The 72089-nt window shown below is 37.1% G+C and overlaps 1 long non-coding RNA gene across 1 annotated transcript; it reads right to left on the bottom strand.

Annotated features, from left to right (window-relative positions):
* Positions 1-45182: 45182 nt before the first annotated feature.
* LOC130858067 (uncharacterized) lies at positions 45183-64904 on the bottom strand. Its single transcript, XR_009054976.1, has 3 exons — positions 64866-64904; positions 48057-48201; positions 45183-45470 (listed from the first exon to the last, which is right to left on the bottom strand). It is a non-coding gene; the product is annotated as an uncharacterized LOC130858067 (long non-coding RNA).
* Between the last annotated feature and the right edge of the window lie 7185 nt (positions 64905-72089).

Raw genomic sequence — 72089 nt, 5'->3', positions numbered from 1 at the left:
CTTCTATCCTCCAGAAGAAATTCTAGACAACCAGTATAATTTCTTCCGTAAATGTTTGGTAGAATTCACCAGTGATCTCATCTGGGCTTGGTGCTTTCTGATTTGGAAGGTTATGAATTATAGATTCAATTTCTTTAATAAATCTAGCCCTATTCAGAGTGTCTATTTTGTCTTCTGTGAGTGTTGACTGTGCATTTTTCAAGAAATTGGTCCATTTCATCTAGATTAACAAATTTGTGGGTGTAGAGTTGTTCATGATGTTCTTTAATTATTCTAATTCTTTTAAAGTCCATGAGGTATATAGCAATGCCCCCTCTTTCATTTTTGATATTAGTAATTTTTGTCCTCTCTCTTCTTTTAGTTTTCTTGGCTATTTTTTGATCTTTTCAAAAAACCAACTTTTGGTTCCATTGATTTTCTATATGAAGTTTCTATTTTCAATTTCTTTGACTTTTGCTCTAATTTTTATTATTTCTTTTCTTCTCATTTAGATTTAATTTCTTTTTCTTTTTCCATTTCTCTAAGGTAGAGGCCTAGATTATTGATTGTTAGATCTTTCTTCTTTCTTAATCCTTGCAATCAATGCTATAAATTTCACTTTAAGCACTGTTTTCAATGCATCCCTCGAATTTTAATAAGTTGTATTTTCATTTTCATTTAGTTAAAATACTTTTAAATTTCTCTTGTGATTTGTTCTTTGAGCCATGTGTTATTTAGTAATGTGTTGTTTAATCTCCAGCTACTTGGGGATTTTTCAGCTGTCATTGATTTCTAGGATAATTCCACTATAGTCTGAGAGCAGATATCATATGTTTTCTATTTCACATTTGTTAAGGTGTATTTTTATGGGTCAGAATGTGGTCTGTCTTGGTGGATGTTCCATGTGAGCTTAATAAGAATGTTTATTCTGCTCTTGTTGAATGAATTATTCTTTAGATGGCATTTGTATTCAGTTATTTGATGGTTCTGTGGAGTTCCACTATAGTATACTTAGTTTCTGTCTGCTGGATATGTCCATTACTGATAGAAGGTCTTCAAATCCCCAACTAGGATGGTGGATTCATCTGTTTCTTCTTGCAGTTCTACCAGTTTTTTGCTTCCTGTATTTTGATGCTCTCTTATTAAGTGCGTATATAATAAAGATTGTTATGACTTCTTAGAAAATTGCAGTACCCTTCTTTTTCCCTGATAATTTTCCTTGCATTGACATCAGCTTGCTTCAACTAATGTTAGCATGATATATCTTTCTCCATCCCTTAACTGTTAATCTACATGTGTCTTTATGTTGAAAGCAGGTTTCTTGTATATGACATAGAGTTGGTCTTTTGATCCACTCTGACAATCTATTAATTGGTCTTTTAATTGCTTTATTTAGACCATTGACTTTTAATGTGATTATTGATATAATTTGATTAATATTTACCCAATTTGTAACTGTTTTCTAATTGTTGTCCTTGTTCTTTGTTCTTGATTTTGTCTTCCACTCTTTTCCTGTATTTTGTAGTTTTAATCAAGCATTTTTATGATTCTATTTTTTCCTCTTTTTTAGCATTTCAATTATTACTTCACTTTTTTTTTTAACTTTTTTAAGTGGCTGCTCTGGAGTTTTCAGTATACATTACAACTTGTCCAAGTTTACTTTCAAATAAACCTATATTGCTTCATGGGTACAGCAAGGTTATACATACATCGAAGACATTGTTGCTGTTATTATTTTAAACAATCTGTTATAGGTTCAATCAATCATGAATAAAAAATAAAAGTTTTTATTTCACTTTCACTTATTCCTTCCCTAATGCTCTTCTTTGTATGGATTGAGTTTCTGACATGTTATTCTCCTTTTCTCTGGAAAACTTTTTTTTTTCTTAACATTTCTTGCAAAGTAAGTCACTGCTGGCAACAAATTCCTTTAATTTTTGTCTGAGAAAGTATGTCTTCTGCACTTTGAAGGATAATTTCATAGGACACAAAACTCAATGTTAGTGTTTCTTTGTTTTTCCCTCTCTAAATTTTATATATTTCACTTCACTCTCTTCTTGTTTGCATGATTTCTGAGGAGAAGTTTGATGTAATTTTTATCCTTGCTCCTCTATAGGTAAGTGCCTCCTCTGGCTTCTTTTAAGATTTTTTTCTTTATCTTTGATTTTTTGCAGTTTAAATATGATATGCCTAGATACAGATTTTCTTTTTTTTTCCCACATGTATCCTGCTTGATGTACTTTGAGCTTCCTGGATCTGTGGTTTAGTGTCTGGCATTAATTTGGGAAAATTCTTGGCCTTTATTGTTTCAAATATTTCTTTTGTTCCTTTTTTCTTCTCTGTTCTTCCCATTATACCTATTTTAAATCTTTTGTAATTATCCCACTGTTTTTGGATATTTTGTTATACTTTTTTCAGCCTTTTTTCTCTTTGCTTTTTAGTTCTGGGATTTCTATCGACATGTCTTCAAGCTCACTGATTCTTCCCTCAACCATGTCTCTCTGCTATTGGGCCTATCAAAGGCATTCTTCATTCTCTTACAGCATTTCTTTATATCTACAATTCTTTTTTATTTTATCTTGGAATTTCTGTCTCTCTGCTTACATTACCCATCTGTTCTTCATGTTGTCTACTTTTTCTCGTAGAGGCTTTAGCATATTAATCATAATTGTTTTAAATTCCTAGTCTGGTACTTTGGACAACTCTACCACATCTGATCTGGTTCTGATGCTTGCTCTGTATTTTTAAACTGTGGTTTTTGCCTTTTAGTGTGCCTTGGGATGTTTTTGTTGAAAACTGGACATGATGTATTGGGTACAAGTAACTATGATTGATAAGCTTTAGTGATATGGTGGTAGGGTGGGGGTGGGGGCAAGAAGCATTCTATAGCCCTATGGTTAATTCTCTGTCTTTCAGTGAGCCTGAGCCCCTGGACTGTGACCTTCATGAACGCTTTTCACTTTCCCCCACTTAGATGGGACAGGTTGACTAGAGGGGACTGGAGTTGGATAGTTCCCTTCTACCGGATTGATTAGGCTCTGGGAAAAAAGCCCAGTAGATTAGGCTCTGGTAAAATAGTTTCTCTTAAGGGCAGGCCTTGTTAAGGACAGAATGCTCTGGACATATTTCAGTATTGCTACTTTTCCCTTCCCCTTGCCAGAATCATGAGAGAAATTTTCTCTCATCTTCACTGTGAGAGCCTCTTTGGGGTAAAACTCATAAAAGTGAGGGTCTCCCATAAAATTGGACTCCCCTGGAGTTTTTAGATTTCAGATTTGTCCATACTAAGCTTCCAGCAATTTGTCGATTTTGTTTAGGTTTTCCTACTCTGGTACTGATTCCCACAAAGTTTTCTTCTTGTGGGTTTCTACCCCAGTAAACTGATTCTCTGTATCTGCCTGTCTCTCCAGTTTTGGGGAAAGTGATTTGCTTTGTAACCTCAATTCTGTGACAGATCTAAGAAGATTTACTGATTTTCAGTTTGTTTAGCTTTTTGCTTGTTAGAATGGAGTGATGACTTCCAAACTCCTTACATGCTGGACCAGAAGCCAGAAGTCCAGTCCAGCACACGTCAGAAGGGCTCAGAGAACTGAAGCATATTGCAGTGTAAGCTAGAGTCCTCACCAAAAAATCTCTCACAGTTTTCTTGTGTCTGTTTTAATTTTTTAACATTATCTCCTTTCATAGTTTATGCATTTTTTTAAACTTTTGGTTAGATAATTGGTATACTTCCCCATCAGCTATCCTTGGTTAGAATTTTACTACTGGTTACCCTTGCTAGAAATACTACTACCTAGGTGATGAGATAAAGTATGGATTTACACCTGCATGCCCTCAATCTCTGTCTTTGCCTCCTTTCCCCAGCTTAAGTGTGGACATCATCTTGGCTTAGAAGCCCTTCCGCCAGGCTGCATGTTGCAGCATAGCAAAGTAAACAAGACGAAGTGAACATCATCACACATTCGGTTTTATTACTTAAGCAGGAAATTAAAACAACATTTCCATCACATTTCCTCAAGAACCAATGTCATGGAGTTTCACTAATAAAAGAGGGAGACTGACACATAGTGATGCAGAGTGTTTTCAGGGAATTAGTATATTGCCTAAAAATAAATATGGTTGAACATTCCCTCTCTGTTAAGTTTATGCTGGGCTCCCTTGTCATAATTCTCTGTAGTAGGTTTCTTTGAAAAAGGCTCCATTCTTTTCCAATCCTTTGTTAGACTCTCCCCACATTTTCATAGGCCATAAACTCGCTAATGTACACACGTGGCAGGGACAGAGTCTCATCTCAGTGCATCTTGTGTCACAGTGCACCCATCAATCCGCCATGCACAGAGAAAAGACTGCAGCCCTACAACCTCTTTGCTAGGGTTTTGTGCATGCTGCTTAATTTCACTGCGTCTGTCAAGCTGTTCTTTATCGGAGAGTCTAACAGCCTTTGAGTGCATGGTGCTCTATCACTTATGTAGGGGACGTATTGATCTTTCTGGTGTGTGCTCTAAAGTGGCTGGCATCAAAAGCTAGTGAGGCAGCCGGTTTGAACAGTATGGGTCATTTACAAACTTTAGGATGAGATGCCACAAGATGCCAAGGAAAACGTTTTTGTTTTTCCAGAGGGAACCATAGTTCATGAAATGTGGTTAACGTACCATATTTGTATACCCTTAAAATCATTTTATAACCACACTGAGTGCCTCTAAACATTAAATATATTTTATAAGTAGTTGGTTAACTAGCTGTTGTGTGCTTTAAATAGTAAATAAAATGGAAAGGCACTAAACAGTGACTATATTTCATAGAGTAAGATGCTTTTCCAGCCACTCAATAATTCTCAATGTTAAGGAAAATTGATTTTCTAACTGCTGAGTGCCTCTAAAAATTAGCATCTTATGTTCCTACAGGGGTTGGTTTTCAGTTAGCCTCCTTTCTCCTAGCTTTTGACTTAATGATCTCTAAGGTTCTTTTCTTGCTAAAAAATTCTATAGGTTCTGTTGGACTGTAATTTTACTTGGGCATATATGTAATTGGGAAAAATATTAAACAAGAAAATTTCATCTTACCTTTTTGAATGTTTATTTCACAAGAAGTATCAATAGTTCTTTACCTGCTGTCTATTCATAAAGTCCCACCACTCCCCTCTCCCCCCAAGAGAAGGACTGCATGACAGACTTTGGACAATGACATAGAACTTAAGAGTACTAATTTCCAAGCATCTTCACACAGTGCATCTGAGCAACGGATGCGTTTGCATTTGTGAAAGCCTAATGAGGGAAAGGAATTCCCTAAGAGGTGGTAATAGTCACATATCTTCATGGCAAATTAAATCATTTTCCCAGTTCTTTATAAACTCTGTCTGGCTTTTAAGAAAATCAAATTGCCAATGCTGAGACCTTCCAGACACATATAATAATGGCTCACAGCATCACAAAAACAGAACTGAAATAATCATCAGTACACAATTACAGGAAACTGCATTAAAAGGAGATTCAGCTCTTAGTTCTGCCTAAACCACAACCAGCTGGCCAACCCTTGGGGTGTCACAGAGCCTCCTTGAGCAGTCTTTCATAACTTTACCAATGTAACCAGTAAAATGTATGGTTTGAGGCAGATTCTAGAATCTGGCTGCTGGGTAACTCCATGGGCTTCTTTTGGGTCTAATAATTTAGAAATTTCTTCTAGCCTCTTATTGCATTCTGAAGAACCATGTGTCTCAAGTGTGCTCACCAGTTCCACAGCAGTAGGTAACTGGCACGTTGAAGCCTGAGGAAGAGCAAATAAGCATCAAACTTCCTGGGACATGTGGTTATAGTTAGAAAGAATACAAGGAGTGAATAAAATTCTTCTCAGATACACCCACAAAATTCCCACTAATGTCACTGGAAACTCTATGGGATCAGATAAGGACAGGTTGCTTATTTGGAAGCAAAACCCAGCAATGAGCTGGCACTTAGTTATCCATGTTAGTCTGATGTGCTCGCTTGTTTCAGAGGCTTGATCAAAGATATGGCCAAGAGCAAAACACCCCCAGAAGACTCTGAGTTCTCTGGTGTGAGGCTGTTGTCTGAGTCACCATTGTTTCCCTAGCATTTAGTCAATAGTATTTGCTCAGTAAACATTTGTGGAGCTAAACTGAATCCTTTAAGCGAAGGCAGCCTACCAGACAGAAATGTCAATGTCTAAAATGGAAAATCCCAGAAAACAAGAGATAGCATTCAATAAGAGCCTACTATTCAATAACATTACAAGAGAAACATAAAAATCATAATTGTCCAAAGAAGCAATCATTTTGATGATTGGATTTAATCCCAAAACTGCTTTAACAGCCAAAAAGCAGAGTAAGCTCTCACCCTTCCTCCCCCTCAACACAAATCCCAAAATAGAGAAAAGAGAAATGGAGAACAGAGATCGGAAAGTTGTAGCATGGAGTGTCCCTTTACCACTGAAGTCAGCAATAGTAATTAACATCAATTGATGGCACAGTCTGTGCCAGCTCCTGTGCTAAGAGCTCAATATGTATTATCTAATTTAAATCTCATTCCAGACCTATTGGGTAGATGTTATTATCACCATTTTATAGATAAGAAAAACAAGCACCATTGTTTTTGAAGAAGCCCAAAGTCTGGGCAATTTAGAAGACAGATGACTAAATCTATAGCAGTAGTCATTATAGATAGTTCCGTATTTAAAACCTGAACTTCTAGTGGTCAGCCATTATGCAAATAAGATATTCTCCAATTAAGGTAAAATTCCATGATGTGAGAAAGCATCATAGAAAAGAACAATATGAAACACAGGAAATGAGTCAGCAAACCAGAAGTCAAAAATGATGTGGCCAGGAAAAGAAACAATTACCATAGCCGCAACTGGAGAAAGGTTTTATCTGTCCCATTGGGTATGATCTCAGTGAGTGCAATCCCAGTGAACAGGTTATGTATATACTCATACCTTATGATGCATTAGAAAAAGAAAGAGGCCAGCAATCAGGTATTCAAAAGGGCATATTTTTTTCCCATTGCTGGCCCTACGCAAAATTGTTGACAATGATGGAATAATGGGCTTCTGTTTCCGATCTGGTTACAAATTGTGGTTCTGTTACCAACCGGTCACATGACCTTAGGTAAGGTTACTGAATCTAAGTCTCAGTTTCCCTCAGATGGTAGAACAAAGGGCGTGGGCTAAACAAACTCAAAGGCTACTTCTAACACTAAAAGTTCATGTCAGATTGTTACTTTATCTTGGTGTTCTGGATCCTATTTCTGACCTATCTCTGACCCAATATTCCTTCTTCAGAGTCTCCTTACCATTCCCTTCCTTATTATGAAACTTGTACATAAGTCAGGGTTGCAATAGGAAACATATGGCTGCATATCAAAGATAACCAAGAAGATTTGGACTAGGAAAAAGGTATAGGGAAGGTGTCAGAAGACATAGTGCAATTCCTTGGATGAGGGAGCAGTTATCTGGATTTAAGAGGAGAGAGATATGTAGAGAGGACCACTTTGAGAAAACCTGTAACTTCAGAATCAAGGGAATAATAACCAAAACTCAAAGTTCTTCCTTCTCATATCCTACTGGGGCTACACATCGGATAAACCCCATCAGAAGAAAGGAAGCTTGTTGATGTGGCTCACATAGATCAACCATACAGGGCAAAGAACAAGGTTTAGAGGGTAGAAAATAGATCTGGAGGGCAAATGGAAGATATCCAGCAGACTCATTCTTAAGGAAGTTTCTACTATTGATCCATCTATTACATTTCAGGGTAAATTATGCCAATGTGTTGGTGATGTCACATATACTTTTTTTCCTTTCTTAAAAATAGATAATATGTATACATAAAAACTAAAAGATGCAAACAACTTCAAAGTGAGTAGAAGCCTTCTTAGTAAAAAATAAGTCTTCCTCCCACACTAATCCCCAAAGTCCAGCTTGGCCCTCTCTTCTGCCCCCATCACATTTAATGCCTTTGTGAAAAAGTAGAAAAGCCCTCTGGGATGACATCCATGGCAAGGCAACCCCAGGTCAAGCACAGAACTTATTTAGCTAACCCTGGCAGGATTTCACTTATGCACCTTGGCCAACACTTGTGTGCAGTGTGCAACTTGCATATATGTTCATGGCTGTGCTGAGTCCCATGTCCCCTTCCTAAAAAGCAGCCATGGCTAACTGGTATATTTCATTTCTTTTAATTGTGGAATGCAAGCTCATATTAATAATATTTGGGGAAAATAGGTGAGTAAACAAGAAAAGAGTAGTAGACCTGAGTTTTGAGCCTCCCAGTGGCATAGGCCGGCATCATCTGCTTCACCTATGCGAAAGACCAACCATGATTATTGTATTATTCAGTGTTTAGCCAACAAATATGTGTTGAAACATACACTGTGTCAAGCACTGATCTAGGATCTGGGGATAAATCAATGAAAAAGTTCTCTACAAACATTGTTAACCAGGGAGATTTTAAGTGCTATGGAGAAATGTAAAGTAGGCTAAGTGGTTTGGGTTGGAGTGAGGGAGGTGCGGGGGAGGGGTGGTGTAGAAAGGGAAGTGTGGTTATAACATGTGATCATGGAAGACATTATGGAAATTATGTTTACAGTGAAACTGAAAGAGGTGAAGGACCAAGCCATGCAGGTATTTGGGGAAAAGAGTGAAATACTGAAGTTCCAAGGTAGGTGCATACTGTCATATTTAATGAGTAGTAAGGAGTATAAGGATTGAGTTGGGGATTGGTAGCTGGTTAGCTCAGAGGAACCTAGAATTATAGCCCTAGCCTTGTAGGCCCCAGTAAGAACTTTAGTTTTAATTGCAAGTGAGGTGGAAAACATGGGAAAAATGACATGGTGTCATTTAAATTTTAAAAGGACCATTCTGCTGCCGGCTTGAGAATAGGGAGGAGGCAGGATAGAACGAGATGGACAAGTTAGGAGACAATGGCAAATCCAAACTTCCTTTCAGGGTTTGGGCAAGGATGGTTTTGATGGAGGTGGTGGGAAACGATTGTTTGGGGAGATATTTGGGGAATAAAACCTCAGCCTTTGCTGCTGGATTGGATGCAAGGTGTGGGGAAAAGGAAGAAGGCAAGAATGATTAAGTTTTAACCTGAGCAACTAGAATATTAACCAAGTGATTACAGTATAGTCTTAGTTCTATTTCCTCAAAGTAATATGTTTAACTTTTGGGGTAGTTATGGCACCACACAACTTGTTAGCACACACAAAAAGAAAAATAATTCTTACTGAATTATATTGTATTTACCTCCCACTTTCCTAAGCTGTGTTGAGGTCATTTATAATATTAAAACTGAAATAAAGCCAAATAGTTGGAATGGAAATAAAAACATGATTAAATAGAACTGGAAAGCGTAAAAACCTAGGAAATATTCCCTATTTTTGTCTCTCACTGAACGAACAAGCTAAATTACTTGGGTTACAGAACTTCAAATCAAGAAAGATATTTCATTAGATGCTCCACCCAAACTTTAATAGTTTTTCAAGCGCCACCTCACAAATCCAGAATTAACACAACTTGCTAAAGAAGGACAGGATCTTGCCAGAGGTGTATTGGGGATGAACACTCCAGAGTGAGATAAAAAGCTCATTCTCCAGGTTTGGATCCTTAAAGAATGCTTAATTATCCATTTCCCCATTTTCAAAGCCTGCTTGTATGCTGTCAATCCCCTTTGCCACTCAGCTGCTGTCTCAGATTCCTAGGTAAAGTGCCCTCCTCTTTCCTGATTTCTGGAAGGTTTAAATTTTTCTTCCAACCCTTTCACCCTCAAATGAATACCCTTTCTGAGCTGAGACTCTTCGCTGTTCTGTATGACCCCTTTCTTTTCCCAGGGACCCTGAGGCTTATTCCTAATATGTAATTGGAGGAGCCACATACCTCTCTTCTCTTCTCCCTACTTAAAGGAATGTGTGAGAGTCATTTCCTTTGAGCCATTGCCCTGACACCTAATGTTTTCATAAGGAATACACAAACTGCCAGGTTCAACCAGCCTTCCAAGTTCCTCAACAGCACGCTCGAAGTTTAGCCATGATCACTAAGGTTACTCACCTTTTCAAACAGTCTCCAATACAGGCTTCGTGTTTGGGCACTGAACCAGGCTGACACCCTTTGCATTGAGTCCTTCATTATTTTGATTAGGATTTAATGAAGCCCTAGGATTTTTTTTTCTAGGAGAGGCTCAGAAAGCACTGTATAATTTAACCTATCCTATAAGACTTCAGGAACTAGAATTAGAAAAATGGAAATACTCCAGAATCCAGGATCCATGCTCAACTTACCACAGACATGGGCTAAAAGTCTGGATCTGATGAGAGACTTAAAAACACTTTAAATGAGGAAAACAGGTTAAGCCTTTTAGCCTGGCCGGGACATCAGAACCCCCTTAATGAGGAGAGCCAGTTAATGTTTCTATTAAGGTAGTGGGGAGAAGTAGAGTCCAGATCTGTTTCATCGAATTAATACCAGAACCAGAAGGGCCAGGAGAAGCAGGGCAGCCATACATTCCTGAAATAAAAGTCAGAAAACAGAAAACAACAACAACAACAACAAAAAGGTAATCTATTGCCACTCTTCCCATATACAAACCTGTTTATGTAAAATATATTTATGTAGTATAAATATACCACATTAATATACACTGTTCAAAGAGGAAAATAATAGATACTGTTTATAAAGTCAAAGGTTAAAACTATTAGATGATCTGTTTGTGGAAATAAGGGGATACCTAACATCCTCCTCAGACTGAGGCACAGACACTGGCAAGGGAATATCTTTGATAGAATTTTCCGGAGCTGTCCTCTGAAAGCTATGTATCTTTTTGCTGTAAATCTTTCTCTTAACAATAATTTTTATTGATCACTTATCACATTCCAGGAACTACATGATTTCTTACATGTCATGGTAAGTTTGGGGAGTGCCCTTGTGTCCCGTAAGATCCACATTCCTCATCCACAGTAGACTTTCCTTCTCCTAATGCTAAACCTCTGCTTATCTACATTGTTCTTCGGATGTTCAGGAGTAGAAACAGCTGGTGAGTGATGAAGCTCGGAGCATGTCAGAATCTAATGAAAGTGACTTTTAGATACATTGCCAGGGGTTTGAGTCCTAATTTCACCTCTTAGTCCTATTCAGTAATATAGATTATAAGTTCCCTGTTGCCTCCTAAATAGTTAACTTGGTGTAGATCTTGTTCCCATTCTGAAGCTCAGAATTGATTAGAAAAATCAACTCGGTTCCATGGAGATATCCTAGTATATTCGTATAAGGCTGGCTACAATCTGGGAGACATCATGGAGCTAAAAAAAGCCTTCTAAGGACCCCCAAAATTGGGGGTGTAACAGATACTCCTCCTTAGCTGCTCTCTCATGTTTGAGCTGTCAAATGATGGTTCCTGAAGATTCCAACTATACCTCTTATTCAAGGACAGAAACTGTGCTCCATGTATCTCTGTAAGTCTCTACCCAGCACAGGGCCTGACATACAGAAGGTACTCAGCCATGCTTTGGGAGAGAAGGGGCGGAGATGGAAAAGGAAGGAATGGTGCATATTTAAACATAGGACTAGACCAAAAAACGTTGTGAATAAATATTGTCCTGTGTTCTCTCTTCTGTTTTTAACCTCAAGATGATTTTTAAGTCTTTTACTATTTAATTTTTTATCCTTTAAAATTTTTCCTCTAATGGGAATGAACTATGAGAACAAAGATTTCTCTTTTTCTTTTATTTTTCATGTATACTTCATGGCAGCAAGCACAGGGTTAGCAAAGGCTTTAAAATATTTATGATTTGATGATTTATTTGCAACCAATAATCTTCCATATTGAGTTCAAATTTAAAGTAAAATTTTTGTGCAAAATATTTCCTAAATTAACCTATATCTAGAAGCTTTTTGTTTTTAAACCATCTTCAGATTCTGTGAAATCATGTCTATTAATATACTTTTTCTATTTTCTAACCATTATTTGACATAGATTGCATGTGGACTTTTCAAGTGATTTATCATTTAACTATGTATTTAAGTGCGTATTCAAATACAACATTGTAAAGAATTTTCTAATGTTTCCTTCTAGGATCCATTATTACACTTTTACCTACTAGCAAAAGGGTAATTGTTTTAACTAAGCTTTCTAATTAAAAATGTTTAAAGTATATACACACACCCCAAAAAACCTACAGCTTTAGTCTCAAGAATTATATGCAGAATAGAATTGTTTTAATCTATTTATTATAAATTCAAGGAAAAAGGCTATTCTTGATTTCCTTGCTATATGGTCTAGATGAAGTCATTAATTATAAGTCAGCAAGTTAACACTTGTGTTCTTGAACCAAAGGCCAACAAGTATTTCCTGAGTGTTTACTATATACATGATCCTATTGGATGCTGTACAAAGAACTGTACAATTAGATTAATTATTACTCACATGAAGCTTGTAATCCTGTTAGAAAGGGAAAAAAATTATGCAAGAAAAGTGCATAAACAGTTAGTATTCTGCAAATTAGTTCATATTTCCCATATTCTTATTCTTTTTCAAAATTCTCAAGAAGAAACATATGACTTCTAGAAAAGGTGATAATGTGAACAACATTTAAGATTTGGCAGAAAGAATAGGTCTAAATAAACATTTAATCTGAAAAACTCATGCAATTGTTAAAAGCACATTTTACAGGCAGAATAAACAATGGAAATTGTATGTATTAAAACCCAGATGATTAGAAAAGCAACAGAGGAAACTGAACAAAAGAAAGTTCAATATAATAGTCCTGGGGGAAAGCAGCTTTGGTGCAAAGAAAGGTGTCTAGAACCAGGAAGGCTTTGATCAGAGAGCTTCCTTTCTCTCTGGACCCTGCAGACTACAAAAACCACATGGGTGCAGGCTTAATCATTTCTTCATGTAACATGGAAGCCCAAGACAGCTCAGAAATTCCAGCTAAAACAAAGGTCCTTAGGCATCAAATGGGGTTCACATAAAGAAGTCTTTTCCCACGTAAGAAAGGAGAGACTAGACTACTATGCAACCAGAAAGGCTAATGGGCCAGAAGTGGCCCTAGAGTACACCATTCACTATGTGTGCAATAATTTCTGTATAAAGGTAGTCACAAGGATGGAGGTCTGCCTCACAGATTACTCATCCAGAAAGTCTATCTTTTTAAAAAGGAAATAAAAAACAACAGACCAAAAAAGTACTATAGAGCATAGTTCCTATAATAATCTTATTATAAGTAAAAAGAGATGCATTTTTTATTAGCAAAGTCATTGTCACCTTCAGGAAACAATCACATTTCGGAGTTGAGTGTAGAACATCTTGTGTTTGAAGTAGACAGGGAAAAATGTAGGGCAGATAATTATCAAGTGTGAAGCATTTACCTCCTGTCAGAATACAAGAGATGTTGGAAAATGCTTAATTAAATAAGCAAACAAATAAAAGGAAGGTAAAGGTTTGTTATAACTCAATTTAGGCAGCAGTACAGAAAACTATGAAGATCAACAAAAATATATTGCCATTAAATAACAAATGGTTTAAAGCTAAGAAGTTTAAGTTTTGGACTTCAATCCATGAACAATGGAGAGTCCATTAGCCTTTCTTGCAGGTTCAGGAAGGCTAAGAAATGAGACCAGCTGGAGAATATGAATAAAACTCTTTCCAGGAAGATTTATCTGTCAATGTTTCATAAATCAAAGGAACAAAAACCGAGAACCCAGCAAGCCAATTAAGAAACTACTACAACAACCCAGATATGATGTTAACAGGGGGTACAAATTAAAAAAAAAATCAAAACAGAGAAGTTTTGTGGTCAGGGAAAGAAACTCTTCTTTTGTAGGATATGTAATAATTCTGTTTTAGTAACACTAAGTTTGAGGTACAGGAGGGACCCCATGTGAAGATATAATTTATAATGAGAAATTGAAATTTGGGGTCTGTAACTCAGGATAGCAGGGATGGCGGGAGGTATAGATTTGTGTCATCTACACAGAGATGGTTGAGCCATAAAAAAGAAGTGTCATCAGGAGAAGACAAAGAGGAGCAGGGGGTCCAGACTGATACATGTATTAGGGGGAGGGAGGAAGGAAAAGAGTTCTAAAAGATGGACAAGAACAGCCTGTTAAATAGGAAAGGAAGCAGGACAGACACCAAAGGAGGAAGAAATTTCAGTAGTTATGGAATAAGGCAGAGAGGGCAAAGAGAGTGAGGTTTGCAAAAAAATCTCTGAGGTTCTCCCACCTTTACCAATTATCCTTTCTTGACCAACTCTCCATCCTCCTAAAACTTTCTCTATTCCACTCAAAGCAAGTTTCTTGAAAGAATAACCTGTACTCTCTCTCTTTACTGTCTCTCCTTCATTTAGTCCTCAATTCATTGTAATCTGGCTTTTGTCCCACCACCCTTTGTATCCCTTCTCATCAGAGTCACCAGCCATCTTATAATAATCAAATTCAGGAACCATGATGTCTCTGTGACATTTTGTAGCAGGTGATCACATCTTCACTCCTCTGTGAAAGGCCCCTGAAATGCTACAACATGACTTTTTCTTGCATCCTCTCCTATCTCTAGTGTCACTCTTTCACTTGTGCTTTTTCTTAGCCTCCTTTTTGGGCTATCCCATCCATGCTGATCCCTTAACTCAGTGGTCTTCAGTCCAGGCTGACCATTAGAATCACAGTATTTTAAAAACACTAACACATAAGACCCACCTTCAGAGATTCTAGTTCAATAAGACTGGGAGGGAACCCAGGCAGTCCTTTTTCTCAAGCTCCGCAAATGATGCTAGTGTGTTTCTGTGGTTAAAAACCACTGCCTTAACTCATGCTTCCCAACTTTGTCTCTTCAGAGGAATCACCTGGGGCAATTGTGAAACATAAATGTACTTAGATCCTGCCTTCTTGAATTCTGGTTGATTAGGTCAAAACTCAGAATCCAAAAAGTAACCAGAGACTCTCTCTTCCACTTACATCTATTGGGCTACACTTACAGCTATAACTTTTGGGGGCATCATGCTATGTGCTGGGTAACTCACATTCATCTGCAAGCTTAGGGCTTTCCCCTATGTGCTCATAGAGCACTTTTCATACATCAATTAATCATTTGTGTCTTCTTTACTTTTCTTTTTTCTTTTTGGGCAAACTATGTGGCTTGAGGGGTCTTAGTTACCCAACCAGGGATCAAACCCCAGCAGTGGAAGCACAGAGTCCTAACCACTGGACCACCAGGGAATTGCCCCTGTTTTTCCTTTACTTGACTGTGAGTTCCTGCAGGGCAGAAATTCTGTTTTACTTTTATGTTAATTTTATATTTATATATACTAGCAAATGGGCAAGTACATATTGACAAATAAATAAATAAATACTTTTGTAAAATAATGAATGAATAAACAATTAAATTATTTTCATGTATATAGTCTGTTCCTAACACAAACTATAGATAGTGTTCTAAGCCTTTTTGTGTTCTTGGCACTTACACATATTTGGCCAGTGTTCATAACGATGAATGAAAATTTTCTTCAATCGATATTTTTACCTATGAAATCCTTCTGCATTATTATGTGATTCTTTGTTGTTGTTGTTTTTCATATTTTTTTCCCCAGTTTCTTCTCTCTTGGTACTGATTCTCACTTGGCCAAATGACTTATACATGTTACAGTGTATTTTTAGAATCCCCTTTGTGGGAAGTATACAGCACATGAATTTTGGAGTCAGACAGACTTTGACTTCTGTCTCTTTTCTTCTCATTTATATAATGGTGATAAGACATACTTGTGATTATTAAAAATAAGAGAAGCTCTGTCCAGAAATATTAGTTTTTTTCTTGGAATGTCAATTCTTATGAGAAAAACTATGCAACTTATGTAAATCTAAGGGATAGTCTTTAACTTTCTCATTGGCTCCACCCCCTATTACATGTGACTGTATCTTCACTAATCCTCACGTTTTTCACCACAGTCTTAGAAAATGTTGGGTTTCTCCTCCAATTCGTGTCTAACCAGTCTACATGTGTCTTGGCACTTATAGCACATTGGCCCCTTATAGAATGTGCTATATCATTTTTCTGCCTGGAAAACTCTGGTCCCTTGAAACCCTCCTGATACAGGGTTAGTCATTTCTTCCTGCGTATTACCTCTATCTGGACACAGGGTTTTTCATCTTTGTACTTGTTATAATGGATTGTAATTTTGGTTTACAGAATCTATCCAATAGATTTTGGACTCCTTTAGGGCAAAGATCAAGCTTCATTAGTCTTTTTTATCCCAAGGCTGAGTGTAGTGCTGAAGTATGAACATGATATTTGTGGCATTGAATTGCTCTTGGAACCAGACTTTTACTCCACCTTTATCCTCAAATCTTCCAAAACTCCATATCCTCACCATCATTCAACTTTAACTTTGGAGTCAGAGAGCTGTAAGTTCAAATCTTTACTGACCCTTGTTTTTGTTTTGTTTTGTTTGAGCTTGGTTTTTTGTTGTTGTTGTTGTTTGTTGAACTGTAAAATGGAGATTATTAGACCTACTGACAGTGTTCCTTATACAATTAAATTAAATAATCAATGTAAATAGCTTAACACAGTAAGTGTACACAACATGTACTCAAGTAATTGCTGATAATATGGTGGTCATCATAATTATGGTGCAGTTTTGTTTTGTTTTTGGTGGGTTTTTTTTGGACCATTCACTACAGAATTCTACCAGTAAATTTTAGTACTGAAAATGCAGCTCTTTGTTAAGTAGTCAGGCATGCTGAGTAAATCTAAACCTTTCCTCTTTGGCATTTCTATCACAGACTCTTAAAACCCTCTTCTCACCTTTCATGCTTCCTTGGATATTTCCCGAAATGATGAGGGAGTTGTGTAATCCTTTCTGTAGATAACAAAGTCAAGTTTTGGGACTAATCCCATCATGCCCTACATTCCTGTTTACTTTAGTCACTCCAGGAACCAGAAGTCATCTTTCATTACTTGAACTCTCATCCCCATATCAATTTTACTATCCCCGTAATCTGGAGCAATCTTCCACTCCTCCCTTCTCCCTTAAATCCTTCCAGTATATTCTCTGCAATTCCTGATAACTCATCAACTTAATCACTGGGATTCTCAAATTCTTCTTTAATTGTTTACTTCACTTTCCTACTCTAATGAAAACTTCTTTGCCCTTGTGGATACTGCATACCCTATAGCCTCCAAAAAAGTGGTGGTATTTTTATTCCCTCTTACATCCCATAAATCTTATGGGTGGAGTAGATGCTCTCCTTTGTTTCTTCTTGGTAGTTCCAAACCAGTACTGTCTCCTTCCTTTAAAAAAAAATATCCCAGCTCCTTTGTAGTTCATGACTAATCTCAACCTCCTATCTTAGGCCCCCTCCCTTATTCCAGTCATGTACAGACACTAAGATCAGCCCTTCTCATTCAGTGAAAATTTAGCAAATAGGTCACTGACTCTCCACCACTTCTTCAATCATCCTTGGTGTTTTTGACATGTAACTCATATTGTAGAGAATCCTTCAATATTCTGGTTCTCAGTGTTTTGACCTCCTCATGTCCAATGATCTTGCTCTCATTTCCCACAACCACCTGCTTTCAGGTCATATCCTAGATCCAGCTATTGTCATCAACTGCAGATCTCAACAACCACCATTTGAAATACTCCACTTTGTGATTACCCCTTTCTCTTTATTTTCAGTTAATCCCTTTCTCACACCATTCAAAGATTCTGCACTTCCATGGGGAGATGGATTCTATCAACTTTTGCTTATTTTTCATCTTTTTCACATCCTCACTTCCCTCCTTACTCAGTATAAAAGAATCACTCCTCACACAATCCCTTGACGACATTGCTACCTCTCTTCCTTCACTGTATAGTAGCCTGACAAAACCCTGGTTGAATCCTAACTGTGTCTGTTCTGTGCTTGACTCTGAGAAGCTGGACATGACTTGACAAAACATATGATTGTGTTGGCCTGTCTCACTTAAAATGTATGATCACTACCTACAGTGGGCTCATGATGTTCTTAGCTATCCTATTACATGTCTCAATTCAGTTTACCTCCCCAGTCTCCAAAATGACTATTTTATCACTTATGCTTTGTAGGAATCTCTAACACTCTCTGTCTTCTTTAGTTCAGCTTATCCCCCTACTTCATATTTTACTGCTGAAGTAAAGCAATCAGAAAAGAATATCCACGTATTCCCACCCCTACCTCCACCCCCTCAGTGTATACTTCACTGCATCTCTATCAGGTACTTTGCTTTTCTACCTGTTGCTATGGATGTACTCATACCTAAAGTCAACCCATCACCTCACACTGGTTAGAATAGCTATTATAAAAAAGACAAGAAATAACAGGTGTTGGAGAGGATGTGGAACACTTGTACATTGTTGGTGGAAATGTAAATTTCCATTTACATTGATACAAATGTTACAGCCATTATGGAAAACAGTATGGAGGTTCCTCAAAATATTAAAAATAGAACTACCATATGATCTAGCAATCCCATTTCTCTGTATATATCCAAAGACAATGAAATGTGTTATCTCAGAGAGATATCTACCTTCCCATGTTCATGCTGCATTACCCACAATAGCCAAGATATGGCACCAAGTGTCTGTCCACAGATGAATGGATAAAGAAAATATAATTTTACACACACACACACACACACACACACACACACACACACAGAGGAATGTTATTCAACCATAGAAAGGAAGGAAATCTTGCCATTTGTGACAGCATGGATGAACCTAGAGGACATTAAGTTCAGTGAAATAAGTCAGGCACAGAAAGACAAACGCTGAATGATCTCACTTATATGTAGAATCTAAAATAATTGAATTCATAGAAGCACAGAGTAAAATGGTGGTTGCCGGGAGTTGGGGAAAATGGGGAGCTGTTGGTCAAAGTGTCCTAAGTTTCAGTTATGCAAGATGAGTGAATTCTGGAGATCTAATATATAGTATGGTGACTGCAGTTGACAATGCTGTATTTACTTGAAATTTGCTAAGGGTGTAGATTTTAGTGTTCTCACAGGCACAAAAAAATGGTAGCAATATGAGATGGTAGATATGTTAACTAGATTGATTCCTAGTGATCATTTCACAATGTATACATACATCAAAACATCAAGTTGTAGACCTTAATAGATACAATTTCTATTTGTCAATTATAACCCAATAAAACTGAAAACAGTTAACTCCTCCATACAAACTTGCCAGGGTCTATCCACTAGAACTCATTTCCACTCACCTTACTCAAGGGCTTTGTTTCTATAACTGTCCCTAACCTCTCTTGAATCATCACTTATAGCTTATCTACTAGGATAATCAATACACAAGCATGCTGTAAACTCCCACCTTAAAACAAACAAATCAAAACAAACTTTCTTTGATTTTACATCCCCATTTCACATTCCCATCCTCTTTTTCTCCTTTCACGTTTTCATTTCTGCCTTCTTTTACACAAAACTGATAAAATTTTTGCCCATACTAACATCTCCACTTCCTTCACTCCTCTGAAACCACTGCAATCAGTCTTTTGAGCCCCAACTCCATGGAAGCTGCTATTGTCAACATTGTCTCCACATTGCCTAATCCAATGAACAAACTTACTTGCCCTCATAGCAGCAGTGAACATAGTTGACCACCACCTCCTTTTTGAAACACTTTATATTCTCAGCTTCTAAAATATCTATTCCCATCTCAATATCCTCCCAACTTCTGGATTTTTCCTGTTAATGTATTCTCAACACAGCAGCCAAACTGATTTAGTTAAAACACAGATGAAATTATTTCACTGTTCTGCTCAACAAAACTCCATGGCATCCTCTGTCCTTCAGGGGGAAAAAAGTCCTTCCAGTTGTTTCTAAAGCTCTCCCTTGACTTGATTATTGCCAACTAACTGAGTCACTTAGGTCCAGCCACATAGACTACTTGTTCTCCTGAATATGCTAGGCCCGCTCTTGCCTCAGGGCCTTTGGACCTGCTGGTCTCTCTGACTGAAGAGGCACTTTTCTAAATATCAGAGTGGTTGGCTCCCTACTTCATTTAGGTCTCTTTCCAAATGTCACCTTGTCAGGGGAGGACTCCTTAAAAATGGCTACACCCTTTCCGTCCTTAGTAGTTACTATCTAATCCATTAACCTGCTTTTTGTTTCTTCATAGTTCCTAATACCACCTGATACATAGCATATTATTTGTCTATTGTTTCTCTTCTCCAAATGAAACGAAAGCCCTATGAGAACAAAAACAGTATCTGTTTTCTTCTTTTCACTGCTATATCACCAGCAGCTAGTGGTTTTACTGCACAATAAATATTTGTTGAGTGACTAAATAAAACCTTTCTTTTCAATGTCTGCATTCCTGTGATCAGCATCTGCATGTGCTTTCCTAAAATCATTAAACATCTTTATCCACAACTTAAACTAAATCCTTAGGACAGTAAATTGAGAATTTAGGCAAATAGGTTGGCCATAATCCTCTGTTAAGTGTCTTTCCTCTGTCCTAGCACTAAATTTATTGACTCACTCTTAAAACTCTCTCCATTTCCCACAAAATGCAGGGCGGTTGAAGTCCAAAATCAATAAAAATAAGAATGCTTAGAGCAGGAAAGAAGAAAAAAGAGATAACAAAGGGAGAAAACATTTTTAAAGGAACTCATAAACGTCTTAGAACCGTACTTGGAAACAAAGATCATGCAGAAGAATTTTGGAAGAAAACACCTCCACAAAAGTGTGTCCTCTCTCTTCCAGTAGTAGACTCTAATATAATTCTTGCTTAGGCTGGACAGTGCTCTGTCATGCAGGACAAAGGACAAGCCTTTTGGCCTCAGCTCCTAGATATCTGAGCCCAGATGAAGACAGACAGGATAGGCCCAAGGCAAAACTGTCAAGTGGAAAAACTTGGCTGGTGTCTAGAAATGCCCTTTTCTCTGCTCCCTCCCAACTTGGATACATCCCCCTTTCACCTTCAGTGCCTGGTACCCTCCTGCTTCTAAAATCTTCCCTCTATCATAAAATAAAGATATCTTACAATATTTATATCAGTAGCCAGATTGTAATTTCACTCTTAACTGCACGTAAATAGTAAAGACAATGCAGATTTTGAATTTTCCTGATAACTAATTTGATCTTCCACTGAATGGTAAGGAAAAATATTAGACAATCCAGTCCAGGAAGTTCAGACCAACCCACTAACTTCAGTTAGTATTTTCATGAAGAATTCTTAGCGTCTCTAGGTAAAACTCCCAGTCTCATGTTTCCCGTCTCTTAGCGTTTAGATGTGTGTGATCCCATGGCAGAAAGGGATATGCGGTGCCTAATCCTAGTATTTTCCTCTGCATTTTCACAGGTTCTGGTTTCAGAGTCACCCATTTGTTCAGTTTCTTGGATTAGTGACTGTCGAGTTTCATCAACCTATCTGCCTCTTGCTGGAGGTGACAGGTGGTACCCACTGCTTGGCTTTGTACCTCAGTTTCCCAGCCTGCTGCTCCTTTTTCCTCTAAGATTAGCCCTCTCATCTCAGCAGCCCCATATTTTCTCAGTCTGAAATGGAGGAACTTCTGGATTTCCCTTGTAGGAAATGGAGAGGCAGAGGTGCTTCTCTGTGTGTGCATGTCTCCTGCCTCCATCTGAGCTCCCCAGTGCCTGGGCCACGCTGGGTGTGAGAACTCTCCTAATTATTGGCAGCTTCCCCTCTATATATCCAGGGAAACTTGCCACTGATGTGGTGATGCCAGGTTTCTGTGGCCCACAGCATTGAAAATGTGAGCCCCAAAGTAGGGATGGGGGGGTCAAGGGCTTTGGCATCTTCTTTCTTACTCTCTGCTCCCTCCTCATTACCACACTCCAGAGGCTGGAGTCCTTCTGATCCTATCAGACTCTGTATACTCCTTTAATAATAATTTTTGTCACTGCTTTTGCTATTCTGAAGTGAAAATCATAGATAATCTAACTCTCTTCACAGAACTAAACTCAATATCATATTCTAACTGTAATAAAAAGAGAAAAAGCAAAGGTATTTTATCTTTATGTATTTTAAAATGTAAACAAATGCTTGGTCATAACTACAAGGAAAGACATACTGAATTGGTCTGATGGTTAAATCTATATGCAGAAATCACCATAATGTGACTGTTACAATTTCTCTACTGGAGACTCAAACTCCATGAATGCTTTGTTGGATGATATTCCAAAATAGTGACCAAATTTCAGTAAACTTGCAAAGGAAACAAAGTATTATTTTCCTACAGCTTATGCTGTAGTACACGTGTGGAAAATTTAATGTGTATAAATTGGGCAAAAAATACTTCCTGTTTCATGTGAGATAGAGTCAGGTTCTAGGCTCAGATGACTTTAAACACGTTTTCTATCTGTCCACTGCTTAGGATATTACTTTATTTCAGTGAACTGGGCCACTCATTCTAGCTGTCTAGAATCCCTGGACTCTATTCATGAAATACAAAATGTGGCCTCCAAGCACTGTATGACAACACCGACAAAGAGCCCACCATTTTCCAAAACGCCTCCTAAGGGGTGATTTTCCACCTCTTGTAAGAAATACTTCTCTGCATCATTTCCTTCTTCTTCACTAAAGGAGCAAGGCTCCTGGTGCAGCAGTCATTGCAAAGGCAATATCTGCTCCTCTCACCATAAAATGAATCTGAGTTTCCAGGTGTGGCTGTTGATCTGGGAGCCCATTAGATAACTGCCGTTAGGAGTTTCTGAGGATTAAAAAAACACTGGTTTAATAGCCCCCAAATAAAATCTCCATTGCACATTGAACCCCCTTCCTATTGTTAGATTACCCAGATATTAGCACCCTAAACTGTTTTATTCTAATACATTAATTTGATGTTTTCCAAATTACGAAAGCAATGCATGACTGTAGTAAACAAGTTAAATAATATGAAGATGACTACAGAAATCGTTTCTCTCTTCTCTCATTTAATTTTCTCTCCTATATACAAAGACACACATCCACTCATAAACCTACTCATTCACACACATATGTATGTGCACACACAGGGCTTTGATTTTTTTTTTAATCAAAATACCACCATATTGTACACATTGTCCTGGGTGTCCTTTTACCAGTTAATGATAAATGGCCAGCCCGAAATCTGTAGAAATTAACTTTTCTAGTAAATCACGTATAAAAGCAAAAGGTGTATTTTACATGCACTCACGTATAAAATTATCTATAAATAGGTTTATCTCATACTACTTTCCAAAGAAGTCTTTACTTTCACTTCACTCCCCTCTTCTCTTCATCTCTAGCTCTACACTGCTCCATCCTCCTCTAACTTGCATCCCCTCCCAGCCCCGCTTATTTTTTTCTCCATCTTTAATGCCCATTATTCAAAAAGTGAATCCCGAATTTCAATTATACAAGTTATTCTGCTTTTTATTTCCCCGCAAATCTTTTTCGTCATGATTTTAATCTCTCATGTTTTTTTTCCGTGCTTTATGATGTTTCTTCTCCTTGGTCCTCAGCGTCACATATTTAGATCCCTATACTCTTCGCACCATCCACTGATACGTATTTTGGTTTCTCAATCATCTTTTCAAAGTAGAAAACCTTTATTATATTGTGTTAAGTCTCCTTGAATAATGCTACTGTGTGTTTTATAGCTGGTCAAGTTGCTGTTTGTCCTTTCTGTCATCTTTTTCCCATTAAATTTCATCAGGACATCTGTCCTCAGTTTTTCTTACTCTTCTTATCCAAGGAAGCTGGATCCCGATGGGTGTTTTGTTATTTTCATGTGTTTGCTCCCTGGGGCTCAGACAAGCTCTGGATTATTTTTTTTATGTCCTATAATTAAAATAAGATAGTATGGAAGGACATTTAAGTTCCATATAAGGTCTAACAACTATTGAGGACTTTCTCTGAGCCCAACACTGCATATTATCATCTTATTTAATCATCACAACAGCCCTAAGAGTTAGATACTATTATAACTTCTCATTAGTAAAAATAATAAAAAGCACCGTCCAATTAATTTTCATTTGCATTTCATTCTTCATTATACACACTTAAGAATGTACATTTTCTTCCCTACAATTTCAAGCAGACACTCACTGATTAATTTTTCTTGGCTACTTATAATATGAATGCTACAATTTACTCTCTACGCATTTCTTCAACTAACTGTTTTATACCTTTCTGATTTTATGATTTATAGTTATTTATTCTCACCTCCTACATTTCACCATAGTCCCAGAGACAGAGAGTAACTTTGATGTTTATGATAACAAAAGCTTAGCTGAGTTGCTAATTTTTTTAAACTCCCTCTTAATACATAGAGAGGCATAAAATGTTGGCTATCTAAGATAAAGTCACTCCAAAGCAAAGGTCATCAGCCCCCTTGACATACCACTTGTAACTGAACTTGGAAAATCCCTAATGCAGGATTTAGCATTTCATATTTCCTAAGTTTATCCTAAACTGTTACTTTTCCTGTTCTGTAGTTCACTTTATCTCCATTTTCTATGTTGATCTTTGGTTCTTTCTCTAATTATTGCCAAGAGAAACTGTTATAAATCCAGGGTTATGTTAAGACCTAAATAGGACTAAATATCAAAAAGTTAAACTTAAGTAAATTCATATAAAGTAGAATTTCATGCCTATAAAATGAGATGCTTGCAAGAGATTACTGTATTTCTCTGTTGCTTGGGGAAAAGTCCAGGAAAAAATACTTAGATTCCTTCTGTTTTGGCTGACCAGCATCTACTCCCCTTCCTCTAGTAACAGAAACAACACCTCTTCTGCTTCAGCACCATGGGGTTTGAATGGGACTGACTCAAGTCCTTAGCCTCAGGAATGGATGGATGCCCTTTGAAGTGAAATTTGGCCAAATTGTAGCCCAGGGGTAATAGTGGAGTACAATTGATCTATTAAAATGAAATTGCCAGACTCAAGTGGTCATTCAGAGCACTTCATCCCCTGGCCTTGGTAATAACTCAGGAATAAAAAGGCACTAATGGTAGTCATTCCAGGAACATTGGTCAAAGTGACAAGGACAGAGGCACTTTCATTCTTATGATGTTATTAAGCTAAATTTGGAATATTTACTATCTTTGACACCATTTGAATATTACCTGTATAGGAATTAAGGAAACACAGAGGGAAGAAAGTTGAGAGCTGAAATGAGTCAAGTTTCTGACAACATTGTTAGACCATCTGGATCCTGGCATACTTCAAAGCAAATACCCGCCAAATTTATGTTTACAGGAATCAGTACATTTATTTGGTGCCTAAGCTCTTTTGAATTTCTGTCACTTACAACCAAGAGTCCTAAACTGCCAAGTAAAGCAATAATTCTATAAGCTATGATTCAGGCTACATATTTCCTACCTTAAATTTTTGTAAATTTGAGTGGGTAGAGAATTTGGGAATGTGAAGTAAGCATCTCCTTCTAGCTGTGGTTTATAAGCTGGTATTATCACATGCTTCCCAAATAAATGAAAGAAGCTTGGTAAACTATTGTGAAAATCTTTGAACATGAAAAATTAGTGCTTTATTGGCATTAAAAGGAACTTTGGAATCTATGTAGTCAGCATAATGCACTATGGTTGCTAGACCACTCAAGTCTGGCAATTTCATTTTAATAGATCAATTCTGCCCCACTATTGCTCCTAGGCTACAACTTGGCCAAATTTCACTTTAAAGGGCATATTATGGCAAAGGTCCAAACCCTTTCACAGCAAAAGCTGAATGCTAATGGAATTGTTGTGATTTAAAACTGTGAAACACAATCTATTTTTCAATGGAGGAAACAAAAAACATAACCACAAATATTTCCAGTTTCTTAACTCAACCTTGAAAGATATTTTTGCATGTTTATTCATTATTTAATGATGAGAGACACTGTAAAAAGAGTTTTGGATAGTGTCAGAGCACCAGATTAGAAGACTTAGTAGTCTTCTAGCTAGTAGGTTTTGTCAATACCACCTACTAGCTGGGTGACCTAGACCAAGTTAACATCTTGTACCATCCGTACTAAATTGTAGCATAGATATTAAATGAGAAGATACTTGTAAAATATTTTTCTGAGGCTGGCATATGGAGAATGTTCAATAATTGGCTATTGTTGCTATTGTTATTATTGGTAGTAACGCTAGGAAAAGTAGTGTTACTATGAGTAGAGTATTAACCTTCAACTTTGGTTTTGTTTTAGTGATTGGGGATTTTACATGCATTATATTTTTTCATTCCTTCCTTTTCTTCTTTTCTTTCTTCTTTCCTTTCTTCTTTTTATATTCTTTTATTAAAAAAAATTTTTTTTTCCTCCCTTTTTTATCATTTGAAAATATCAGAAAAATCTCCTCTAGGAGAAACCTTAGGTATGTGGAAAAAAAAGTGGCCCTTATTTCACAAAGAACAAAGACAACTTTTAAATGCCAAAGGATTTTTCAGAAATATAATTATGTAAAATAACTCACAAATCTAAGAATCTAAAGTAAACTTCCCAACTCAAAGTCATTGATTTACAGACTACAAAAACTTCAAATTATCAAAAGAAAATTTGTTTCTGAAATACACCTTAATTTTTGGAAATAAGGTAAAGAAGTTGCTTCCTATTGTTAAAAAAGGACAATAATATTTCCTGATTAGAAAACAAAGAATTTGGGATTGGATAATAAAGAAATTCAATCTCTAAGTTTACCTCTAACTTTCATTGCATATTTACTGGCTATTATAACTTTAAAAAATATATTATAGCATCATCCAACAAAAATAACGCTGGAAAATCCTTACAATTCTCATAAAACCAACACAAGTTTGCAACAAAGGAGAGGTAAGGATTGTTCTGGCTGTGTAAATAGGTGATTGTAAAGGGGCAAGGTAAGAAGAAGGGAGACAATTTAGGAATTTCTTGGGGTCGTTTACATATTTACAAGAAAATGATGAAGGCTTGGACAGGAGCATAGCAGTGAAGAATATGAAAAGTGGTTGGATTTAGGATATAGTTTGGAGGTGAGGTGCTAGAACTCACTGGTGGATTAGCTATGGGGATTGAAGTAGAAGAGAAGTTGAGGACAACTACTCAGTTTAGGGGCTGAGTGATTGGAAGTACTATGATGTCACTTATTGAAATGGGGAAAGTTTATGTTGCAAGTTAAGTAGATAGTTGCTAAGCAAGCTGGAGAAGAATGGTATTCCAAGCAAAGGTCACATCAACATCATTTGCCAAGGCATAAAGGCTTTAAAGAGCCTGGCATATCCATGGAAAGAGAACATATTTGAAATGGAGGATATGAAGGTACGGGGTGAGGATAGGGTAGGTTGACAAACAGGGCTACAGATGTTACAAAGGGCTAGATTACTGTGATTAAACTTGATCCTTTAGGTTGGAGATGGATTATGAGCCATGTAGGGGTTTAAAGCAACTAGTCATCTATAAAATAAATCAAAGAATTCAGAAATAAAGAAGCTACGGCAAAAGAATTGGTTACACATATTGAATTAATCTGCATATATCTGCATTTTAAAAAAAGGATAAAATTAAGGTTATACAATAGACTATAAATATTATACAAATATGATAAATGAAAAATAATATAACCAACAAGAATCAGACTAAAGGAATCTGAAGGGCAAGGATGAATAATAACATCTAATACTTGCAGAGGGCTCATTCATTTTTCTTAAGTGTTCTAAGGACTCAGTCCTCACAAAGCAGTTTTGAGGTATTACTTCTATTACTGCTATTACTCTTGCTAAAAATACAGTTGAGAAAACTTAGGCATGCAGGGCTTAAGAAATATGCCCAAATGTATATAGCTATTGTGTGATAGAGACAGGATTTAAATGTAGCATTTTTATTTCAGAGTCCATAGCTTTTAACCATTATTCAAAAGGCTAGTCTCTGAAGACCACGGGAATCTTTCATAACAGGAAGCCAATTTATACTGAATGAAACTAAAGCATGAGTTTAAATAAGTTCCTTCTTAATATTTTATATAACAAAGCCAAGTTTATCTGAAGTTCAGTAACTACTATGGTTTTAATCTGATTTCCTTTTTTCCTATTAAAATCCTTCCAAGTACAGTTAAATCAAATACAGTTTATTTAATATTCCATTATTATCAAATTATTTTGACAAATCCCCTTTCCTCTCAGCATATCTTTTTTCTGTATATATTCTTAAGGGATACCTGGAATTAGGTTTACAAAGTGGTAACAGTGGTTACATTTGTGTTTTGGTGTTTCAAATGATTTGTCACTATTTTTCTTTATACTTTCTTTACTGATTAATTTTAAATTGTGGAATTTGCATTATTTTAATAAATTATAATGTCACTATTATAATGAAAAAAATGGAATGTGGATGAGGATGAGAAAGGCATACCATTGATGAAGCTCATTTGTTCTGTGCTTATAATTGCTTAAAAAGGAAGACAATTTTCATCTCCAACCCAGTACAAATCTCTTCTCTAGGTTACAAATATTAATTCCATATATAAAAATAGTGACTGTCTACTTTTAGCTACAATAATTGTGAAAATGTAAATACTTCATCATTCACTAGGGCAACACATGTATATATTGGGACAATGATGGAAAACACTTTATACAAATAGTGAGCCAGGAAATGAATTTGCTATAATCTTGAGGCTGTTCAATCATTTGTGTAATGAAGAAGAGAGAATAATGGTTTGCACTGAGAGACAATGTTGAGTCAGAGATCTGGAGTCTAGTCCTGGTTCTGTAACAAAACTCTCAATGATTTGGTCAAACTATCTTTCTGGGATTTTGTGTTCCTACAAAAATGAGTGATGAAACTTTTTTATTCCAGCGGTAGAATGGAGATTTGCTTTCTAGAGAAGTTGCACAAGACAGGCTCCATACTTAAGGAATCAGGCACAACTGAGGGTGAAAGTAAGGTTCCAAGAGCATCAAATAAGAGTCTGCAGACTAAATGATCAAACTCTTAAAACCCCTCCCATACCCCGTCTGCATCTAGTGCTTCAGCTTTTTAAGACTTTATTCAATTAAATCATATGAAATTGCCAATAATCAACCTATAAAAATGGCAATTTCATGTGAATTTATTTAACATAAACAAACATCAAAGGATCATTAGACATTTCAGAAAAGTCTCAAACATGAAAAGCAGAGTCCAAAACAAGCAAACAAAAAAACTGCAGATGAAATAGGATCAAAAGAAAACATACAAAAACATTATTAACCACTATATTCATGAATTGAGAAAACTATCCTATAATTTTTAAAGGCAACAACCAGAGATGATAAAAGAAGTATCGAAAATGAAAAAATGATAGCAGAAATTAAATGTTCATGAAAATAAAATTACAGAAATAAAGTTAAGAAAATTGGATACAAAGTATAGGAGATATAACTTTCAAAAACTAGAGTTTTGATGAGAAAAAATAAAACTGTAGAAAATTTCCCAGAACTAAATACGGTCATATCTTGTTTTATTGCACTTTACTATGTTGTCCTTTGCAGATACTGCATTTTTTACAAATCGAAGTTTCATGGCAATCCTGCATCAAGCAAGTTGCTTGGTGCCATTTTCCCAACAATATTATTTTTTAAATAAAGTATGTACATTGTTTTTTAGACATAATGCTATTTTTTTGACATAAAACATTTTAGACATAATGTTTTTTTAGACATAATGCTATTTTACAATAGTCTACAGTATACTGTAAACATAACTTTTATATGCACTGGGAAACCAAAAAAATCAAATAACTTGCATTATTGTGATTTTCACTTTATTGTGGTGGTCTGGAGCCATACCCACATTACCTAGAAGATATTCCTGTAATGTGAATTCTCAGATTGAAATGATTCTCAAGAGCCCATACAATGATTAAAATAAAACTTATACTAAGGGAATCCCTCTGAAATACACAATGCTCTTCAAGTTTTGAAGAAAAATTATTTTCAGTGTATAAGTCTATACTCAGACCAACTATTAATCAAGGGTGAGAGTAGAATAGAAGCATTTTTAAAGCATGGACTCAAGACATTTATCTCTTACGAATCTTTCTCAAGAAGTTGTTGGATGGTATTTCCCACCAAAATGAGGAAGAAAATCAAGAAAAAGGTGTAGGAAAATCTTAAGATATTAAGCCTCACAATTATAGTGGCATTGAAGGCCTACAGATGAAGGGTCTAGATTGTAACTGGATAAAATAAGGGTCCAAAAAGGCATAACTCAAAGAACAAAATGATACTTGATTTTTAAAATATATCAAGTGGAGAATTTTAGCTTTGTTAGAAAGTTAGGAAGTAAATTAACAGTTGGTATATAGGAAACTAAAGAAACGAAAACAAAGGCAAGTATCAACTTTAGGAAAAACAAGATATATAAGAAGCAAAATGCAATTATCACCATATTGATCATCTCTAAATAATATTTACATAATTATAATAATAATATAAATTCAAAATATTTATTTAACTTCAAATGGCAAAATATCTCTATTAGAAAAATAGGACTGAAGAGTGTGTGAGTATGTGTCAGAGGGAGTGTGGCAGGGGTGACAGGGCAGGGTATACAGAACTAAATTCTCATCTTTCATAATGGGAAGTTCATAGTTAGTGTCAAAAATTAAAGAATCAAAAATAGTAATAAAGCATGTTACTTGGAAATATAGAATTAAATACTAGAATATATAGCTTAAAGTGTTGCCAATTGTTGCATTAGGGTACAGGGAAGTGGAATGAGATTGGGTGGGTCAGGGTTCTGTTGTTTTTTTTTATTATAAACTCAGTAGTATTAATGGACTTTTAAAATGTATATACATATAGAAAATCTCTTCTGGTAACAAATTTTCATATATCTATGAAAGCAATGGTCATACCTAAAAATGTATGAGGAAAATTTGATCTTTGGATGCAAAAAATCATTCTCATGATATATCTTCAAGCCAGGAAGAGAAGCATATTTTTGAAAGTAAAGTGATCACAGAAATTTTAGATCAGCAAGTATCTAGTGTTTTTTTTTTGTTTGTTTGTTTTTGTTTTTTTAACCAGATGAAGTCTGAGTGGCCAGGAAATAGTAAAACTAGATTTTCAACTATACTAGAAGCAGTCTCAACTCATCCCTCCCTCATTTCCCCAATAATCCAATTTGATGAAATTTAACTGAGGTTAGAGTCTGCCATTTGTTCAGAGTGATTATTTAATATATACTTCTTATAGGACCTTATTCACTGTTTATCCAAGTTGTAGGTGACACTTTGGGAATAGATGGGTTACTAGGATTTATTTAATCCTTCTATGCCTCTTCCCATGGTGTCACCTCATGTAACCTCCTTATTGGCCTAAGCTGGTTTTCATTGATGAGCCCCTGAGGGAAGCTACTATTTAATGACACTGGGGTTCTCAAAATTCTTTCCTCTGTCAGAAGGGCACCTTACACACACATGCACACATGCATGCATGTGGGAAGACATTCGGGAACCTTTCTGAAACCTTGAAAATGTTAAAGTATGTGGGCCGAGCGATGGGATTCAGAATGTCCTGCTTGAGCAGTGGAGGAGCTGAGGGTGCGGGGCGTGGAGACTAATATCACCCTGTTTGGCCCTGGAGGATGACTGGTTAGCCAGAGACGGGTAAGATTCCTCAAGGGAGGAACAACCTAAGACAGGCACAGTCGCAGAGGGGCCAACACGGGTGGGGCACAGACCCCTAATATCTGAGAGCGGTCTCCTGCCCCCAGGGCTGTTTCGCTCTCCACGCCCAGCTCAAATCCACACCTGCTCAACTCAGACTCAGGAAGTAAACAAAGATAATTGCCTCAGTCATGTGAGGCCTTTGATTGTTTATGAGTGTAACCTGAGAATGTTAGCCCACGAACTCAATAAAAGCAACCTGGGATGAGTCAGCAGGGCTCTTGATCCTAGAGGTCTTGAGCCCCCCGGTCCCACTTTTCTCTTCAGTCTGTGTCTGTGTCTTCTTCAAGCTTGCGGCACCCGTCACTCACCTCGAGTCGCCGAGCTGGTCTCGGCACATGCACACAATCACAGATCCTTAGAATAATATGTCAAAATGATAGCAACTCATAATGGAGCGTATATGCTCTGTATCTTTTTAGTTTGCCTCAATGAACAACAGGTTATTTACATCATTAATACTTATAAAATTATCTAATTCTTTAAGCTTAGCTAGAGTACTTGTTATAATTATTTCCCACATGAGTGATTTTTGTACATTAGTTAATACTACCAAACACATGCATTCTTGTTGCTTTTAAATTAATTTATAGGTAGCTTCATCAAGCTCTGCCTTGCCCTTTTATTCAATTGAGAAATTTAAAAATACTGTATTCTAAAAGAGGTATTTTAATTTGTTGTTCATTTTTACCTTACCCCGAAATGAGACTTTGGTGTTATAATTATCACCTAGTATATATTCAAAGTACACTCAAGGTTTGATGATTCCTTCACTAGCCATTGATGTGGCTTAATCTATATTAAGGAGGGGACGTTCTTACATTATATAAACCATTGCTATACAGGCTATCTTAGAATTCTTTGTGACGTTCAAAGATAAGGCTTGCTCATGAACCACCCTCCTTCCAAAGGAGGAAAATTAAGAAGCTACTATTTCTTGCATTGCACCCACTCTTTTCTATATGGACCCAGTTTTATAAATGTTTTCACAAAAAGAAGTTATCAAACTGGTATTTCCTATCTTTTGCAAAGTCAAAAGTCACTGAAATTTGGGTTACTACCAAACTATCAAAATGCAGCCACTAGATCAGGGTTTTCACAGGTGGATTAGACTGAGGATTGAGGGTCCAGCTGCTGAAATGTAGGAAGAAAGACAGGTAATGACTAAGGAGCATGAAAATACTCTGAAGGTTTAATGATTCCTGTACTAGTTCTTGGTGTATTTTAATCAATGTTAAGAAAGGAAGTTCTAATACAACCTAAGCTATTGATATAAATTTTTCTTAAAATTCCTTATGGCCATGAAAGACAAATGGAAAAGAAAATTGTGTAGTCAGAAAATCAGTTGCGGTAAGGAGAAATGCAAGAGCTGTATACAGAATTCTATACAGAATCCTGAAAAAGAGAATAAGAGAAGATAATAAAACAGCAGAGGAAAAAGGGCTTATCAAGAGGCTTTGGGGGACTTCCCTGGTGGTTAAGACTCCACACTTCCACTGGAGCAGGTGCAGGTTTCATCCCTAGTCATGGAACTAAGATCCCACATGCCTCATGGCACAGCCGAAAAAAAAAAAAGAGGCTTTTGGATGAAAAGCGAAATGGGGAAAGGTGGCTTATTCATTGCAAGTGTATATGCTTAAGAGACTATGGGGCATAATATCTGAAATAAAAATTGACCTAAAACATCTGAGACCTGTGATTACTGCTTATGATAAATAGTTTTGACAAGGGAATCAGAATATTAGACTGCAATAGCTCAGAGACCAAAGTGTCCCTTTATGTAGCATTTTTTTTCTTATGTGCATTAAGAGAGTTCTTACATCAAAATCTAATAATTTTTGATTTGAAATATTCTCTTTGCAATTTACTTTATAAACTTTTTTCATTTGTTTTGTTTAATTTTATTTTATAGTTAATTTCTCCTAATGACTGTACCCTAAATTTTATAATATCAACAAAAATTTTTGGCATAATGACTTCTTAAAAACGTTTTGACAGTCGTAATAAAGTCTGATATGTCATTATTTTACTCGTTTCATTTTCCCATATTTGTCCTTAATACTTACGAAGGAAGAGATTTTCAGAATCCCCATGACTCATCCAATAAGGCATCTGTTAAACCATATCTTAGCTTATTAAACCATATCTGAACAGGGTGCAAAAATTAGAGAAGACAGTACAATTTGAAAAAAAAATGTTAAACTATATTACCATGAAGTAATATTTAATAATGCATTGGGACAAAATAAAAGAGGCCTGAGAAAAAAGAAACCACACTACACTGCAAAGAGAGGCATAAATATAGCCAGGCTGATGGGAAATAAAAACCCACCTTCTACTTAGCAACTCTGTCATGCTCTTAACTATGAGTTCTAGTAAGACCACAGCTCTCTGATTGCCAGGAGAAGAGGGCTATACACAGAACCATCATGCAGTGGGGCACCATCTGGTGACAGAATGAATAAAAACCACAAATAGAGCTGATTAAATCTGCATGAATTCCATACCCAAAGATGGGGGAGGAGGAAGCAGGGAATCAAAGTAAAGGCAGTTACATTCCCTCCTGTTTCTCTCTCTGGCACTTTCCCACATTGAATTCTATCAACTGTCTTCCAAATTAACTTTCTTCCTATCTCCAGACTTATGGAATATCCAATCGAAGAAAAATCAGGTTTGTTTACCTTTATTAAGAGATGTAAATGCATTTTGAGCAAGTCTTTAAGCGTGGACCATTTCCCAAGCTGTTTTCACTAACTCTTAGCACTCAAAAAGTCATTGCTTGCCCTTTGTTAAGAAAAGAAAAGAAAATCCAATATTTTTAAGAACTTATCACCTGGAGCTAGAATTTGGGCCTTTTATTATTTAATTTTAGAATTTCCTATATACTCTTAATATGAAGTACAGAGAAAGATGCTTATAAAGTCAAAGAAATGTAATGAAAGGAAATTGCAGAAATAATCAACTAGGATCATATTACTTTGCAAAGTTGCCAAAGTGTAGTCATGTAGTCATGAGTATGGATCAATTCACCTCAAACTCCATTTCATCGACATGAAGCAAGGGCAAGAAAAACCTTTCTGGTTTCGATTTGGTTTGGTTTGATTTGTTGATGCAAATTGTCCCAGTATCCTATTGGTATTTAAATGTTTGTTGTTATAATAAAAGAATAATGAAGTCTGAGCCTCAGAAGAGGCTTTATCCTTGGTGTCCTATCCCTTTGAAGTCAATAGCTTTTCTATATTCTCAGGCCGACCCTAAATTAAAAAAAAAAAAAAATTCTGAAGGAGATGCTCCTGATGCTCTAAAAATCCATGGGGCTGCAGGACTGAGGTAATCCTGTAAGTGTTTTCCAGCACAGCAGAGGTGTGGTGGCTTTGGTGTGTTACGGTCTTGCTGCCCTAATGGAATTCCTCTGAGCCCAGTTAGGGTTGGGGAAAGGTTCTTGACCCCCCACTACTGCCCCCCAAGAAATTACTACTCTAACATCGAGGGAAGGTGGTGATTTTTGCTTTCCTAAACAAACTCTTTCATCTGTTTCAGTTAATTTGTACATTACCAGAAAAGCATAGGGGAACACAGTGGTAAAAGTAACCTGATTTTATTCATTTATTCATTCATTCATTCACTCACTTATTCAACTATTTATTGAACAGATACTAAGTGCCAGCCAGGTACTTTGCTAAGTAATAGAAAACTAATTAAAAGAAAAAAAAAGGCAGATGTGGTCTTTGTTGTCATAGAGTTTATAACCCAGAGTTTGAGGCAGACATTAAACATTGCACAAATACTGCCCAATTCATTATTTCTACATTGTTTTAAGGTCTTAAAAAGAAAGGTACTGGGTGAGAAGAAAGTGTATAAAGCTGGACCTGATGTGGTAACATCTTTCTCTTTAAGCCTAAAAGACAACCCCTTGGAAGGAAGAGAGGTTGTTAATGTCATTGCACAGATGAAAGACTTGGAGATTCTGAGATTAAGGTACTTCACAAGGTCACAAATCTAGTGGAACACAGGGCCAGGAGTAGGGCTCAGGTCTTTCTTTCAATGCTCTTCCTCATATCACACTGCAGCCATTTTTGAAAATAAAACATTTGAGGAAGTTGTCAGTCTTGTTGGTTATCCCTCACAACAGTCTTTAAGGAAAAACAGCTGAACATAAGTTTTTATATTTCTTCCTAACATAGATTTTTATATTTAAGCCACCTGCCTAGAGTGACCCAGCTCTTTTCAACCTAAAAAAAAAAAATGACAATTTGGGTTTAAAAATCTCCCTACTTCAAAAATTTTAAACGGCTTCGCAACTAACACTTTAGTAAGAAATTACTCCTTTTGAGTTTTTCTTCTCTTTTCTTTCCCCCAAATGGAAAAACAAGGAAGTAATCACATTGGTTATGTATTAAAATTGAAAATTTTCATTGCATCAAATTTGGACTAGTAACAGGCAGTTTGTTTTCGCCTTTTAAAATTCATATATTGTAAAAGTAATAAATATATACCTGATTTTTTGGTAACAAATTAATGCAATGGAAAAGGATGTAAGAAAAACATGATTGTCTCAGCAGGGCCACTTCCTTCACCAGATAAACACTGTTGACACTGTTGAACAGGTAAACACTGTTTGGTGTAGATTATCACAGAAGTTTGTTTTATATGTTAATTTTATTTTATAATTCTTGATATTATAAACAAGGCTGTAACAAATGTGTAACAAATGCATACAAAAGCATTCCTGCACAATAGATGTCTAGGAGTAAAATTGCAGGTCAATATTTTTTCACATAGCTTTTTTTTTTTTTAACTTTTTATTTGTTAATTTTTTACAATAAACTGCATATATTTAGAATGTACAATTTGGTATCCCAGTCTCCCAATTCGTCCCCCCCCAACCCTCCCCGCTTTCCCCACTTTGTGTCCATATGTTTGTTCTCTACATCTGTGTCTCTATTTCTGCCTTGCAAACTGTTTGATTTGTACCATTTTTCTATAGTCCACATATATATGTTAATATACAATATTTGTTTCTCTCTTTCTGACTCACTTCACTCTGTATGACAGTCTCTAAGTCCATCCATGTCTCTAAAAATGTCCCAGTTTCATTGCTTTTTACAGCTGAGTAATATTCCATTGTATGTATGTACCACATCTTCTTTACCCATTCATCTGTTGATGGACATTTAGGTTGCTTCCATGTCCTGGCTATTGTAAATAGTCCCAGCACCACTTATTGAAGAGACTGTCTTTTTCACATAGCTTTTTGAGTACTGAAATTGCCTTCCCAAAAATCTGTACCATCCTTTACTACCAACAGCCTTGCATGTGACTGCCATCTTTTTTTTTCAGCTTTAGTAAGTTATAATTGACAAAATTGTAAGATATTTAAAGTGAACAATGTGATGATTTGATATACATATACAGTGTGAAAGAATTCCTCCATCTAGTTAATTAACACATCTATGGCATCACACATTCATCTTTTTTTGGTGTGTGTGAGAACAATTAAGTTTTACTTTCAGCAAATTTCAACTATACAATACAGTGTTATCAACCATAGCCACCATATTATAACTGGATCCTGAGAACTTATTCATCTTATAACTGAGAGTTTATACCCTTTTATTAACCTCTCCCTACCCTCCAGTCTCTGGTAACCACTTTTTTTCCTGTTTCTGTGAATTCTACTTTTTTTTTTTTTCCTTCACATTTCACTTGTATGTGAAACCATGAAGTATTTGTCTTTGTCTGGCTTATTTCATTTAGTGTAGCACTGTCCAGATTCATTCATGCTGGTACAAATTATAGGATTTCATTCTCTTTTGAGGGGAAATAATAGTCCATTATATATGTATCACATCTTTATTCATTCATCAAATTGACAGACACTTAGGTTGTCTCCATACCTTGGCTATTGTGAATAATGCTGCAATGAAAATGGGAATGCTATCCTTTTCAATGTTTGTAATCTAATGGCAAAAAAATTGTCATTTAATTTGCATCCATCTGATTAGTAGTGACATTGTGTTGTGTTACATGATTTTTATTTCTGTATTTTTTTCCTCCTTGAATCCTTTGCTAACTTTTCTACTCTTTAATTGTTGTGGATGAGTTTTCTTTCTTATTGATTTGAAGGACCTTTTTATAAATTATGTATATGTTTGTGTGTGTACAATATGAATGTTGAAAATATTTTCTCCTAATTCTGTCAATTGTGGTTTAATGTCACGTTTTTTCACACCATAGCTATGTTGCCATGTTGTATATTTTTAGGCAGCTGTGTTGGATATTTCTTGTTTTTTCTTTGTTGCTTTTGTCTGTTTAACATTCATTCCACATATTTTAGGAAAACAGTCTGATTTTCTCTCCTCCACTTGATAATCTGATAACACCATTGATTAAGATGCCCTACCCTCTTAAAACCTGTGTGCTGATGTGAGATTTATATTCTCTGCTAGACCAAATCCATTTGCTTTTTAATGAATTGGACTCATTTGCTTCATTATGGACGTGGAATATCTGCATCATCATCAGCCTTTCACAAGCTAACTTCCATCTCTACAGAATTGCTATAGACCTACCAAGGAAAATCAAATGTTCACACTCCCATAGAATCAGACAACCCTGAGAGTCTGCTAGAAAACACTCTGTATTCTACTGAAAGGACAATTGGTAATCTTTTTCTTGCTCATTTCAAAAATCTTTCATCGTAATAACCCTTGAGTCACTGTCCTCACCATCTATGTTGGCCATACTGGATATATGGATATAGTATCCTGTAGAGTTCTATTAAGTACAACTGGTCTATTGTGTCATTTAAGACCATTGTTGCCTTATTGATTTTCTGTCTGGATGATCTGTCCATTAATGTCAGTAGGGTGTTAATGTTCCCAACTATTATTGTATTATTGTCAATGTCTCCCTTTATGTCTGGTAGTATTTGCTTTATATATTTAGGTCCTCCTGTATTGGGTATGTATATATTAATGAGTATAATATCCTCTTGTATTGATCACTTTATCATTATATAATGCCCTTCTTTGTCTTTTGTTATAAGCTTTGTTTTAAAGTCTTATTTGTCTGATGTGAGTATTGCTACTCTTTCTTGTCATTTCCATTTTCACAGAATATCTTTTTCCATCCCTTCACTTTCAGTTTGTGTGTGTCTAAAGACACACACACACCCTGAAGTGAATCTCTTGTAGGCTGCATATTGAAGGGTCTTATTTTTGTATTCAATCAGCTGTCCTATGTCTTTTGATCAGAGCATTTAGTTTACTGACATTTAAAATAATTATTGATAAGTGTGTGCTTATTGCTGTTTTATCACTTGTTTTCCAGTTGTTTTTGTAGTCCTTCTCTGTTTATTTCTTTCTTGTTTCTTTGTGATTTGATGATTTTCTTTACTAGTACACTTCAGTTCCCTTCTTTTCATTTTTTTTTTAATCTATTGTAGGTTTTTGATCTGTGGTTACCATGGGGTTCATATTTGTTGATCCATAATTATATCTACTTGCTTTAAACTGATAGTCATTTAAGTTCAAACATATTCTAAAAGAGCTAGTTTTTTCTCCCCTCCCCCCACACTTTGTTTTTGATGTCATATTTTATATCTTCATGCTTATCCCATAACTGTTTATTATAGTTATAGTTTTGTTTTGTTATAATTTTTTTGTCTCTTAATCTATATACTGGCTTATTTAAGCAATCTTCAGTCCTTACTATATACCTGCCTTCTCTAAGTGGGATTTTCCCTTTCCTATAGATTCTGACTTCCTATTCAAATTTAGAGGGGACCCTTCAACATTTCTTTTAGGGTAGGTTTGGTATTGATGAATTCCTTTAGTTTTTGCTTAACTAAGAAGTTTGTTATCTCTCCTTCTATTCTAAGTTATAATCTTACTGTTTAGAGTATCCCAGGTTGCATATTTTTCCTTTTCAGCACTTTGAATATATCATGACATTCCCTTCTGGCCTGCAAAGTTTCTGCTGAGAAATCAGCTGATAGCCTTATGGAATTCCCTTGTATATGACTATGTTTCTCTTGCTGCCTTTAGAATCCTATCTTTAACTTTTGCCATTTTAATTATGATATGTCTTGGTATTGGTCTGTTTGAGTTCATCTTGTTTGAGACCCTCTGTGCTTCCTGTACTTGGATAACTGTTTCCTTCTTCATGTTTGGGAAGTTTTCAACCATAATTTCTTCAAATATATTTTTGATTCCCTTCTCTCTCTCTTCTCCTTCTAGAACTCTTATAACGTGAATGTTGGTATGTTTAATATTTTCCCAGAGATCTTGTATATTGCTTTTTTTTTTTTTTTTTTGGTCTTTCTGCTGTTCTGATTGGGTGTTTTCCATCATTCTATCTTCCAGAACAGTTATGCGTTCTTCTGTGTTACTTGGTCTGCTGTTGCTTCTAGAGTGTTTTTTATTTCAGATATTGAATTATCTATTTTTGATTGGGTCTTTTTTTATATCTCCTAGTGTCTTGTTAAAAATAATCTTTTTTTATACTTTATAGAGTCTTGTTAGATCAGTTCTATTCCCTAATACAGTTAGCACTTTTATTACCAATGTCTTTAATTCTTTATATGTTAAATTGTTTATTTCTGTTTCATTATTTATTTTTTTAGGGATTTTCTCTTGCTCTTTCAATTGAGAGTAGTTCCTCTGCCTTTTCAAGTTACTTAACCTTCTCTGCCTCTAGTTACCTCTTGTGGTCTTCAAGGGATGTTCTTATGTGCGAGTGTTGCCATGCAGACTGTGCATGCCCGAAGCCTTTTGTGGGAAGGCCAGATTTGATTTGAACACCATCATGTCTTTCCTCAGGAAGTGCTGGCAGCTACCACCTTGGTAGGGAGTGGGGCTGGAGATTGAGGAGCTAGAGCCTGCACAGGCTGTAAGTCGGGACTTGCTCTCTGCTTCCTCTTCCACCCTATCAGAGGTGGGGTCTGCTTCCCAAGTTGCTAAAGCAGAAGCCCTGGGGGTCAGGCTTGAGCTGGCTCTGTTCCCTTTAAGTGTTTGTTTTTCCTTCTACTGGGGCCTTTGCTTCAAAGGAAGGGAATGCTGAAGCAAGTGGGACTTGCGAGCCTGCAGAGGTCCAATGCTCTGCCTGTGAAGGCATCTGTGGCTCTGATCAGATGCAACCCACAGCTGCATCTTTTCTCTGGTCATGGTTGCCCCATATCTAGTGCTGCAAATGTGGTGTGGAGTGAATGGGGCCAGGTTATTTGCTTAGCTAGGGCTGGGGCACACAGAAAGGCGGTCATGGGAAACCAGGCAGCCAAGCTGCCATCAGAAGTCTGGGCTGCTTCTGCTGCTTGAGTAAGTACTAACAGTGCCCCCCACTGCCCAACCTGGGCTCCACCCCGGGACCAGGTTGCCTCTGCATCCTAAGGCAGAGTCTTTTCCCAGGTCCTAACCACCATAATTCAGTGCCTTGCTATAGCATGGAATAAGCCGGGCTGGAGCTCTGACTGGGGACCACAGCTAGGTGGGCATGGGAATCCTGACAACCAGGAGGGCAAACCTCTCTCTACCCTGCCTGGGGGCAAGCCAGCATCCACATACTCCTCACAAGTGGAGCCCGTGCTTCTTCAGCCTTTCTATTTGTCCCAGCAATTCTCCAACCAGCCAAGGGGGCTTCTCTCCTACAAGGAGAACCCCAGGACTGGGATACCCCATCTAGAACTCTATCTGCTCACTCGCCAGGGAAGGCTCTGCCTATGTGAGCTCACTTTTCTTCCGAGTCCACTCCCAGGGGCACAGGTCTTGACCTGGTCACTTTTCTTCCCATCCTGCCCGATTATGTGTGTATCTTTCTCATAGCCTTGCTTATACAGGAGTCCTTCTGCCAGTTTCCAGTTAGTTTTCAATGAGAATTATTCCACATGTAGATGTATTTTTGATGTGTTCATGGAAGGAGGTAAGCACCACATCCTCTTACTCTGACATCTTGATTTCCTTCCCACAAAGATAATTTTTAAAAGAAAATCAATAAGCATTTATTGACTGCTTGGCCATGTGATTAAACAGTGAATAACACCTAGATCTTGCACTCAAGGAGCTTACCTTATTCCTAAATCTGTGCCTAGAAATAGGATAGGCATTGGGAAGAAAAAAGAGACACAGAGTGGAGCAAACTGGAACCTCCTGGCACCTCTGCATCTGTTCTTTATCACCTTTAAGCAATAACCTGCAGAGTATAATATCTGTTTCATTCATGCCTCCCAAATTTCACGTAAAATGTCTCTAGTAGCCAATACTACCTAATCTAAAACATAGAAATATACTTTCAGTTTAGCTAAATTGACAGTATGAGCACACAATGATCTACTCTTTGTCAATTTAGCATGTATATATGCCTCTTTTAACCACCTTTAATTCTTAAGTAAAGATAATAACAAAATCATGCCTTGATTTAACATGATGTAACTGTTACTGATACAACCAAAAACACGTTAAAATTTCTCTTGGAAGAGAATACAAAATCACTGCCCATATTTAGATGATGTCCATTCCTCTTCTGAATCACCTGTTAATATCTTGTAATTTAAGTTGATAAACTGATACATAAGGTTAACTACTACTAACAGGCTTTATTTGGTAGGGTAATTAGGGGTCTGGGTTATAAGCAGTCTTGTTTTCTTAGGGTGTTGTATTTTTTTCATTAACTTTTATTACAGGATGGAAGTATTAAAAGTCTCCACAAGGGATCCAGACATACTGCCTGCCTACCTTGTGCAGCAGCAGTCCAGTTTTCCTGGGGAGTCATGATCCATCACTCCAGCTAGTATAGCATAATCCTACTGTTTGCATTTTTTCCCACTGGTATAAAAAGCCCAAGGTGGAAAAGTAACATTTTCAACTTCTAATTTAATTAAACCATTGTTCTGTTCCCTGGTGAAAGTGTTTCTCCCTTGGTAACAAAACTCGCTAGACCAACAAAGCCTAAAGTTGTGAGGATAGAGCAAAAATTTTGCTAGAAAAATTCATTAGAAATAAGTGAGAGGAGCTATTCCCATTTCTCTCTCTTCGTTCCCAAAGCTAAGAATCCTGGCTATGAGAGAAATAGCAACATTTGTCAGTGATTGAGAGCATATACCACATCTTCAAAGACATTTTCATAGTGTTTCAGTGTGCCACCAGCTGGTGCTGTAACTGAGCTATCAAAAGGCCACTCTACTGTTGTATCAAGAGAGCTGCTTCAGAGTGATGCGGAATGTGGTAAGGCGTGAGCCCATTGCTGCACCTCATTTACTATAAAGTGGATTTTTTGGGTAAGAAATAGTGTGTGAAGGGCCATGGTTCTGAATAACACATTCTGTAAGTACATGGATGGTGTTTTGTCTGAAGCACTCTGCAGGAAAGTAAATCCAGAGCAACTGTGTATTCCACTGACAACAAAGCACTATCCTTTCTATGATAGAGGTAATCTAGTGAAATCTACCTGTCACCATGTGGCTAGGTGGTTCCCCTGAGGCATGATGCTCTATCAAGGCTCAATGTTGGTTTCTGCTCTTGGCTAGTTGGTTATTTATCAGTGGTCACAACCAAATTAGCCTTAGTGAGTGGAAGTTCATGTTGCTGAGCCCATGCATAGCATTCATCCTGCTGCTGTGGTCACTTTGTTCATGAGCCCGCTGGGCAAGGACAGGAAGGGCTGGAAAATGAGGCTGACTGACATCCATGAATAACATTTGTCAGGTTGATATCTGTACACACAGGTGCCAGGGGGTATGTACGCTTATTCCAGCAACAAAGGTCATTTCTGGAACAGCAGCTACAATTGGAGTCACCAGCTATTTAAATGTATCATAATCCACTGTCGTTATTCAAGATTCACCTGTCTTCTACATGAATGGACAGGTTGAATGGGGATATGCTAGGAATGACCATCTCTGCATCTTTCAAGCACTTTGTGGTGTCACTAATCTCTGCAATCCAAGCATAAGAAGAGCCCATTGTAGTGCCTCCCCGTGGCCTTTCTTCCTTAATAGCTAATATGAAGATTCTAAAAGTAGCTGAGTACATCCATTCCAACTATACATACTGAAATTTGGAGAAAACTTCACAGGGAACATTTGAGGACATGCTGAGCTCAGTGCATTTGGGGACAGTCTGGGCCCAAGCCAATGCTCCATCAATTACTTGACCTCTCTGAGTGCCTATTCTGAGTGGTGGGTGGTCCATCACGGTGTTTGGGTTTCCAGGAATTAATGTCATTTGAGACAGTGTCTAGTAATCCCTGAACAATCTGATTATTTACCCTTTCCCAGCGAATATTCATGTTGGTAATTGTTCTTAGTTCCCTTTGGGGAAAGCTAGGGAGGAGAATATCCTATCAATTTTTTGCTATATATTGTGGTTATTCCTCAAGGGCATCTGTTCTCCATTTTGTTCAAGGTACTCTGAGCCTGTTAACTGGTTCAAGTCTGGGAATGGATTGAAAGATTGATCACAGCTCTCTGTTGCAGTGACTCAAGTCAGGCTTCTGTTCATGAGACCTAGAGCTTTCCCACTATATGAAGAAAGACTTTAGTAGGCTGCCAATTGATTTCAGTCCTAGAGATATCATTATCATCTAGCCAATGCCAAAGATCACTTTGGTTAACTCATCCTAATTACCACCTTGGCATGGCTACCCATTACGATCATCAGATCCACATTGTCTTTGGTTATTTTGGCTGCCACTTATCTGTTGCCATCCAGAAATTCCCACTGAATTCCAGGAGTTCAGTTTTATGACAAGAATTCCCCTCTTATTCCTGACTTATAGAGAATATCCACCACAGAGCTCTTCAAGGATGCCGGAGTTCTCCTTATGAATGTATTTCTTTCAGCCTTGAAGAGATAGAAGGAATGTCCTCTGGACCTTCCCAAGGCCAAGGGGTTTGTGAGTGGGTCTTACATAATAATTCCACTCTAGCATTCCAATCTCCCTAAGACTTTGGATACCTTTCTCTACAGTATACCAAGAAAGCTCTAGCATTACAGTTTTATTTAATGTAAGTTAAACTTGGGTCTAGATTTCAGTTAACCAGTTAACAAAACTGTCAGACTCTCTCCTCACTGCTCAAGTTGTCACCATGAACCCGGAATTTAAACACAGTGAATGCTGATCAACAAATTCAGCTTGATTCAACATTACTTTTTTCCACCTTCATCCAATTTTTAAAACTCCAACCACATAATTTTCTTTTTCTAAGTCTTCCAGTGCATTTAAAAGCAAGCAATCTACCCCCTTATGCACCTAATTTTCACTAAAATGTTCTATAGCAGAAACTTGGTCATCCCAAGCCTTGTCTCCTTATAGACACTTGATTACAGGTGTCAAAAGTGAACATTGAAATAATTGTTGGCCTGGGAGGAAAGTGGTAAATTAAACTGCCTGAGGATATCCAACTAGAAATTGACATAACCAGTATTTGAATCCTGCCCAGTCATATTCCCAAGACTTTGCTTTTAAGCAGTAGTCTGTTTCCCATGCTGTTATGTAAACACTCAGATAAACCTAAGGAATAAATCACTGGGATATGATTAATTTCTTATCTCTTTATGGGCCTCAGTTCTCTATGCCTCTGTCAATGTGTACATCTTAGGTTATAAATTTCACTGGAGCAAGGAAATGAGACAGCCTTGAGTATGTGAAGTGTCCTTACAGAGTTCAGAGCAATTAAGTTTACCAGCTCTCTGGGTTTATCATGAACATGAGCGTGGGGTACGCTGAGCAGGTGCTTGGCTGTCCATCATGAGACTTGAAGTTCGGCATCATATTGGACATGTTCACTGGGATGACACATCTAATTCGGTGGCTTCTTATGGGAATCACATCGTTTTGTCATGTTCTTTTTTTCCTTAAACAGGAAATGTAATCATAAGTATTTTTTTTAAGTTTTAAAAAATAGTTTCCCACTGACCCTAAGAAAAAATAGTTAATTTAATGCTGAATACATTGAACCAGTGTTAGGCAGATAAAAATCTAAATTTGGTTGTCATAACTGTCAGGCCATTTAGAAACCAAATAACTCACATCCTGCTAATTGCTTTTATGTTCATTTATCCAAGAGACATGAGTCATCGCTCACAGAATCCTAATTATGAATGACTTACACCTTGTTGATGACAGAGCTCTCTGTTATTCTTATAGAAACTTTCCAAGATGTATTTTTTTCAAAATAATTTTAACTTTCTCTGATTTTAGTTTATCTGATAAAGTTGAATTTCTTTCCTCAGAAGTATGTGACCAAGGGGCCTACATTGCCTGCCTTTCTTTCCTGTAGCCAAACGGTTGTTCAGAAGCCAGGAAAACTGAGTTTCTGAACTTTCTGCTGTGAAGAGTGTTGATGCTGTGATGACAGATTAATCCATGCATATGATTGCTGAAGCTCTGATTTAGAAACACTGATTCTTTTTAGTAGGGAATCCAAAAACACCGTGATAGACAACAGAGACATGAAAATCCGTGTAGTGCATGTTTGAGTCTATTACAACAAGAGTCACCGCAATCAAGAAGTTATTACATCACTATTATGATTCTAGATATACTTTTTTAAAATTGGGTATTAATTGTGAGGAATTATTCAAGATTGAGGAGGGAGAATTAATATAAATGTAAATTCTAGAATATAATGTTTTACATATTTATTGACATAAGTAGTCTTCTGATTCAGATTCAAAGGTTATCAACAGGTTTACGTAGTCACATATTTTGGGTGAGCATTTCTTTGGTCTAACTTTCTTTTACACCATCAGCTGTCCATTATAGGGACCATGTTGGATTGTCCATATGAAATATTAGGTACAAGAGTGGCTTTACAAGATTTAGCTATAGGAGGGGAGAAGTGGGGGTGTGGTTGGGGTGGGATGAATTGGGAGATTGGGATTGCCATATATCCATTACTAATAAGAAAAAAAATCAAATTGTACACTTTAAATATGTGCAGTTTACTTATATATGTCAATTATATCTCAATAAAAGTTCTTTAAAAAAAAGAATTATCTATAGGGACTAATCCTTGATTCCTCTGAAATAACTCTCAAGGCCTTATATCCCACATATCTGGGAATTTCACATTAAGTAAAGACTGATGCAATTAAAACAGAATTTATGTGTTTTTTCAGCATAGGGAGTGGTAGTACAAACTGTCTGGAACATAATTCCAAATGGGAGGATCCAGCAATAGGGATCAATCTTTCTGCTGAGTCAAATGTTGGCTTCTCCCCTGCAAATTCTGATATATGGGCATCAAGGAGTGCTATGTACGATGATAGCTTTTGTTATGTGTAGATCTTGCCAGTAGATGCTAGTGAAAAATATTAAATCATTTTTTCTTTAATCAGCACGTTTTCTGATCTTTTTGCCATTAATATTTATAAATCAGCATAAATGTGGTGCTTCAAAATACCCCAAGTTTTGATAAAATAAATTAAAGGATTTCTGTTTTTCATAAGTGGAAGGAAGAGCACAGCTTAAGTTCATACAGTTTACCAGCAGGCAGAACCAGGGAGAAAACAATGCCTGCTCTATTATTTTAAACTGACCACAATAAATCACACCCTTTTGAAAATAGTCATAAAATGGGACTTGAACTCAAGACCTGATGTGATTTCTTTATCAGAATAAGAGTTCTTTGGAGTTTAATCAACTTCTCCCAGTTTAAGCCTCCCTATACCCTGCAGCAAATGCAAGTTAATTTTCGAATGATACTGCATTCGGACTCCCTGGAATTAAACAATCTCTACAGGGAGAATACTAAGTTCTCTAAATTTGGAAATTTATCTGAAATATTTGATTAATGGGTCTTATGAGAAGAGAATAATTTCTATCTCTCTCTCCATCTCCCCCTTCCTCCACCCCTCTTACCTTTGCTCCATCTCTCCCTCCCTTCCTTTCTTTTCTTCTTTTTAGTGTTATTGCTTATTGAGAGAGGGAATCTCATTACATTTCTAAAAAGTGGATGTCATATCAAACTACCACATTATTATAAGTTGCTCTGTACACAGTAAAATGGATTCCTTCCCTCACATTCCTGCTTATCCTCTTCCTGCTGATCTCTCATTCTTAACCAAGAAAAAAGTACATTACCACACAGATGATAATTCTCCTATAAATCAGGGATTATCAGTGCCGACCTAAGTCACTCAAAGCCCGTGTGAATTCCACACAGTAAGGGGGGTATTATTATGATAAAAGACATAGAATACTGTCTGTTTTACTGATGTATATGTCCACTGCCATCGTAAGAATCCACACTGCAACTCTGGTTTCTGCATTAATAAAGAAATTAAGATCTTACTCTTGGGGTCATCTTATTACAGAAAGTTCACTTCCTAGAGCAAAAGTTTATAGGAATTTTTCAAAAACCAGTTTGTAGGTAGGATCAGGAACCAGGAAGCATGGAGTAAAGTAGACCACAATTATTAAAGAAGGACTTAGTTACCAAGCATCAGGGCAGGATCAGACAGGCTGGGACCCTGCTGGGCATTGTGTTTCCTGGTTGAAAGAATACAGGCCAATTGTAGGAGCTCATAGCTGGGCCCAGAGCAGGATGAAGAGGCAGAAGAAGCAGGAACTAACCTGGGAAACTAATGCAGAAAAAAAAATTATTCATGATTCTGTCATGAGGCCACAGATACAAGGAGATCATAAACCTGATAAATTTTGACCATTGTATATGAAACAGCCTAGATCAATAATTCCAATTAATTAAATATTTTTAGGCATGGAAATGTATTGGTGATGATTGACATCAGAGATAATTGTTTTTGTAGATTAAAAAATTACAGAATTGGCATGGCACATTATTTATCTCTACAGGTACAACTTTTACTGTTTCTGAAGATAAGGATAAAATTGTAATGTTTTATTGTTGCCAATAAGGTAACTTCACTCAGAAAAAGAAGACCACATTTCAGAAACCTATCAACAAATTTGTAACAAGGAAATACTTCTGAAGGTAGTTAAGTAAGCAAAGATACAACCTTTTACTTTTTCCTTACATTTAGTAATACTATTGGTATAACACATAAGATGAAGTGTAGAAAAAGTAGTTCATTCATTCATCTACCCATCTATGCCTCCAACAAATATCAGGTCTGGATTGGAGAAGTAGATTTGGGGGTCATCAGACAATAAAATGTAGTTGAAGCTGTCCTAGAAATGGTGCATCATAATTTCAACTCAGATAAATTTTAGATTTGATAGTGTTAAATGCTACTAACAGGTTAAGTAAAATACGGATTGAGAATTGACCTTTGGATTTAGCAACATGAGGATCATTTGTGACTTCGACAAGAGTAGTCGTTTCCTTGGAGTGGTGGGGGCAAAAGACTAGTTGGCCCAAGTTCAAGAGAGAGTGAGAGAAGGTAGGGGCTGTAAATGGACTCATTACTTCCAAAGACTTTGTCTAAAAAGGAGGGAGAGAAATGGGGTATTAGCTGGGGTACATCAGGTCCCAAGAGGATTTTTTAAACAGTATGTTTGTATGTAGATGAGAAAGATCCAGAAGGGAGGGGGAAATTGTTGATGCAAGCAAGAGAGAAACAAAACTGCTGAGATGATATCCCTCAGTAAGCAAGGAAGAACAGGATCTAGATCCTAAGTGGGGGAATTGGCCCCTGCTTGGAGACCAGACAGTGATAGCAGAGAAGGTTCTCAATAAATAGTTGTGAATGAGTCTTAAATGCTTATTATGTTCTTTCTCAAAATTTTAATTATCGTGTGTGTGTGTGTGTGTGTGTGTGTGTGTGTGTGTGTGTAATCTGACTTGTTCATTTACAAAACGGGTAATTTAAAATGTAGTTCAGAATTCATGTGGGGGAAAATAATCATCTCAAAGAATGAACTTTCATCTGTTAAAGTTTATGGAAAAGATACTGCTGCAAACTATCTCGAACTAAGACATGGTTAATGAAATATCCTACAACATAAGGATATGGAGAATTAACTCTTTCTTGAGATATTCTTCACAGTAGCTCAGGGGATCCTGAAGTAGGTAGAAAAAGCAAGGGCCATAGAAAATACTTTTCCCCAAATGTTATACCTTCCTTATGTCTTTTATCCCATAGACTGCTTGGCTACACGCAGACTGAAAATGTGATGATGATAAACCCAAAGTGCACTATTACCAAAAAAGATAAGCATCTTACCATTTCATGAGAGAAAAGATCTTATTTCTTTGAGCTTTTCAATGAGGAGTGTAGGATCAGTTCCTCCTATGTGAATCACTTTGACATTTAAAGAGTTCATGGAACCAAGAGAAAGGTAAGGCCCATTATTGTAAAAGGAAAATGTCGTAACCCTTATGGAATGTTTCTGGGTTTCTGCCACACAGAGGAAGCGACTTGCAGTGGGTGGCAAGAAGGAATAATAGTCACCCAGGTGATGAGTAGCCCATCAAGCCACTTAAGGTTTGTGATCATCAAGGCAAGAACGTGTCAGTCTCTGCCAGGTTGGGCTCCAGTGCTAGTAGCCCTGACTGCATTCTATCATCATGTACACAATGTGTGATCCAAAAGGATTAAGAGACCCAAGCCCTTCCTTTGCTCACTCCCCCCAAAGAGTGAAACAGACGTTGGTAAATATTTATTTAAGAAAGATTCTTTCTGATAACCAAACTGGATGCCTTTTCAGAGTAACCGCAGAGGTAGGATTAGAATTGCCTGGGTGAGCTAAGGAGAGGTGGTTAGAGAAGGGAAGTTGGGTGTTACCATGGAAAGCTGGAATCCTGCTCTACTGGTGCGTTAGCCTCTGCCACTTTGGAATCTTTTAATTGCCACAAAGTCTCATTTCTGGGTAAACACAACGAGACTAAGTTTGAGAGGAGGAGGGGGAAAGCACAAAGAGCAGAGAAGCAGCCTTCCTAGTCAGGGAAAATGGTAGGTAACTAGCACTTCATCTGCTGGGATAAAGAATGAAAATATCGTATCTGAAATCTCAATATGGCACTAAAAAGACCCAATATATTCAGAATTACCAACTCTGAAGCTCAAGCCCTCACATTAAGAGAGGAAAAAGGGAGGAAGGAAGGTCTCAATTTCCTTAGTTACGCGTGGCATTTCTGGCCTCAAACACACACACACACAACTTTTCTCCCCTGCATGTTATTGGGATCACCTCAGAGAAGGAAACTAACTGTGCACAGGCCAGGCTAGATGGCTTGGGCTTAGCTGTGTGCCACTGGCTAAATTTAACGCTGAGGCTTTCTTGTTCTTGAGTGCTAAGGCGAACAGCAATCAGAGGTGCTATGCTCTAGTTCTTTTTAATCTGTTTTTAATTATAGCATAAACACAATACACGCAGCAATAGAGTGATTTCCATGGATTGTTTTGGAAGGTATTAGCTTGTTTCCAACTGAATGGCTTATTTTCTTCCTTTTTTCTACCACTCTTTTTTTCTCCCCTGAAGGAACATCTTGCTTGAAAAGCCATTGTCCATCTTGTTAAATTAATTACTTTTTTAAAAGGTAATACAAAGTTTTAGATTTAGAGCAAGCAAGGCAAAGCAAGGTCTATCTCTTTTTGTAAAAATGATTCAAAGTTGGAGAAATAAGTAAAAATTTTATACTTTTTCAAAAAATAACTTTTTGAAGTAATTCACATCTTGTGTTTGGTAACTTTGTATTTCACAATGAAGAAGATGAGGAAAAATTAAACTCATATTAAACAAGTATAATAAACAAACAACATGTTCAGACTCAATGATTTTCAATTTCATTTTAGGTAGACTTCCTCATTTTTTCTATATTACTGTAATTGCTATTGTTATTTTACATGTGTATAGTAATGACCTCTATAGGTCATAGAGCTAATAATAAGTGGAAGAGTCTGTATTTTTTTAAATTAATTAATTAATTAATTTTATTTTTGGCTGCATTGGGTCTTTGTTGCTTTGTGTGGGCTTTCTCTGGTTGTGGTGAGCAGGGGCTGCTCTTCGTTGTGGTGTGCAGGCTTCTCATGGCAGTGGCTTCTCTTGCTGCAGAGCTTGGGCCCTAGGTGCGCGGCCTTCAGTAGTTGTGTCACATAGGCTCAATAGTTGTGGCTCGCAGGCTCTAGAGCAGGCTCAGTAGTTGTGGCCACAGGCTTAGTTGCTCTGTGGCTTGTGGGATCTTCCCGGACCAGGGATCAAACCCATGTCCCCTGCATTGGCAGGCAGATTATTAACCACTGTGCCACCAGAGAAGCCCCGAGAATCTGTATTTGAATGTAGGACTTCCAGCTCCAAATTTAGTCATCTTTACAAACACTGTAGAATTCTTAGTATTCCTCACATTCATATTTTTCCCCAAGTCCCATTCTCTTAGTATCATACACAAAAGTAAATAGATTAACCTTGGGTTAGTATTTCATTAAGGCTGAATTTATTAGCTATCTCTTTACATGCTTCTCATCAAGCATTTCTAAAGGATTTCAGGCAAAGTTTAACTTATTCAGTTAAGATGTGCTTTTACAGCCTACTTTGAACCTTGATTTCTAGCTCTATTTAATGGGAATAATAATTGCAACTCTTGGTAGAATTATTCAAATATGATTGAAGCAAAAATGTATTTTCCTCATTATGCTTTGTTTTTAATTTGAAATGAATCATAAGCACTCATTAATTTAATTTTTTTAAAAAGAGCTGACAAGATTTTATTGCAAATGTCATTAATAGACTAGGCTCTTTTCCAGCATAACTTAGTGGTGACTTTAGAAAGACACATAGGCAAGTATTTTTCAAAAATAAAAAGAAACAAAAATGTGAGAGAATAAAGGAATTTTTTTTTTTACCACGTGATAATAAGCAGGAGGGATTAGCAAACGTTTAAATTTTCTTAGGATAATTACATTTTTGGATCTTGCAAAATTTCAAACTTAGCTTGACCTTTTGGTGTTTGAGTTTGTCTACTTTTGGCAAAAGATAACTTCCTGACTTTAAAGACATCAGGCAGCTCTTACCAATGAATGTTTTAATTATTCAAGTTGCATAAATGACTTGAAAACATATGGAATCAATTTCCCACACAATATCCACTGGTTAAAAAACTGTGAGAAAAATGGCTTTACTGTGCATGAATTCAGTTTTCTTGAACTACAAATTTCATGCACTTCAAGGTGGAAAGATTCTTGTTAGACCTCAAGGAAGTCAGAATGGACCACAATGCCAGGGCCCATACAAACTGTTTCAAGTATTATTGGCTTACATGGCAATCAGTTTTTATCTACACAATATATTTATCACTTCCCTTCCCCTGCCCCTTAGCACATACTCATATTATCCTTTAAAATGGTACTACGGAATCTGCAGAATATCAAAGAGAACAAAAATATATGATTTGTGGCAATATTCATTTTGCCTGGACTTTTGATGAAAAAAATAAGCCCATTTAATGATAAAATCATATTGGAAAGGCCACCATTTATCAACTCATCAATGTATACCATGCTCTAAACTTCTCCATTATATGATTTTCACTACTTGTTTTCTAAATCTGAATTCCAAGCCATGGGGAGATATAACCTTGCTGTTCTATTACTTATTTTTTTGTCACTTCACTTAATAGCACTGAGCATCATGTGGACTGTGTGGGATTATAGCACATGGTATGAAAAAGCTAGTGGGAGGACATTACAGCAACAGTTATGTTGAAATGAAAGTCTGGCATGCACACAAAACCATCTTCCAATTCTTTCCCATTTCCAATTTTGGCCCTACTACCATATATTATTACTAACATTTATTTTGTTATCCCTCTGAGTGATTTAATTTTGTGATACAGTAACTTTAAAATTCATTATATTTCAGTTGGCTTATCTTTAAAACTTTAGTAGAAATGCATTATTAGATTTGAAATAGTACAGACTGAAGCAAGGTTCATCATTACGCCAATAACCAGTCACCAAACTCCCAGTATAAAGATTAAGTCCATTGATTTCTCAGTGTGGATAGGAATGTAAGTGGCCACAGAATGAAAACCAGTTTTGTATGGTTTGTTTGCATTTACAGTTGAATCTCTTTGTTCTCAGATTCTGTATTTGTGACTTTGCCTACTCACTAAAATTTATCTGTAACCCCAAAATCTCAGTGCTTTGAGGTCACTCATAGACAAGCCCAGAGCAGCGACAAATTTGTGTCACCCAACAAGCATACGTCCAGCTGAGCTAGAACAAAATGATGCTCTCATACTGTAAATGTGTCCTTTTCATGGTCTCTTTAGTGTTACGTTTTTTGCATTTTGGGGCTTTTGGTTGTGATTCGATGTTCAAAATGAACTCCAAGCACAGTGATGAAGTGCTGTCTATTGTTCCTAAGTGCAAGACAGCTGTGATGTGTCTTCTGGAGAAAATACATGTGTTAGATAAAGTTCTCTCAAGCAAGAGTTACAATGCTGTTCGCTGTGAGGTCAATGTTAATGAATCAACAATAATAGTAAATAAAGTGCCTTTAAACAGAAACATACACAAAACAAGTTTATGTATTAATCAGTTGATGAAAATGTGGTGATCGTAGGAACCTAACCCTTTATTTCCTCTAGGAGCAGTAGTTTAATATTCGAGGCAATTTTATAGAACAGAACTACTGCAAATACGGAGAACTGATGGTATATGTGTCATTTTCATCATCTTCAGAAAGTTTCAGATGGAGAATTTAGAGGAAGGTATTAATATGCAGGGTTTATTTTAATGAGATGCTGTCTCATATGTCTCATACTCATCATATCCTTTTTTATTATGGCTTTTAATTCCTTTTTTAAAAAATCTTGCTCTTAGTTCTTTTCTTTTTTTTTCCTTACTATTGCTTGGGTGTCATTGAAGATATTTCCTAATCTAAAGCTCAACAAAGAGTGACTTGTTCAGAGTTCCCTGGAAGTGAGCTGGTGGTTGTGCCCACCTAGCCACGCAGGACTTCTCTGCAGTCTTTCACGTGGCCACATTACTTGTTAGACAAGAGCGCAGTGACATGCAGCAAAAAAAAAAAAAAAAAAAAAGCATTTCCTTTTAACATAAAAGGATCCAAATCCAAGCTTTACCAATTCATGCTTATGTAACCTAGAATGAGCTATTTACCTTTTTGAGTCTCTCTTTCCCTCTTCCTCTGTAAAATAAATGTAATAATACAGCTTACAAAGAAAATTTTTACTGCACTAAAACCAAATCCAGAAACCCCTAGCCATGGAAGAAGAAGCTTGGTGTTGATTTGGGTGGAGAGCCAAGTTGCTCTGGCACTTCCCGCAGTTTTATCTTTCTAAAAGGTTGTCTAGATTTTACGACCCCTGCTACCATCAGGAGGGACACTTCCAGGCTTGCTATTCTCTTTAACTGGTCTGAAGGTGCTTATGGCCTCCAAGAGAATTCAGTAACTATCAAGATATACAAGAGCTCCAGGTAAGCAAGTGAGGCCTATACTATAGATTGTTCAGAATGGTGTTTGGAATCTTATGAGGGCTGAGTTCTAGTTAGCAGTAGCTGAATCAGAAATATATGCTGTGTAAACTAGGCTTCTGTTATACTTTTTGTCTATTCTATATTTGTGTCCTTTTTTATTTTTTCTATATTATTTAGTTAAAGCCTTTTAAAAACAGGAGCCTGGGGGAAAAAAGTTCCAGTTCTGCTAATGAACCCATTTGTATTTCTGGCCATGTATTAGCTTTCGCTTTAAAAGGGGTATACCTGGAGATGGAAGATAAACATAGTACGCAGGACAGCAATCTTAAATGAGAAACACCCAAGAAACTTTAGAGGACGATGCTGAGTTATTTGGTTAGGTGTAATTCCCTACTAGGAAGAGTAGCAAGTGGTTGTCACAGCACCAAATGTGGCAATATATGTGAAAATGTTTAGTACAATAATATGGTACATTCTTCTGAAGTATTTTGACAAGTATAAACACACGTGCTAAAATTAGATAATATTTTAAAAACTTTTTCATAAGAAACTTACCAAAGGTCAACTAGAAAAGGGGAGGATGATATGATACTTAACAAAAAGTTGTAATTCCATCTATTCAGCTCAAAACTTATCATGTAGTAAAATCATGTAACTTTTTTTAATGAAATCTGTGTTAGGGATAATTATCCCTATTTTACCAAAGGCAAAAAACACATTACATCCATATTTCCAAATCATGGGTGGAGTTTAAATTAGGACTGAAAACCTTTGGCCCTTGTACACAATCAATGCTCGATAAAAATTGTTGCCTGAGTTAATGTTGTTAGTTGAATTCTACTGCTCCCTAGAATATGCCACATTTGGTGATTTTTAAGTATTAGAAAATCTGTTCAGTGCACATTGCAAGACAATAAAGAAAACTGCTTCTGTAAATTGTGTTAAATGACTCCTGCCGGCTGGTAGAATCAGGGAAAAGGGAATGATAGCTACCAATTTATTTCCTGATTCAGAAAATGACTCACGATGTAACTTGGTGAACATTGCTTAACCTTTCAGCATTCCAGTTTCTACAGCTGAAAAACAAGGATAATATTTGTCCACCTCACAATGGTAAAAGCTCTAGAAATACACACACAAAAATTAATCTCATATCAAGAGACAGTAAAGCTGGTTTTTTGTGTACTTGAGATATCACTGACACATTCGCAAAACAGTTTCTGCCAAAGTTGTGTGGTTAATGCTTCCAGATCACCTCCCTAAACACCACATTGTGCACTGAACTCTCTTTATCCTGCCCTGAATCAGAATGGTAATCGCCTCGGGGTGTGTTCAACATGACTGACGAGGCACGACGTGCAGCCTGTATCACCCTCTGGCTTGTGCCAGAGTTCTTTCTGCTTGGTTGTCAAGGAAGACAACACTCAACAGAAGGAAAAAGATCCATACGGTGGGAAGAAACTTTCTCCTTGAATTCTGATTCTGGGAAACATGACTAAAATTATGAATGAGCCAATTTCTTTTGCAGTCTTCCTGCTACAATATACAACTGTTCTGTTTCCCTCATATTCTGGATACCACAGTTTAGGAAAGATATGTATGTGTCCTCTCTGATGCTTGTCTTACTGGCTTATTATCTCCTTCCCCTGCTTATACGTTTTGTTTTCTTTTGTTTTTAAAGAATAGTTATTTACAAAGGTTAATTTAGAATTTCCAGTATCTGTTGCTTGACATATCTATAGCTTGCCGCATTATTCCCACAGCTGGCAACAATTACAATTTCTTAAAGTCACTTCAAATGGCTTTCTCCTAAATCATAAGAAGCTTCATTTTTAAGTGATGAATTCCAATATATCTTAACTAGATAGGGTCAAAATGTTATTACCACAAAGAGGTAACCAGCAGGCAGTTATCAAACTAGATGGCTACCTTGACCAAAGTTCTTCTGTCACAGAATAGGTACGAGATTAACATGAAAAAAAAACCCCATGGGGTTGTCACATACAACTGGACAAAAGCAGGGCTCCAAACTGAGAAGGGGTGGAGAGAAATGGGGCTGTTCAGAAAATAATGAAGATTTTACATCATGAAAGAAGGTTTTTTTTTCAATGTAAACACTTTGGGAGGGACAAAAATAACATGACTTTTCTCAAACACCATGTTCCCCTTGTAAACACAGAAGAATAACTTCTAACTTTGTATTGAGCTGTGATTTAAAGCCATTGCTTTCAGAGCTCACTGACTGGCCTCCTCTCTAAAACTAAACTTGGATTTTTTTTTTTTTTTTTTTTTTTTTTACCTTTGGCTTAATTATCCACCACTGTACATCAGAGTAGGGTCATGACTGTTCACATTTATGTCAAGAAGTATGGACCTCTGGGCAAAAATACTAAATCCGTAAGTAACTGGAAGTAAATAAAATGGATAGCCTGTGTGTATTGGGCATGCTATCAAGATGTTTAGATATTGACAACATGGTATAACCTAACCAGAAAACTTAGACCAAAGCTCAAGTGTGATTTTGTTCTATGCCAGTATTTTCCAACCTGCTTTCCTTAAAATATGTGAGATATTTTCTACTATCCCAAAAGTTTTATGTTTGAGAATTTTTGCTTACCACATACATCCTCTCTTGGAAATTCTTACTATTTATCACTCTACCCAATGCTCCAAAGTTATGTAGAAGGCACTAACTTTCTTTAACTCAGCCTTCCCCAAAATTCTTTAACCAAGGAACACTTTCTATATTTTAATTTTTGTGGGAACTATAATTGAAGCTCTCAGACCCTCTAATAGAGTTTGGAAAATGATATCCTATACTTTATATTTCAATCGCTTTAATGTGGAATTGAACTTCTGGCTGTATTCTTTCATCAATGATTCCTTCAATATATTCTTAAATGTGTATTTGTATGTAAAATACAAATAACTTCCCTATTAGCTGAGACCTATTTTAGGTGTGACCTGGGAAAGGATTAACTACAATTCCTTTTTCTTCTGAATCTTCCTTTACAGAATTTGTGGGCAAGCAGCTTCCTCATTTTGATGGTGAGCAAGCAGAAAGTATTTGTTTAATTGAATCAGAGTATACCAACATCAGAAACTATTTCCTACAATAAAAATTATTCCAAATGGCAAAAAAAAAAAACAGTGAGATTATTTTTTCCTTCACTTTTGCATATTTAAAGAGCATCTGCCAAGACAAAAAAGATAAAGACGGTGAGAAATTTTATGTGTTGATCATTTTTATTTGCGAGTCCCTATACTTTGAATGCTGAAATGTCCCAACCACACAGGTGTCTCCGGAGATGTAAATTGCAGTGAATTTAGGCAGCAGACACTGGAATGTCGTCTAGCCTTTCTCTTGGGAAAAAAAGAGAAAGAGAGGAGTACATGAAGTTCATAATACTTTCCTTGATAAGTATTAGTGTTTTTTCTTTTCTTCTGCCCACCCCTTTCTCCATTCCACACTCTTCCCTTTTCAATGTAACTTGAATTTCTCTTTTAGTTTTGCTAAGTATGATTTTGCGTTCACTTTTTCAGATATCATAGGTTTATAGAGTCCCCGAAACTCAAATCTTTCCTTCTAATGATGCATGCACTTTATTACATGAGTCTCATGTATCTTGAAGATATTTTAGGTTGAGTAGTGGTATTTTCAAGTGTTCTAGTCCCCCTTTTAAAGGTAGAGGACAGAACGTGGAGACTAGGTGACATGCATTGTCATATGGTGATTCACCAACTTCCCTGGAAGAGGGAACCATTTTCTCTATCCTTTCAGACAAACTTTTTTTTTTCTTTCTGTTTTTGCCCTGAACCTTGTTTCCACTGTCTAATACATTTAGATGCTTTAGGCATACAAACACACACCCTTTTACATCATTGCAGCATTATCCTTGACTTTTTTTTAAACATTTAATTAGCATTTGTACCAGGTCAATGCTAGTTTCCCTGTTATGCAAATCCACACCCATGCTAAGAGTCTCTAGGGTTAGGAACACAGTGATGATATGACTGTTGGTTTTGGTGTTTGTGTACAAGGAGCCCCAGGTCATTTTCAGAGAAAATGAAAGATTCTGAGGACAGCCTCACCAATGAAAATGACAAGTCTCTCTCTCTCTCTTTTTTTTTTTTTTGTAGTAAAGAGAAAGAGCAACTGTGATAAAGGGTCAAGGGAATATGGAATATCAAAAGTAGACAATGAATCAACTTTCCATTCAGTCAAGAAAGTTGTAAAGCTAAATTTAAAGTGCATTGAATAAGTGGCTTTATGAGAACTCTGGGTGCTTAGGGAGAGGGAGTACACCCAGCTTAGGAGACATATTATCTTGATGACAGCTCCTTGAAATTTAGATGATGTTCGTGCAAACTCCCCCAATTCCAAGGCTGTGTACATCCAGGTCTGCTTCTGTGATTTCCACAAATTTCCTCCCATGAGCTCCTCTGCTCTGGGCTCCTGTGTCCCTGCTTTGGCCCATGCTAAGCACAGAGATGATTTTCAACCCTTCCCAGATCCCACCAAACATCTCCTCCCATCCTAAGAGTTGCATGGATGGGACTCAGCGTATGGGTGGGGCTGGGGAATGGTTTAATAGGGTTTACATTAAAGTAGTACAAACACTTCCAAATCAAACTCTAAGCAGGCCCAACTTAAATACTTAAATATCCTTTATTGTGCACAGACAACCTCCTTCCGTGAGCCCCACCCTGCCCCAGAAATCCCAGGGGCATTTTTACCTGCCCTTTCAGCCTTGTGGTTCCCGAACACTTTCATTGTCACTGTTTCCCTTTTGAGCACCAATCTCACCCACTACCTGCCCCCTCCTCAGAAGCAAAAACAACTACTTTTCACTTTCCCAAGCTAATGGAGAGAGCTCTCCATTAGATATCTATGCCCTCGGGTCTCACTTTCTATCCCAAGCAGCTGGTGATGGGTTTTCCCTAAACCATGGGATTCTGGGGCCATCTCTTTACAGATAGAATCTCACCCATGTCACAGTTTTGCCCCCGACCACTTAGGGCTCCTTCTCTCTCAGAGGTATTGCTACTTAGAGACCAACTGTGTGAAACGTTATTATTAAATTCAGGTGTTCAGTTACAGTGAGTCTCTATTCTCCTAAAAATTTGAAATTTTATTGAAAAAATTAGGATATGAAAAAAATTAGGGTATGAAAACTTGCCCCCTCCCTGCCAGTGAATCTGTTATCTCCACTGAGGCCACTCACTGCCTTGTAGCAGCGTAACAAGGGGGTTAAGAGACCAGAAGCTCAGGGAGCTACTAGTCCAATTCTGGCTCTGCTCTTAATCTCTGGGTTCCTCATTTCCCTCATCTGTAAAATAATAGAACCCACCTTGTTGAACAGGCAAAATAAGTTAATATGTATGGAGCATTTTGAAAAATGCTTGACACTTGTAAATGTGAACTGGTTTTGTTTAAACTTGGCCAAATGACAAAGGCTAGGGAAGGGCTGGGCAGAGCACAGACAGATGGTGGCAACAGAGCTCGTTTGGCAAAAGTTTTCCCCATGGGAGGCAGAAGAGATGGTTAATGTTGCCATTGTAGGAGCTTGGAAAACTCCACTCAGGAATTAGTTCTTTTGGCAGGCTTTTGGCTGTAAACTTTTGTAGGTGGCAATCCTAAAGAAAAGCTAGGTGTCTCTCTGGCCCTAGTATTTCACATCTATATGGGCTTTTTTCTGGATAAGGCTTTATGTAATGAACAAATTTGGCTATTTTCACAAGTAGACCCTAGTTTCCATTGAAATGGATTTCTGTTCCTCTCATGTAATATTCCTGTATTCTCTGAACAAAGTGTACTTAGAAATCTCTGAGGGAAAAAATTAAAAGTCACATATGCTTAATATAGAGCTTGATCACTGTATCTCTGAAGAATGCATCTTATAATCTCATATCCGTAAAGTGCCTTGTGTATAGTACATGTTCAATAATTACCAGTTGGTTTGACTTTAATCATAAAAAAAAAAAACAAAACACTGAAAGATCATTTTAAGACTAGCAACTTCCACACAGATTTAGCAGCAGTGGCAACAACAGCAGTTTAGATGAGTTTTCCATCCAGTTCTAAAGGGACTTAATCACTTGGGTTCGTATGTTAATTTGCTGCACTGCTAACCACATAGGAGTCTTAGATCTGGGAGTAACCAGTGACAAAAGAATATATTTGTTCTCATTTTCAAGTGTCCTAGGATAAATTGTATTCTACTCACTGGTGCCAGAAGAAATCAATACACCATAACAGTAAAAATATTCATTATTTGTGAAGAAGAAAGAAGCAAAAAACAGAAAACAAAGAAACAAAAAAACATGACACTGGGAAACCACAGAGAGAAATTTTCAAAGCATACTAGGATCATCAAGTTACACAATTCCAGGAGCTCCATTTGCAAAAAATATGTGAAATGTCCCCTGGAATTGCCTTTGAAGAACACCTTTGGTGTCTAAAATTTTAAGTGAGTTGCTTTATGGTCACGAATCATTCATTCATTTTTTTCTCTCTCGGTGTTTACATGGGGTGATCACATTTAAAATGATAAGAACAATATTTTTTGAGTACTTACTATGTGCCCAGTATAACCTAATTTTACACGTATTAATTCATTTGATTTTTTTAAAACAGGAGATAGGTACTCTTATGTCCGTTTTAAAGATGAGAAAATTGAAGCCAGAAATGTAACTCACCCAAGGTTATACAGCTAGTAAGTAGTGGAGCAACGGTTCAAATGCATTTGGTCAGGTTCTAGTGTCTGAGGTTCTGAAATGCTGCCTGATTTATCTGGCCCTGGTGCATGCCAGGGCACCTTGGTATTCATGGCTATTATGACTGGGTACACTGAGCATGAGCTTTTTGATTAGAATTTTAGAGAAAATATGCAAAAGACTCCTCTCTCCCCCAAAACTATGGGGATGTCTAGCTTACAGAGACCTTCCAAAAGCCACTCAACAAATTCAGAAAAACTGGATGTCAAAGCTTCTTAACATCCCACTGGGAATTCTCGGAAACCAGGGACAAAAAGTCTTCCTATTTAAGTGTGGAGAGTTGGGGACTCTCTAAAGCCCTGGAGTGCTTCTTGTCCCCAGCAGAAAGAAAGTAAGCCAAATTCTACATGGTCTTCTGCAAGTAGAAGGGCCCAGGTGGTTTTGGATTCTACCAGGAGGCTTCATTCATACCCTGGATTTTAAGACATCGTACCCCAACTCTCATCTCCCCATGTCCCCTTTGTGGGTCAATTAGAAAAAAATCACCATGATTGATAGGTGCTTTGAGATTTTCAGTTGGATGCTTCCTTGTGAATGTAAGGCAGTCATTTTAATTTAAAGTCATTTGATTATTCCCAGATCAGCAATTCTGTCGCATAACAAAATCTTTGATAGTCACTTGTTTTTAAGAGAGTAATTTCCAAAAGAAAGTCAGTGAGGGAATTACCATAAGAGGATAGACAGTTGGTCCTCTGTATTCATGGCTTTCCTATCCTTGGATTCAACAAACTGTAGATCAAAAATATTTAGAAAAAAATTCCAGAAAGTTCCAAGAAACTTGAACTTGCCACAATCCAGCAACTTTTACATAGCGTTTACATTGTGTTTACAGCTATTTACATAGCATTTACATTGTATTAAGTATTATAAGTAATCTAGAGACGATTTAGCGTATATAGGAAGATGTGCATAGGTTATATGCAAATACTGTATCATTTAATGTAAAGGACTTGAATGCTTGAGCATCCATGGATTTTGGTGTTTGGAGGAGCAATCCTGGAACCAATCCCCTGCAGACACTGAGGGATGACTGTAAAATATTTGGGATTGTGAGGTGGTTATTTTAGGCAAAAGGAATAGGGAAAACAAAGAAGAAAAGAAAGGCAGATTTTCGTTTTTTGACAAAGTCCCACCTTAATCAGGGAGTATCTGGTTAGAGCAGTTCTGAAAGGATTACCTGGCCCTCAACCCTTGGGAATTCTCAGCTCTGTGGTGTTTGCTTTTGTCTCACAACAGAGGTGTGGTATGAAGGGGTCATGCAGAAGGTGAATAAGACGTTAAATGCTCCATTTCCCCACAGTAAAGAAACACTCTTCCATCAAACCAGGTGAGCTGAAATAACTAGATATGCTTCTCCATGAAGCTAACACATTTCTCTCAAACACTTCAACAATTCTTATTCCGTGACTGGAGCATTCTTTGCTGATACCAATTACAGGAGGATGGAGGTAGTCAAAACACCTCCCCAAAAGAAAATGGCGAGGAAATAAAATATTTTATATTGTCTGTAAAAGAGATAATTCACAGTACACTATCTATACTTAAGTGAGTTAGAGATTTGCAGCTTGGTCTAATAAAGAAATAACATGGTAGCTTTTAGTTTTTTTAATCAGATTGGTTTAACAAGCATTGCTGGTATAGAGTCAACTAAAGCTATTTGAGGGAAAATAACTTGTTTAGGAAATCAGGCAGTGAGGCTAAATATATTCTAAATCAATCTGAGTCTCAGTTCCCTAATCTATGAAATAGTAGACTGGACTAAATTATCTCTAAGAACAACTCTTGCTCTGAAAACTCTTTGGGTATTCCTTAATTTATAAGAATAGAGTACACAATTAGTCACTGTGAATAAAAGCAATTGGACAGTATTATTTATATTTCACTGAGCTGCTTTGAGAACCTATCCTTGGCTTGTAGACAAAATACGGAAATAAGGGACTTTGAACACAAACAGTATATAAGCAGTGAAAGACACCAAAACTTTCGTGAAGCTCTCCTATATTGCCTATCTACCTTACTAGAACTTTCTTAATAGCTATTTATCTCTTCGAAGTTCTTGTATGAATTACCAACTACCTGTAAAAAGGTCACAAAAAGTTTCCAGTGGAACTTTTATTTCCTCCTTGAAGATGAATGCAGAAACTCAAAGAATCAAGGAAATTGGGACTACTTGGAGTTGCCAATGTAATCAAAATCCCTTCAGTAAAAGAAAACTTGCATGTTCTGAAAGGATTATATCAGTTGGCTGACAATTTCTTGAGCATAAGAACCCACTTAAGCAGACCTGCATAGAGTGGAGTCTACTGCTAAAAGGAATTGATTCACTCATCACTTTCACTCCCACCTAGTATACCTCCTACACTTGCCGCACCTCTTTACCTTTTTTTTTTCTTTTTTTTTTTTTTTTGAGGCTCCTCCAGTTCTCGTTAGGTTTAAATAAAGTTTGGCATCTTCATCCAACAGTTAGTACTGAGCGTAACTAGAAGACAGTCTGTTTCACTGGAAAGAACATGGGCTTTGTAGTAAAATAGATCTTCCTTTGGGTTCTCTACCACTTATTAGCTAGGTGATTTGGGGCAAATTATGGACCCTCTCTGAGTTCAGTTTCCTCTCTAAATAACTGGAAGAATAGCAGTTATTTGCAGGATTATTATGAATAATAATAATTTAATGTAAGTGAATATTTAGTATCATAATAACATTAAATAAATAAACTATAGCTAAGATTAAGAAAATAACTTTGATAGGATTTTCAAGTGAACATCTAATCTGATCATGTTGCTTCCTTTTAAATTTTAGTGAGCCCCTCTTGTTCTGAAAATTCCAATCTTCTTTATATAGCTTACAATGTCCTTCCTGCTCTGATTCTGGCCTCTTTTGTCCTGTTTTCTGTCCCCACACCTTTCATTGCTCTCTGTTGTATCACACTGAGAGAAAATTCATTCTTCTGCCTGAAACTCATATTTCCCTCCTTGACCTACAGCTAACTCCTAGCCACCTCTTAGCTTCGTTTAGTCACTGCTACATTCCATGTCTTCAACAGACTTCCTGAACCAGCCTAGATTATGAGTTACCATAACATCCTGCATTTTTTCTGTCTTAGTACTTACCATGCTGTTCTAGGATTTCCTAGTCGGATAACTGTGTCCTCCTTCCACTGAGTTCATTGAGAACTGGATTGTGTCTCTCTTGTTTTCTCACCGTAACCTAGCAACATGCCTGGCACATGCTATGCAATCACTGAAAAAGTTATAACAGACAAATAAATGAATGTATAGTTCAATTTCCATTTCTCCATATTGCCAGTTACACAACTTCAGGCATCAGTGAGAAAGATATGAGCTTCCTGTTTCTTTCCTGCTTACCACTCCCTGTTCTAATAGGAAAGGAATATGTGGATTAGGCAGAATGCTCAATTGTTAAGGGAAATTCTGCAGACTGACAGAAAACTGGTTAAGACCTCTCCTAAGAGGTCAGTCTTGGAGAAACAGACTTGATCAGTAGAAATAGATGATTTTCTATAAAGTTAATTATTAAAAATACGTCGTGGGAACTTCCCTAGTGTTGCAGTGGTTAGGACTCTGTGCTCCCAGTGCTGGGGGCTGGGGTTCCACCTCAGGTCAGGGAACTATATCCCATATACATGCCGCAACTAAGGAGCCCATGTGCCACAATTAAGACCTGGCACAACTAGCTAAATAAATAAAACGTTAAAAAATGTCTATTGTTCATTTAAAAAATATGTAGTGTAATGTATATATGGTATGATTCCAATTACATAAATACACGTATTCATACTTATGTAAAGGAAAAATACCAGAAAGAAATAAGGAAAATTTCCATCAGGCATCTCTAGGTGTTTTTATTTTCTTCTTCATGTTTTTCTGTATAGTCAAATGTGCTGCAATGCCCATGCATTAATTCCATAATTTTAAAAGTATTAATGAAGATAAAATCTTTGGAAAGAAACTTAAGTTTTCATTTGTGCCAGATACAAGAAGAGAATTCTGGGAAACTACTAATTTTTTTGTTCAGCTCTATCTATTACTTGCTTAAGTCACTATTTCTCACGGATGTTAGATTCTTCCAGGCTTTATACTACCCCCTTTGCCTAGAACCCCTATCAGGTAATGTGCATTTCACTATGTCTTCAGAATTTACTTCCTTTGCAAAGTCTTTCCGGTTGTCAAATGAGAAAGGTCTTCCTTCCCCTTTAAGGGAAATCCTGTAGCAATTATTCTGAGATCTATTCTCTCTATTCCTTTTCTGTTTTCTTAGGTTTTTTGGTTTTTGGGGTTTTTTTTGGGGGGGGGGTGTTGTTCCTTAACTTCCCAATTATATTTCTCACTTCCTAAAGTTAGAAGCCTGCTTTTCACAGATTTAATGGCTTTTAGGATGATACTGGACATACAGAAGATTCTTCCAAAATACTATTGATGTAATGAATATTGCATAAGAAGATGCATTCTACAACAAATTAGCAAGTAATAATGCAGGTCCATCAATTCCCAATGTAGGTGATTAGTTCCTGACTTTTTAGGCCATTGTGGGATTTGGTTCTCTACTGTGTTCTCTTTTATTAATTTTTAATTTTTTCCCAGTATGTTCTTTTATCAAGTGCAACGAATGACAAATTTTTAATTAGGAAAACAAATTTTTCCTTTCTTTGAGGAAACCAAAACTACCTAGCTTTGGAAATCATTATGAGAAGTTGTATCCATAAAGTATGTTGTCTTTAAAGACAAAGAAAAAATGCAATCAAATGATAATGTTATGTTACTAGATCATCAATGGTTCTTACCTGTCCACTAAAGGAACTTTTAAAAGAATGCATGAATAACTTTCAAATAATCATAGCAAATTTCCTGCTCAATATTATAAAAAGAATTGTTTAAAAATGAGAAAGTCAGTGGAGATTTCATCCTTTTAAGAAACTCCAATGTGTTTGTGTACTATGAAATTAGAACTTTTAACATTGTGTGAAGTTTAATATATTAAGATTTTGTATATCATCAGCTGTTGTGCACCATCAGATTGATATGTTTTGCTGATTGGTATTGTTGGTTGACAATTCCTCTAGTTCATACCAATTGCTCTTGAAAAGAATAAGAATTAATTTTTAGTATTACCAGGAAGAGAACTTCTCAGTTTTAGTAACCCCCAAACCCCTGCCCCAAGGATGGAAGAAGGCATTTCATGGATGTCTGAAAATTGTCAACCAGATATCTCCGGAACTCTTTGGAAATGATCAGCATTCCTTGGTGCTGGACCTGGAGTCCTGAATTAACCCAAAAAGACAAGATCATATTTTCTGAGCCTTCAAATGCTCCTTTACCTGAGCAAACCTGCAAGAATAGTAAAGGGAGGAAGTTAATGCCAGTACTCTGACCCTCTATCAAACCTCAAGACTTTAGGGACTTGCAAAGAGTCAAAGTACATTGTGCCCTGCACATAGTAGGCATATCACTATTTGTTTATGTCATACTTTAATAATTGAAACACAAACCACAGGAATCCAGCTAATGCTTACTTCACTGCAGCATGAGGTTACATTCAACAATACCACACAGAATAACCAGGAGAAATACTTAACAAACAGCATGCTCCCTTAGAAGACAGAGGAAAAAGGTATGACAGTAGTGTCAAAGGCCCTGATTGCTAGATATATTTGTGCTCCGAGTTTTTTGTGTTTTCCCTTTTCCCACTGAAAAATGGGAATAATACCCTCATCACTGAGCCACTGGAATGTTGAGGAGACAATAAATTAATAACTGGAAAGAATTTAGGGTGAAAGGTGCTATGTGAGTTCATGGTATTTGTTAAGGTTATTACTCAACTAATTCTGGCCCGATATGGAAACAAAAGCAACTTCTATTACAAATAACATAAGTCACTAAAATAACCTTGGGAAAGAGAGAATAAATGAATCCACAAAGACAAATAGGTACTAGCTGGAATATTGAGACTTCATGTTGAGGTTGTAGGCTTTTAACACTAAAAACAATGTCCTTTTAATCTTCAAGGAAGAATCATTTGGGGAAGAAAAGTAGGCAACCTATTAATACCTGTTTATGAAAGAGTGACATTTCTAGGTTCATATTAACAAATATGTTTATAAAAACAGTTTCTATTCCAAAACTCTACTGAGCAGAAGTCTCCTTTAGCAGATTAATAAAAAGGGATATGTAACAAAAGGTCCATGTGTGAACTCTGGAAATACTAGGGACTTAACCAGACTTCAGTGGGTTCATTTAGGACCTTAGAAATATTCCAAAGGGAAATAATAATAATTTATTAAAATATATAAATATTAATATGTCAATTTGAATTGAGAACAGCTATGACTTTACTATATGCCTTTAAGCTTCTTCCAGTCAGCTTCTAAAGGATAGAATGCTACCTTTCCTGCCCATGGATAGCTATTAATCATGGATTGGAGCCATCAGAAATGTCTCATCCCCACTCCTAATATTTCCTTCCATGTAGAGGGGTCTATATTAGCATAGCGGTGCTGACATCTTTGCCCTCATGGGAAAAAGGAATCATTTAATTTTGTTGAGCCCCTTTATCTCCTCATTCTCCTGGGAGCTGGGTGCCTACAGAAAGCACACATCATACATTCTTATTTCAGACATCAAGTTATAAAGGAGGACTATGTTGTCCAGTGCTGGGAAGAGGGCAGGGAATTCTCTCTAAATCTGAGGTTCAGCATTAGTAAACTCATTCTCCAAAATCAGCTTTATCAGTGAGAAAATTGATAATGTTCTCTAGCTTACTATTTTATTTTTCAGAGGTTCAGACTCAGCTGGGGAAAGGGATGCCCCTAGTCTTGGGCTCCCTACTGTTCTGACAACCCACATTACAATGGGAGTTACACTTGCCTTTTCTAGGCTAAAGGATGGAAAGAAAAACCTAGGTCTCCAGAGGCTTGGGAAAAAGTATCATAGATATAAAACTCAGCAGGCGAGAGAAAAAGATGGCAGCGAAGTAGAGGGACGTGGAATGCATCCCTCTCCACAGATGCATTGGGAATGCACCGAAGGACACAATAATTCCCACAGAGAACCAGCTGAACACCAGCAGACGACCTCGGACACCAGAAAGGACCGCAAGGAGCCCGACATAACCGGTAGGGAGGCATCTACGACGGCTCAAAGAGGGTGAAGCGGCGGAGCTGTGGCAGACGGGAGGGAGTGAGAAACATACAGAGGGTACGCAGCGCAGCTCAGCATTCCCGGACCAAGACCTTGACTCACAGCTGAACTGAGGGTCCGGGAGTGGGAGCGTGGGAACCGGAGAGCTGGTTCAGGGTGAGGAAAATTGTTGCCAGTAAGGTGACGGACGGAGAGCACAGGAGGAAAGAGGTCCGCGGCGAGGAGTGCCCGTCCCTGAGAGCTGCCCGGCCATGATGGCGGCTGGAAGCTGCGGGCTCACAGGCGGGGGGAAGGAGCCGCGCGCATAGCCTCTCTCTCTCTTTGGGCGCCTCTGCAACAGGCAGTGGAGAGACGCCCTGTGGGCCACCTAAGGCACTCAGGGATAACAAGTACCCTCAGACCCTCGGGTGGGGCTAGATTAAAACCCCTTGGAATGCCGGCAGCAGAGAGGCTGCTGAGAACAAAGAAGCCCAGAGAGAGGCCCAACTCTGAGACATTCTGTTTATGCCTGAGCCACCAGCGTCCCTCTGCAACAGGCACCTCCAAGCCCGACTGAAAGAACAGTGTGCCACTGCTCACTCACTCCCAGGGAAGGAGCCACGATTGTACCCTCTCCCTCCCCACACACCGATGCTTAAAGATGAACAATAAAAGAAGCTCTGCTGATCACAGAATAATGCAAAAAAACCCAAGGCAAGTAGAAGGACACTTACAGCTGAGACTCTAAGGAAACAGAAATATTAGTATCAATTCTATTGAACTGGTCCATTCTGGGATCAGTTCTGGATTTTTTTTTCCCTTTATTAATTACGATCTTAGTCCTAAGGGGTCTACAAGTTTTATAACATAATATTTTAATTCTATTTTTTATTCTATTTTTATTTTTTTGCCTTTTTATATACTTCTATTTCTAGCTAGGTTTTTGATAGTATGGACAATATATCTCTCATACTTTCCTTTCATCCCTATCTTTTATACATTTCTATTCCTTTCTTTTTACTTGCATATTTCCAATCACACTATGCTCTTCTGTTCCCCTTTCTTCCATCCATTTTTAGTTTATTTGATCTTAACATACTTATAAGCAACACTATTGATCTGCTCAGACTCCTTGCTCTATTCTTCAGATGACGCACCGCCTTGGTATTTAATATTAGGATTTTCTCCTTATCTTAGTTCTTAGTACAATTGTCTAATTTCATTCAGAGAATCTCCATTCTGTTTGGTGTTACTCTAGCTCTTTTCTATATTTGATACTAGCTTACAAAATCTCCCTGGATTAGTGTTTGTATGTGTAAGGTGTTATTTGTTTGTTTGTTTGCTTTTGCTTTTGTCTCTGATTTGTTCTGTTTGGGTTGTCAATTTCTGTTGGGTTTCTCTTTGAATATCTGATAGCATACTGGGGTTCTGTCAGGTCTTTCCAGAACCTTATGTCCTAATGCATTCAGTAATTGTGTGTCTTATACATGTATGTGTTTCCTAGACTTAATATTTGTTTAACCCAACACTTGAACATTAGTCTGAGGCTTGGACAGTCTTCTAAAAACACCTCTATCGCTGGGACAAGCAACACCAAAAGTTTGGACAACCATGAGAAAACAAAGAAACACCATGCAGGCAAAGGAGCAGGAAAAAAACCCACAAGACCAAATAAATGAGGAGGAAATAGGAAAAATGCCTGAAAAAGAACTCAGAGTAAAGATAGTAAAAATGATACAAAATCTCGATAACAAAATAGAGAAAGTACAAGAAACAGTTCATAAGAACTCAGGAAAACAAACAGCAATGGATAACAAAATAACTGAAATTAAAAATACTCTAGATGCTATAACCAGCAGAATGACTGAGGCAGAAGAACGAATAAGTGAGTTGGAAAATAGAATGGGGGACATAACTGCCACAGAACAGGAAAAAGAAAAAAGAATAAAAGAATAGAAGACAGTCTCAGAGACCTCAGTGATAACATTAAACATACCAACATTCGAATTATAGGCATCCCAGAAGAAGAAGACAAAAAGAAAGGGTCTGAGAAACTATTTGAAGAGGTTCTAGTGGAAAACTTCCCCAACATGGGAAAGGAAATAATTCACCAAGTCCAAGAAGCACAGAGAGTCCCATACAGAATAAACCCAAGGAGAAATACACCAAGACACATATTAATCAAACTAATGACAATTAAACACAAAGAAAAAATATTAAGAGCAGCAAGAGAAAAGCAACAAATAACATATAAAGGAAAACCCATCAGGATAACAGCTGACCTTTCTACAGAAACTCTGCAGGCCAGAAGGGAATGGCAGGATATACTGAAAGTCCTGAAAGAGAGAAACCTACAGCCAAGAATACTCTACCCAGCAAGAATCTCATTCACATTTGAGGGAGAAATCAAAAGCTTTCCAGACAAGCAAAAGTTAAGAGAATTCAGCACCACCAAAACAGCCTTACAACAAGTGCTAAAGGAACTTCTCTAAGTAGGAAACACAAGAAAAGGAAAACACCTACAAATACAAACCCAAAACAATTAAGAAAATGGTAATAGGAACACACATGTCAATAATCACCTTAAATGTAAATGGATTAAATGCTCCAACTAAAAGACACAGACTGGCTGAATGGATACAAAAACAAGACCCTTCTACATGCTGCCTACAAGAAACCCACTTCAGACCAAGGGATACATATAGATGGAAAGTAAAGAGATGCAAAAAGATATTCCATGCAAATGGAAGTCAAAAGAAAGCTGGAGTAGCCATACTCATATCAGACACATTAGACTTTAAAGTAAAGACTATTACAAGAGACAAAGAAGGACACTACATAATGATCAAGGGATCCATCCAAGAAGAGTGTATAACAATTGTAAACATCTATGCCCCCAACATAGGAGCACCTTAATACATAAGGCAATTGCGAACAGCCATAAAAGGGGACATCGACAGTAACACAATAATAGTGGGAGACTTGAACACCCCACTGACATCAATGGACAGATTATCCAAACAGAAAATAAATAAAGACACACAAGCTTTAAATGACACATTAGACCATCTCGACTTAACTGATATTTATAGGACATTCCATCCAAAAACAACAGAGTACACTTTCTTCTCAAGTGCACATGGAACATTTTCCAGGATAGATCACATCTTGGGTCACAAATCAAACCTCGGCAAATTCAAG

The sequence above is a fragment of the Hippopotamus amphibius genome, chromosome 8, assembly GCF_030028045.1.
Source record: "Hippopotamus amphibius kiboko isolate mHipAmp2 chromosome 8, mHipAmp2.hap2, whole genome shotgun sequence".
Classification (NCBI taxonomy): domain Eukaryota; kingdom Metazoa; phylum Chordata; class Mammalia; order Artiodactyla; family Hippopotamidae; genus Hippopotamus; species Hippopotamus amphibius.
Note: the sequence above shows the minus strand (reverse complement) of the source record. Positions and strands in the feature narration are given on the sequence as shown.